A 72,089-nucleotide genomic window follows, 5' to 3' on the forward strand; every position below is an offset into this window, starting at 1 on the left:
CGGACTTGTCGAAAGAGCTAACGGGATCATAATGACAGGAATAATGAAGTCAATCTTCAATCAGCCTAGGGGAAAGTGGCCAGACGAGTTAATCAAAGTGGTGTGGAGCCATAACACAACCATGTCAAGATCAACAGGCTTTACGCCATTCAAACTATTGTTTGGGGATGAAGCAATAACCCTGGAAGAGGCCAAAGCAGGATCGATAAGAACGGTAGCTTCGGCAGAAGGTGAAGACGAAGCTGATTGCTCTGTGGAAAAAGATGCTATAGAAGGGATCAGACTTCAAGCTGTGGAAAATATCAATAAATATCAAGCCAAAACAATAAAATGGCGTGACAGGAAGGTTAAGCTCAAGAACATTGAACCAGGGCATCTGGTGCTTCGAAGAGTAGCCAACCCTGAAACAGTAGGCAAATTACAGCTGAAGTGGGAAGGACCCTTTTTGGTAGTATCTTCGTCAAGACCCGGTTCCTATAGATTGAAGGATATGGACGGCAATGACATTCCTAGATCATGGAATGCGGATGAGCTTTGGTGATATTATGTTTAGTTTGATGTAATTTTTTCTATTCTTTTTTGTGGCACCCTTTTCCTTTCCATAGGGGGAGAAAGGTTTTTAATGGGGCCACGACATGTAATTTTTCTTTTCCTTATTTCCATTCTATAAAAGTGATATCCCCCAAAAATGTAAATGTAAATGCCAAGGGAAAAGAAAAGAAAACAGGGAGAAGCTCAAAAGTCGTTCCTAAAGGAATGCAGAGCTTACAGCGAAAAGTCAACGCTGATTCCGCTGAAAGTAAAAGGCGAAGAAGCTCCTAAGGGAGGCTTACAGCGAAAAGTCAACGCTGATTCCGCTGAAAGTAAAAGGCGAAGAAGCTCCTAAGGGAGGCTTACAGCGAAAAGTCAACGCTGATATATCAAAAAGTAAATGATGAAGTTGAAAAGTAAAAAGATTTGAATCATTCCCAAGGGGATGAAGGGCTATGATTATGGTTTTTGAGCATGTGTCCCAATATTCATCTACACAATGCATTTCATCATGTCATTTGCATTCATAAACATTCATTTAGACATATATAGAATCATCATCATACTACATAAAAAGATAGGTGCTTCGGCAATGAGGAAAGACTTCGAAAAAGGAAATTTTTATGCTTCGTTGTGTACGAAAAGAAGGGAAGGTGTTTTTCGCCTTCGGCTCAAAAAAGAAGTTTCGTCCACAGCAAAGCAGATTGTACACAGATAGCGGGAATAAAATATATTACAAGGTATGTACAAATTTAAGTGAGTTTTTCCATAATGATATTACAAAAGTCTCTCCAGAATTTTTACAGGAAAGAATATTGTAGCAACTATCAAGCTTCACGTCGTCATACTTCAGATTTGTCACACTTCAGCTTCGTCATACTTCAGCTTCGTCATCCTACGTATATTAAAGAATAGAATAAGAAAGGTACAAATTTCAAGGAGAATGTAAAAGTAATAAATATAAGTTTCTTACCGGCTTAAGATGACTTCGAGCTTCGTCACCCGCCATTTTCCGCCCGCCATTTACCCAAATCTGGGTCACAAATATATTTTCGATGCTTCGGGCCAGGCTTGGAATATCTATTAGATCTGATGATGATAAGCTGAAGTTTGGTCTATTCACAATTTTTCCATGCGTGCAGCCAGCCTTCAGAAAAGCGGTAGCTGTGCCCCGAGAAGCTACCAGGGCGCAGAAGTCAGCATAGCCACCAATAACTTCGTCAACAGCGTCGACCTCGCCTTCAATATATTCTAATGTGCTGGGCAGGTTTTCAGCTGAAGGTGTAAATTTTTCAGAGCTGGCTCCGATAGAATGAAACACATCCTTCAGCCGCTGCACGCATCGGCTACCGAAGCTTAGGCATTTTTCTTGAAGCTCCTTCAAGGATTTTTGCAAGTTTGAATTCTTCTCCATCTCAGTTTTAAGACTTGCTTCAAGGTGTTTCTTTTCCTGCTCAGATTTTTCTGATTGTTTGAGCAATTCATTCTTTAAACTGTTATTCTCGGCTTGGACCTCAGCCAAGGAGCCTTCCATAGACTGAATAACAAAGTCTTTCTTTTCTAATGCACCTTCGTGTTCTTTAGCCATGATTTCAAGGTCCTGGATGGTGAAGTCCTTCTTTTTCAGAACAGCTTCGTAACTTTCAACTTTTTCTTCCAAATCTTTAATGATAGTTTTGTTCTTCTCCTCTTCGAGATCTTGTTGCATTTTTAGAACCTTACTCAATAGTATACTCTGCCAAAACAATCTTCGTCAGAAAACGACCTAAAAAATAAAAAAAATATAATAATAATAACAAAATTTGTTACCTTAAAATTAGCATAGAGCAGGCTTCCGGTGATATGGTGTCGCTGGTACCTGCAGAGGTCCGCTTCTAGCTTCGGCAGACCAACGCTTTTGGAGAGGGTTCTAACAACTTTAGCCTCGGTGCGGTTCCGAAGGCATCTTAGCTTCCCTTCGTTGACCCCACCAAATAGCGTAGCCCCTGGTTTATACCCGCAAGATATGGCATATTTTTTCAACTCTTCTTTTTCGGCGCTTGTTAGCTCCTGTCCAAGCAAATCTTGAAAGTTAAAATTTTCTTCTTCTAAAATGTCGTCGATCTGTTCTTTTCCCTTTTCAGTTGCCGTGTTTACCGCGGCCACAGCAGCTTCTTCTTCGGCCATTTTCAGGAGTATGTTGTCAATAACTTCAAGAGTGGTTTCCAGATTCGAACCTTCCGTGGTCTCGGCTTCGGCCCCGGTAGCTTCGGCTTCGCCGGTTTCAGCTTCGGTGGTTTCCACTCTGGTAGCCTCGGCTGTGGCACCTTCGACTTCAGCGGTCTCGGCAGAAACAATTTTTGACACTGTCGCCGGTGGCGGCGTCTGATGAATCACATCTGCTATTTGAATAATTCTTTGTTTCTTCGGCAGTGCAGGACTTTCTGCTGCCGAAGCTTCTTTGTCCTTCTGAAAAAAACTTCATCAGTTCCGGCGCCAGCGGACTTAGCTTGACAGGCAAGGGTTCAGTCATTACCTTCAGAATCTCTTCTACTTCGGCAGCAGAAGGTGTTGCAGGAGTTTCTTCTTCTTGAACCAATGCTTTCGGTTCTGGAGATGCAGTTTTCCTTTTTCTTGCAGCAGCCACCTTCGGCTCAGGGCTCAGTTTTTCAGAAATTTCATTTTTCTTTTTGGCCACTTTGGTGCTTTCTTCGTCAACGGCGCTGCCAATTCTTTTTCTCTTCGGGCCTCCAGCATCTCCGCTCAATCGCCCATAATCAGGATATTCAAAGCCTATAGCATCAAGTACTCTGTTTAGCCTTCGTTTCGGCCGGGTGCCGAAGGCTGCTGTCATCAATTGGTCTTCTTTTTTAGAATAATTTTCAAGAATTTCAGTGCTCATTATTTCGGTTGTTTCGAGCCATTCTTGGCAGGGTGCCTTAAAATATTTCTTGAATTTATAATGATAGGGTAGTCGGACAAGCTCCCCCTCTTTCTTCTCTCCTTTAAGCTTCGGCATAGCCCATTCCTTCATAGTTGGAAATACTTTGAAAGCCAGAAATTCCTGCACCAAATCCCTAGTGCCAATGTGCTCTGCAATAATTCTGAATTCAGCCAACGCCGTTTGGGTTGGACCTTCTGGTGTCATATTGCACTAGGGTCGGGTTTCTCCGAAGATTAGTTCAAGCGGACTCTGTACAAGCTTCTCCTTGTCGTCATCAACTTTGATATAGAACCATTCCGATTTCCAGCCTGCTGGCCACTTGCTTCGATAGCTAATCACAGGAAATTTTGTAGTTTTCCGATAAGCGAAATTGTAACAACCAAAATTTTCATGAAGCCCATCCTTTCTGGCCTTAGTTTGGTAATGTAGCTCGTGTACTCGGCAGAAACCTTCGGCAAATGGCTCCACCCCCTGGCTTCGGAGAGCCCAAATATAAACACTAAGCCTAACAATAGCGTTAGGAGTTAGTTGATGAAAATAGATCCCAAACTTTTTTAGCACATCAGCAATCATCCTATTCAAAGGAAATCTCAAGCCAGCTTTGAGGAAACTCTTGAAAATCACTATTTCATCTTTCTGAGGCTTCGGGGTAATCTCTTCTCCACCAAAGCGAATCAGCTTTTTCTCATCTTCGCTAAAGTATCCCGACTTCACCATCTTTGGGAAATCAGCCTTCGAAACAGTCGACTTTCCGAAGTCCAGATGACTAGGCTTGCTCGGTACTGCGATATTGTAATCACCGTCAGAATCAGCCTCCTCTATATCTGCTTGTTCTGCTTCAGCAGCAGGGATGTCTTCTGATGTCATCAAACCAGATCGCTTCATTGCTTCAGAGATAGGAACAGTTTCCACACCTTCGGCTTCGTCTCCCTCGCGCTCAATTCTAGCAGTAGAGCGCACCCTGGCCATTTAATTTTGAATTTCTTGAAAAATTTCTTGGAAATTAATAACCTTTTTTCTTCCGAAGCTTTTTCTTCTAACGAAGCAAACACCAAACTGAAGCTTCGTTTGAATGCGGAAGTCAAGCTTCGGCTATGGTTAAAAATTTTGGCAGCAAAACAGTGCAATAGCAATGAATGCTGTGGTAACTTCACACCTACCCGTCTGTTTATATAGTGCTGCAGGTAAGAAGGTGAATCGTCAGGATTTTTACACCAGGCAAACAGTTGCTCTCACCCGCTGAACGGTGGGCCGCAAAAACCAGAATAGTGAACCTGCATGGTGGGACCGCTACGCGCTCGAAAGCTGTGTCGTTTCTCGACAACGAGCTCAGGGAAGGTGTTTTTCGGACCTTCGGCTTCCTGAAGCCTAAGAGACTTTTTTCACGGATCAAGCTCGTTACGAAAAACGATCTAGCACCGCGAAGGGGCTACTGTTGGGACCATGCTTCGTCTCCGAAGGTCCTGCAAAAAGAAACAGCTTCGGCTGAAGCTGCTCGTACGTGACGCCGAAGGCATCATTCATGAAGCTTCGGTACTATAACAAATCCGAAGATGAAGGGTCGAACCGACTTAAAGATAGAATGACCTTTTAGCCCATAGGGGTTTGAGTCATTGTAGTAAACTTTTATGAGGGGCATGATTGTAATTTCTCACAGACCGTGTTCTGTGCCTATAAATAGTGAACAATATTCCTTTACTGTTCACGCATTCCTGTAATTGCTAACGCATCACTCGGGAATTATTGTTTGTCAAGGCAAAGGTATAAATGTACCTAAACATTGTATTTAGATATTCTAAATTCATTTAATAAGATATGTGAATAAAATCGTTTATTCTCAATGTATTTAACTCTAATATTTCATGTTTTACCTTACTTTGTATTATTTTTATAAGTTCACTTACGAAGGTGAAAACCTTCGTAACATTATGCCTGTGACCTTCGTCCGAGGTTCATTAGATCCTTGTGGAAATAATGCTTCGGCGGACGAAGGGCCTTTATATTTAACATTTTATGTTGCCTTGTTCTTAATTCATAGCATTTGAGAACAAGTCCCCAACAACAGGTGGCATGATAAAACAGATGACCGAAAGCTCAAATGTCTTGTCAAGCGTATCCCGTCCAGCTACAAGACGTGGGTATTTATAGGGCAACCAGGGGCCGATGTCATAAAATACGTCTGTGCCTCGGTTACATGGTACATTCCTAGAATATGCTATATAGTAGGGTAACTATAGAACAATAAGCCTGGTATTCTGGATACACCCGATATTCTACCCTCAAGAGAGGCTGATGAGTGGGGCCATTGCTGCTCGGTCGAGAGCGGGCCCTCCCTATGCAAGCATGTCAATTGTTGCTCGGCCGACCTTGGATATATGATCATCATGTCCAGATTTTGGAAGAACCAACAAGTTGTCTTTCTTGTACAAAGGAAAACAAATCTCTTTGCTTCCTTTGACACCGGAAGGAACTGTGAAGGATGATCTAAAGAAGAAATAACGAGACAAGAAGAACCACTTGAGAGTGATCCACAAAAATAGTAAGGAAGAGTTTCCAAAGCCAGCTAAAACTCCATAACCTCCAAAGTCCAAGGCATCGGGAAAAGAGGGATTAGACATGATGATTAGAAAGGGGGATTTAAAAGAACTGAGTGAACCTAATGCCATGTTCTTTGTGCTCCTGTACAAGGACACCCTTCTTTCTACTAACAACTTACCCTATACTTTACCAAGTATTGTCTTTGATACATTACAGAAATATGAGTATGTGTTTCCTGATGAAGTGCCACCATGGCTACCACCTAAGAGTGGGATTGAACATCAAATAAACCTTGTGCCTGGCGCTTCCCTCACAAATCGTGTTGCCTACCTATCGGGGGTAATAATTAGGGATACCCAAATTATCCCTCGAAGAACGCACTCAGAGAGGTAAGGACGAAACCCCTGATGGGAAATGGCTGAGGAGCCTACTAAAACCGAGGCCTCTCCATGAGAGTCTCCCACCTCGGGTAGAACTCCGCCTCGCCCGATGTTGCCACCACTCCGTCTGAGTCGCCCGAGCCAATCTCAGGCAGATGATACAGGAGCGCCCAAAAACAAGAAGGGAACACCCGCATTTAATGCGCGTACCTACCCCATGCCGTGGTAGCAGAGCACAGTGGCTGACAAGACGACAATCACATCTGGGCGCAACAACATGATTACGTCTCCATTACAGTGCACACACGTCGCCTACCATCCCCCGATGGGACATCTAATACAACAAGACAGAGTAGACTGCCCTCGGGTGCAATTCTCCACCTCGTCCGACGCCGAGTCCAACCCACGGGAGCAATCTCCGCCTCGCCCGACGCCGAGCCCAACCCACAGGCGCAATCTTCGCCTCGCCCGACGCCGAGTCCAACCCACTAGCTCAATCTCCGCCTCACTCGACGCCGAGTCCAGCCCTCGAGCAATTTCTCCGCCTCGCCCGACGGCAAGCTCAGACCTCGATAAGCACCGTAGGGAATCTCGATGTCTTCCCGTGCAAGGACGCTGACACACCCCGTAAGCGGGCCTTTAGCCCATACTCGGTGTTGTTACAACAACTACGGAATGGGCAGCCTCTCCCCCGGGGGCTCAGGCGTACGGACAATCCCTTGGCCTTTGCCTCGGCTCTTAGCGGGAAACCAGCGGGCGCAAGTCAACAACACAACGCACCGTGACGTCGGCTTGCAGGGCACCTCTCCTTCGAATACAATGTCTGGCTTTACTGTGTACACTCCCTCCATGTATAAATAGGGCAGTAGAGTCCCTGCAACAAGAGACCAGACAACAAGACAAGCAACACACAGATGAACGCTCTCTTCTCCGCTCAGTCTTCAATATTGGCACTTGCCTCAATCATTCCAAGGGACTTAGGGACTTCCCCTCTCCCGTCATGCTTGTAATCCCTACTGCAGGCACCTCGGTGTGAGTAATATAAGCCTCATCCCCCTCTGCTAGAAGTAGGGCCTTACATTGCCCAAACCAGGATAAATCGCTGGTGTCTACTCGCACACCATCTAGATTCTTGCCACGCAACATTATTTACTAGTTGGTTAAGGACCCTTAGTCCAAACACTGATAGTTGGCGCGCCAGGTAGGGGCTTGTCGCGTGAAACACTTTCAGTTCCCGCCAAGACTCTAGATGGCAGGTTTCCACCATCTACTTAGGCTTGGGACGGTGATCAGATTCGGGAGTCTGGAGTTCATGTCATTAAGCATCGAGTATGGCATGATACTCCTCCCGCCTGTCCCTCTCGAGCATCCAAGCTCCCGTCGCTGCCCTTCTCGTCGCAGGAGGCAGAGACGAAGCAACCGAGATCGTGCTACTCATGGCACCCCGTGCCCTAGAGGAGCCCTAGGATGGTTGATAGCACAGACTCCCTCTCGAGGGGACCTAGCCAGCACCAGCATTGCACTTGGAGCACCACCGGTGGCACCTACGCCGACTCTTCTAGCACAAGTTCCACCCATGTGGGAAACGCCAGTTCCCCATGTCGTTGAGCGAGCGGTTCTAGCCGCACCGGTCCTCCCACCCACGGGTCGGGAAGAGCCGGTCGCTCCTTGGAGAGACATGACGGGGGCTGGAGGAGAACTGTCTGTGTTTAACCCCATCCCCTTTGAGCCAAGCTTCGACACCAGCTCCGTCACAAGGATGTATGTCGGGCTTCCTTTTCCCTCAGGGTGTTTGGACTCTGAGGAAGAAGACAGTCCGAGCTTCGCCCTAGACTTCTCAGGGCTGCGAGATCCTGAGTCCATACTGCAGTTTCTGTATGTATGTGGCGAGATGCTCTCTGAATGCTCAGAGGGTTACAGCTCTAGTGGGGAAGGCTACGATCTAACCCAAGTATGCCTCCTCATCGACTCAGAGATCCCCAACGAGGGAGATCACCTTGGCATGCCACAAGAAGGTGACCAGCTTCCACCACACGTTCAGGAGCCAAGTGGGGCCCAGGCTCCCCCTAAGAGCCTTGTGGCTCAACTCGAGCAACTTCGGGAGCTACACATCAAGATCAAGGAGGAACAACAACGGCCACAATAGCTACGACAAGCTCTAGAGTGGGAGGCAACTGGCAAAGCCCTCGACGGAGGCGCGTGAGCGAAGGCACGTGACATCCAACGTTGCATCGAGGAAGACGTCGACACTGTCACGCCCCTTGTCCTCAACCGAGCTAGTCAAAGTCTCATCGTGGCAACACTCTTGCTCTGCACCATGCCAGAGCCCTCCACCACCAAAGGATGTCGCATCCATGGCGAACTTCGGGGGCTTATGGAATGCGTCGTAGTCTAGCAGGCCGAGAGCTCTGCCTCTCAGCTCTAAGAACTCGTCTCAAGTCATCAGGCAGGGCCCTCTTGCTTCAAGGGGAAGCCTCAATGCACCCTATGCCTACCAGAGAGAGGGCGCCCACAGTGTGTGATCGTCTTTGGGACAACCGCCAGCCCTAGGCAATTCATGATCGTCTCGGCGGACGCGTACGACATCACGAGACATTCGGCTACCACCCTCGGTGGGGCGGCCATTACGACAGCAGGGAGGACCAAAGCCCCTCCCTCGAGCCGCCAATACCTTAGGTCTTTAGCAAGGCCATCCACAGAGCATCATTCCCGTCTCGATTTAGAGCCCCGACTACTATCATCAAGTATTCGGGGGAGACGAAGCTAGAGCTTTAGCTTGCTGACTATAGACTTGCCTATCAACTTGATGGAATGAATGATGATAACCTCATCATTCGGAACCTCCCTCTCTTTCTATCTAACTCTACCAGACCTTGGCTCGAGCACCTTCCATCGGCACAGATCCATGACTGGGAAGACCTGGTCCAGCTCTTTGGAGGGAACTTCCAGGGCACGTACATTCGCCCGGGAAACTCCTGGGACCTCTAAAGCTGCTAACAGAAGCACGACGAAAGCCTCTGCAATTACATTTGCCAGTTTTTGAAACAACGCACCGAGCTCCCCAACATCACTGACTCCGACGTCATTGGGCATTCCTCGCCGGGACCTCCTATCGGGATCTGGTCAGCAAGCTAGGTCGCAAAACCCCGACCAAGGCCAATGAAATGATGGACATCGCCATGAAGTTTGCTTCGGGGCAGGAGGCGGTCGAGGCCCTCTTCCACAAGGACAAGGGGGTCGAGAAGCGAAAGGAGGGCGCACAGAGGCGTCCACCCAACGCAACCCAAAGAAGGGAAAGAAGAAGAAGACGTAGCAGGGCCCACCCGAGGCCCTCACCGCTGAGCTCATCGCCGCAGCGGAGAAGCGCAACCCCCGAGCCTCCAAGGGGGGACAGGGGTCTTCGACAAGATGTTGAAGGAGTCGTTCCCTTACCACAAGGGCCCAGTCAAACACTCCCTCGGTGGGTGCGACATGCTACGACGCTTCTACAACAAGTCTGGTCCCTCAGTAGGAGGGGAAAGTAAGAAGGCCCCCGACAGCGGAGACGACGACAAGGGCGATGGCTTCCCCAATGTAGATAACTGCTACATGATCTTCAAGGGGGGGACATTGTCAACCTTTCCTCAAGGCAGCGCAAGCAAGAACGCCGGGAAGTCTTCTCGGTCGAGGTAGCGACCCGGTCTACCTAGATTGGCCGGACCGTGCCATCACCTTTGACCGAGACGATCACCCGGACTACATCCCGAACCTTGGGAGGTATCCACTTGTTGTCGACCCCATCGTTGGCAACACGCGCCTCACAAAGGTGCTCATGGATGGAGGCAACAGCCTCAATATCATATATGCATACACCTTAGAACTCCTGGGGGTCAGACGATCACAGATCCGGCCCGGGGCCACGCCATTCCACGGGATCACCCCTGGCAAAAGGGTGCATCCCCTCGGGTAGGTCGACCTGCCCGTCTGCTTCGGGACCCCTGCCAATTTCAGAAAGGAAACCCTCACTTTTGAAGTGGTGGGGTTCCGGGGTACATACCATGATGTGCTCAGGCGGCCATGTTATGCCACATGGCCGTTCCGAACTATACGTACCTGAAGCTTAAGATGCCTGGGCCAGCGGGACCGTCATGCCTACAAGTGTGACGTCGAGTGCGTAGAATACGCCGAGGCAGTCGTCAACTCCGACGCACTCATCATTGATTTGGAGAACCTTGCTGGAGAGGTACCCGATGCCAAGAAGCACGCCAACAACTTCGAGTCGTTCGAGGCCACGAAGACCATCCCCCTCGACCCTAGTGGCTCCGATGAGAAGGTGTTGTAGATTGGCTCTCAGCTCGAGCCCAAATAGGATGTAGTGCTCATCGACTTTCTCCACGTGAATGCCGAGGTCTTTGCTTGGAGTCCCTCGGACATGCTGGGCATACCGAGGGAAGTCGCCGAGCACTCCTTAGACATCTGAGCCAACTCCAGGCCGGTGAGACAGCACCTGCGCCGATTCGACGAGGAAAGCATAGGGTCATTGAGAGGAGGTCCACAAGCTCTTGACAGACGAATTCATCAAGGAAGTGTTCCATCCTGAATGGTTAGCAAACCCTATACTAGTTAGTAAAAAGGAAGAGGAAATGGAGGATGTGTGTAGACTACACTGGTTTAAATAAAGCATGCCCGAAAGTTTCTTACCCTCTTCCTCAAATAGATGAAATTGTAGACTACACTATAGGATGTGAAACTGTTTCCTTCCTTGATGCGTAATCGGGCTACCATCTGATCTGGATGGAAGAGTTCGACCAGCTAGCGACTTCTTTCATCACCTCGTAGGGCATGTACTGCTACACAACCATGCCCTTTGGGTTGCGCAATGCAGGGGCCACATATCAACGTTGCATGAACCATGTGTTCGGCAACCAGATAGGCCCAACCGTTGAGGCCTATGTTGATGATATAGTGGTTAAAACCAGGAAGGCTGACAACCTCGTCACCAACATAGAAACTGCCTTCGCGTGTCTCCAAGCTAAAAGTGTCAGGCTCAACCCTGAGAACCGTGTCTTCAGCGTCCACCAAGGCATGCTCTTATGGTTCATAGTCTTAGAGCGAGGGGTCGAGGCCAACCCAGAGAAGGTCTCGGCTATCACCAACATGGGTTCCATCAAAGATGTCAAAGGAGTTCAGCGGGTTATGGGATGCCTTGCGGCCCTGAGCCGCTTCATTCATGCCTCGGCGTGAAGGGTCTACCCCTGTATCGTTTCTTGAGGAATACCGAGCGCTTTGCTTGGACGCCCGAGGCTAAATAAGCCCTCAAGAACCTCAAGAAGCTCCTCTCCAACGCGCCCATCCCGGTGCCCCTACCGAAGGGGAGCCCCTCTTACTCTATGTAGCCTCAACCACCTAGGTGGTTGGCGTCGCTATCATAGTAGAGAGGAAGGAGGAAGGACATGCCTTGTTGGTTCAGAGGCCCATGTACTTCATCAGCGAGGTATTGTTCGAGACAAAGATACGCTACCCATAAGTTCAGAAGTTGTTGTACATGGTGGTCCTGGCTCGGAGGAAGTTACACCATTATTTCGAGTCTCATCCCGTGATGGTGGTGTCATCCTCCCCTCTAGGGAAATTGTCCAGAGTAGGGAAGCCTCGGGCAGGGTGGCCAAGTGGGCGGTCGAACTCATGGGAGAGACTGTCTCGTTCGCCCCCAAGAAGGCAATCAAATCCCAGGCCTTGGCTTACTTTCTGGCCGAATGGACTGATACCCAGTTGCCAATGACTCCAATCCAGGCAGAGCTATGGGCTGAGTATTTCGACAGATCACTGATGAAAACCGGGCATGCACTGGATTGTTCTTCAGCTCACCCCTCAGTACATCTGTGATACGTCATACGTCTCCACTTCGCTGCATCCAACAATGTCTCCGAGTATGAAGCCCTGGTCAATGGTCTGCGCATCGCCATCAAACTAGGAGTCAGGCGCCTCGACGTCCGAGGGGACTGCCAGCTCATCATTAACCAGGTGATGAAGAACTCGAGCTGCCATGACACAAGAATGGAGGGTTACTGCGAGGAAGTTCGGCGCCTCAAAGATAAATTCTTCGGCCTGGAGCTCAACCACGTCGTGTGCTGGTACAACGAGGTAGCAAACGAACTGGAGAAGATCGCCTTGGCTCGGACCACAGTCCCCCAAACATTTTTTGCTAGGGACATCTACAAGCTCTCGATGATACCTAGAGAGGCGTCCGAGCTCGCCCCCCACGACGAAACGCTGCCGGCTGATGGCCCCGAGGCTATGCAGATTGACGTTGATAGTGATAGGGTCGCCCTAGCCTCGGACTGGAGGATGCCTTACCTAGAGTACCTCCTCCAAGGAGAGCTCCCTATAGGGAAGGCCGAGGCTCGATGCCTCGCCCGCCGAGGGAAGACCTTTGTGCTGATAGGAGAAGAGAAGGAGTTGTACCAATGCAACCCTTCAGGAATACTCCAATGATGTATACCTATCAACCAAGGGCAAAAGTTGCTGGGAGAAATCCACTCGGGGGCTTGCGGGCACCACGCGTCGCCCTGAACCATCATCGCCAATGCCTTTAGGCAAGGGTTTTACTGACCTACTATGGTAGCTGATGCTATCAAGATCATGCGGTCCTACTGAGGCTACCAGTTCTACACAAAGCAAACACACATGCCAGCCCATGCCCTACAGATGATCCCAATAATGTGGTCGTTTGTGGTGTGGGGGTTGGATCTTGTCGATCCTCTGCAAATGGCAACCGAGGCTTCACGCACCTGATGGTCGCCATCGACAAATTCTTCAAGTGAATCGAGGTCTGGCCCATCACCAATATTAAATTTGAGCAGGCGGTCACATTCTTCACAGATATCATTCATCGCTTTGGGGTCCCCAATTCAATCATCACCGACCATGGCACCCAGTTCACAGGGAAGAAGTCCATCGGCTTCTGTAGCGATCATCACATCTGTGTAGATTGGTCCGCAATGGCTCATCCGAGATGCAACAGGTAGGTGGAACATGTTAACGACATGATCCTGCGGGGTTTGAAGCTGAGGATCTTCAATGACCTGAACAAGTTCGCCAAGCGGTGGCTTATCGAGCTCCCCTCAGTGATCTGGAGCCTGAGGACTACTTCGAGCCGAGCCACAGGATTCATGCCGTTCTTCCTCGTCTACGGGGCCGAGGCCGTCTTACCCACTAACTTGGAGTATGGTTCCCCAAGGCTGCAGTCATATAGCGAACACAACAATCAAGTCAGCCATGAAGATTCGCTAGACCAACTGGACAAAGCTCGGGACGTAGCACTCCTTCACTCAGCAAACTACCAATAGTCCCTTCGGCGCTACCACGAAAGGCGTGTCCGACCCTGAGGGTTCCAAGAAGGCGACCTGGTGCTTCGATTACGACAAGAAAATCGAGGGTGCCACAATCTCTCTCCTCCTTGGGAAGGGCCCTTCATCATCGCCAAGGTGCTGAAGCCAGGAACATACAAGCTCTATAACAAAGAAGGAGAAGTCTACGACAATGCGTGGAATATAGAACAACGACGTCGCTTCTACCCTTAGGCATGCAGGCCTATTTGTACTATGTCCTCTATATTTAATAAAGAATAGCTCTCATGAGAGGCTCGGCCTTGCTTTCAAAACCGAGCCTCCCTCGGGGGCTAGAATGGGGAACCCCTCCTCTGTGTTGCCTTTTTTCTCGCAGTTTTGAAAACAAACATGTTTCATAGCCTCGCCCAAGTCATAACGCGAAAACCCTTAGGAATAGAGAACATCCCGACTAAGAATAGATAGTCGAGCTGCAGGAACACCTACGCCTCAGGGATACGGTTTTCTCACTCACTATTTTCTCCCTAAAGGGTAACTCACGTTCAGACGGGGACACGACAGTAGGACTAAGGCGGTGGGCACAAAGCAACGGAAAAAACCACACAGCAAATGATAGAAGTTTGATATCCAGCATCCACCATGTTCTTAGCATATATTACAAAAAATTTCAAAATTCCCTGCAGGGCGATGACCAGGTTCATGCCATCGGAGGACGTCCTGCAGGGGGCACGATAGCGGTTGGCGACGGGGGAGGAGGAACCACCTTGACCTCAAAGTGGTGGGCCAGCGAAGTCCTTGGCCCCTCGACGACATCGTTTAGCCTCTGCATCTCGGTGGTGGCCAGCTCGGGTTCATTGGGGATCACGTAGCCATCGCACACCCGCTCAAGATCGATCTCATAGTGGGAGGCGATCATGGCCAGGGCCCGCTTCACCCCGAGGTGGACGGCACCGTGGAGCTCTCCCATACGTAGCCACCTAGGGCTTGCATACGGGGCCACGGGGATCCACTCCGAGGGATGCCCACCACATTGAGGTCCCAGAAGAGGTCTGCCACCACGTCGGTCAACTCCCTCAGCTCGGTCCCCTTCTGCTCCACGGTCCAGGACAGGGTCAAAGAGGTCTTAGCTGCGGCCTCCAGATCCTTCTCAAGACCTAGAAAGTGGACGAGGGTGTCAAGCTAAGGCTAAGAAAAAAGATCGAACACAAAAGGCGAAACAAGAATTCGGCGAAATACCTTCTATCCTGGCGTTCAGAGCCCGACCCTAAGACCGTTCATCCTCCAGGGACTTGGAGAGCGAGTCAGCGTGGAGGGAAGCCTCGTCTTGCTCGACGCCACCACCTGGAAGCAATCTTGCGCCTGCCGCAGCTCCCCCTCATGACGGTCCACCTCTACCTTCAGGCCATGGACTTTGTCCCTGAGTCGATGGACCTCCTCACGGTCGGTCGCGCCCTCCTCCTTCAGCCCCTCGCACCGAGACATCATGTCCACCACTTCGATGATCCTCCATGCCAGCTGCTCGTTCGACCGAAGTAGCACGGCCCAATGGCGCTGTAGCGCAGACCAGGCACCCCGTTCGCGGCGGATGAAGATGGACTTAGACATCGACCTCATCATGAGCTCCTAAGGGGGAGAATACTCTCGTCATCATGCTGCTAAGGGATAAAGAATTTCTACAAAGAGAGCAACGCCCTTACGTGGCCCAACGCCCTGAACTCAGCCCAGAACTCCTGCTCCTCGAGGTCGTTGAGGACGAAGTACGGGTCGCCCTCGGTGGACGTCCACGCTAGGGTCGGCATCTCCATATAGAGGGGTCCGGCCCAGAGCGAACAAGGTCACCGCTACCCCCCGAGATAGGAGCTCGATGATAAGCTTGTCGCCGAGCAGACTCTCGCCGACTATCCTCTCGGGCGACACCAAGGAACTGGCTTCCTTGGCGTGCCCCACCCCCGAGCTCGATGCAACTTCGGGGGTGTCGGTGATGGTGCGTAAGAGGTTAGAGACTATGGGCGATGCTGCACGCGGCGCAGCGGTACCCGCCTCCGCCTCATCCTCGGAGGTGACGACGATGGCCTCCACCGGTGATGCGGGACGCGTGGGAGCCACCTCGGCCACGGGGGTGCCGAGCTCGACCGCTGCCCCAGGAGCGAGCACAACCACCTCTGCGCCCTCCTGAGGTGTCTACTAGGCTGAAGGGGGCGGGATGAGGCCCCCGCAGACGTCCCGACGCTGCGCTTCACCGCCTTGGTGGCCATAAAGATCGGCGCATTGGCTCGATGTTTAGAGCTAAGGTCAAAAACGACAATCAGAGAAAAAACCTTACACATAAGACGTTCTCGTATTTCAACGACTTACCTAGAGATAGACATGGCAGAAGGCCTCGGCCTCCGGCTCTCCGGCCCCTGCTGCCCCACCACTGACGTAGGCGGGGCAGTGGTCACCTCTTCTGTAACCCCCGACGTAGGGCCAGGGCGGAACGATGGTCGGGGCCGCTACGGGCCCCAGAACGACTGCATGAGGGGGTGATGGGCCCCTCCTCCGTGTTCCCCGCAATGGGCAGCCGCTGAGGGGTCCCGGCCTCTGCACTCGTGGGTGCCACGCCGGCTTCCTCGGGGAGGGGTGGCTTCCCCCTCCACTGCTCCCGCCTCTTCCACCGAGACACGGACGGGGGCAGGCTCAGCTGATACTCGCGCCTTAGACAGGGATGTTGTTGGCCCCTACGCGGAAGGGGATGCGCCGCCATAGGGGCCTGCCAAGGCTAGCGTGGACCTGGGCCTGACCATGGGGCTGAAGCCCATGCGAACCACCATCCCCTCATCAAAAATGTCGTCGTCCTCCTCCTCGGTACTGGGAGAGGCCTCGAGTGGAAGCCCATCTCTTGCCCGCGCTCTATGGCGCTTCTCCAAAGAATCACGGGCCAACATCTTCTTGCGGGCCCGCTTCTTCTCCTCGTCCTTCCTCTTCTTCTCCTCGGCCGCCAGCCGGTGCACCTTTCTGGCCGCCACATCCTCTGGGACCGAGAGTCGTGCAGTCTGGAAGCCCCGGAGCCCCTATATAGGGGATTAGAAGGTAATACTAAGATGAGAAGAGGGAAAAAACCGAAAACAAAGACGAAAAATAGGGGACTCACTCAGGATACATAGCCCTGCTCGGGGCGCATCAGCACCACGATGGAGTAATCCGCCTTCCCCATTGTTTCCTTCACCCGCTAGAGGAGTTTGTCAGTGGGGAGGGCGGCCAAAGCCATCCAGGAGCTTTCCACGGAGGCCTCGGGGGTCATCTCGTTGAGGCGGAGCCGGCGGTCGTCCAGTGGCAGAACCCGCCGCCGGTGGAAGGCCACGACAACTCCAGCCGTGGTGAGACCGTGATCTCAAATCTTCCGTCGGGCCTCCAACAGTGACTTCAAGTGAGTCTGGAGCTCCCGAGGCAGGCCCCACCTCCATCGCTCGTCCGCTCCGAGGACGACGCGGTGCGTGAACGCCGGCAACCGCTCGTCGTCGTTGCGGAGGTAGAACCACCGACTCTGCCACCCCTTGTTCGACGAGGTAAGGGTGACAGGGATGTACAACTGCGTCCAGTCCGAGCGCAACTGGAGCGTGCAGCTGCTAGCTCAAACGGCGAGGCGCACCCTCCTCACCTCGCTGGGCGGGGAGAAGGGCTCCGCATGGAAGAGGTGAACCCACAGGTCTCAATGGGGCTCGATCCCTAAGTAACCCTCGCAGACGGCGATGAAGATGGCCGCTTGGGCGATGGAGTTGGGGTTGAAGTTGTGCAGCTCCACCCCATAGTAGTGCAGCAGAGCCCGCATAAAGCGGCTTGCTGGAACTCCAAAACCCTATTCATGGAACGAGGTGAAGCTCACTATGTAGCCCGCGAGCGGATCTGGCACCTGTTCGTCATGCGACGCGATCCACTCGGGCTACGGGCAAGTGGAACAGGGGCAGAGCAAGCTAGCTTCAACCAGTGCCTCCAAATCCTCATCATTGACGGAGGAAATGGGCCATGGGTCGTGAGGAGGAAGAACGGTGATCTTTTCCACCATCAAAACAGAGGAAGAGGACGAGAAGATGACGAAAGGCTCTTTTGCGGAAGGAGAAAATGGTGTATGAAAGCAAGAAGGCTGGAACGACAAAGGTAACGGTCCAAAGTCTTTGTCTCGGTCAGCTTTATATAGGACGGACGGAGCCACCAAGGTGCGAATTGTAAATGGTCGAACGACGGTCGTTTTGAATCCCAAACACGCCGAGCGTCGTTCCGCATTCTGCCTCAAAAGGTACGCTCTCCACCCTCAGCTTCTCTACCCTCTATCCTCTTGGCAATTAACCGGAAGGAAGCGTCCTCTGCCTCGGAAAACACACCTCGGAAAGGAACCAACAAACCGAAAGAAGGCATTTTCTGCCTCAGGCGGGAGGAGAAAAAGCAAGGAAAAATACTGTTAAGAGGTTCGAAGGTTCAGCCCTTGGCAGGGTATGGAAGAACCGCCTTAGGACTCCAGGGCTCCGAGCCCAATACTGATCAAGGGTTCGAAGGTTGGCCCCTTAGAAGGGCTCCATAACCGCCCCAGAGCACAAAGTAAGGGATGACTATAGGTACGCCCATACATGGCCCTAGTTCGGGTTGCGACCCGAGGTACCTTAAGACATATCCGAGACCGTCAGGAGCGAATCGTGACGGTATCCCATCATAGGGAGGCATCGGGCCCTCGGACCCCATCAAACGGGTTCGGGACCAGGCGAATCACCCGCATGCATCTTTTGGGGCATGTCTCTAAACCACTAGCCGACTCCAATCGAAAGGAGCTCGGACCCCCGCTCGGATTACCCGGTAACAGCTCAATGGAAACGTCCTGCCCGTCGCCCATCGAGGGTAGCATGACAGATTCCCCCTTCCTCCTCGCGGAGAGGTGACTAAGTGGCGTATCAACCAAAAGTCGAGACATCCCTCGACCGACCTCTTGCTCCATGAAAAGGCTCGAGGGTTGTCCTCGCAAACCACGTAAAAGGTTCCCACAAATCGACTGAAGATCAAACGGGGCCTATTAAAATACAAAGGCCCCCGAAGGAGTCAACTACTCCTTCGGGGCCTCAGGGGCTACACCCGACGGGTGTGCTCGCGTGCACCCATCGGAAAATAAAATGTTCTACTTCTCAAAAAGCAGCACACTCGCGAGCGAGCAGCAAAGCCTCCAAACAAGTACCAAAGTACTTCCTTGGAAGGCTCGGGGGCTACTGTCGGGGGTAAAAATTAGGGATACCTGAATTATCCCCCGAAGAATGCACTCAGAGAGGTAAGGACGAAACCCCCCGAGGGGAAATGATCGAGGAACCTACTAAAACCGAGACCTCTCCCCGAGAGTCTCTCGCCTCGGGCAGAACTCCGCCTCGCCCGAGGTCACCATCGCTCTGTCTGACTCGACCGAGCCAATATCAGGCAGATGAGATAGAAGCACCCGAAAATAGGAAGGAAACATCCACATTTAATGTGTGTACCTACCCCACGCCGCGACAGCAGAGCATAGTGGCTAACAAGACGGGAATCACATCTGGGCGCAACAACATGATTACGTCTCCGCTACAGTGCGCGCACGCCGCCTGTCATCCCCTGATGGGACATCTAATACGACAAGATAGAGCAGACTGGCCCTTGGGCTCAATTCTTCGCCTCACCCAACGCCGAGTCCAACCCACGGGCGCAATCTTCGCGTCGCCCGACGCTGAGTCCAACCCATGGGCGCAATCTCCGCCTCGCCCGACGCTGAGTCCAACCGACGGGCGCAATCTCCGCCTCACCTGACACCGAGTCTAGCCCTCAGGCAATTTCTCCGCCTCGCCCAACGGCAAGCGCGGACCTTGATAAGCGTCGCAGGGAATCTCGACGTCGTCCCACGCAAGGACACTGACGCACCCCGTAAGCAGACCTTTAGCCCATACTTGGCGCTGTTACAACAACTACGGAATGGGCAGCCTCTCCCTCGGGGGCTCGGGCGTACGGCCTCTTCCTCGGCTCTCAGCGGGAAACCAGCGGGCGCAAGTCAACAACATCGTCACGTCAGCTTGTAGGGCACCTCTCCTTCGAATACAACACCAGGCTTCACTGCGGACACCCCCTCCATGTATAAATATGTCAGTAGAGTCCCTGCAACAGGAGACCAAACAGCAAGACAAGCAACACACAAACGAACACTCTCTTCTCCACTCAATCTTCGATATTGGCACTTGCCTCAATCATTCCAAGGGACTTGAGGACTTCCCCTCTCCCGCCGTGCTTGTAATTAATGAAAATTAGGCTTTGATCTAATTTTTCTCGACGCTCCACTGCTCAGCCAACTCCCCATCGAGCCGTTCGATTTCTTCCTCTAGCGCTAGCTCACTCACGGTTCGCTCGCTCCTTCGGCCATCGAATGATCAGTTGGGTGACCTAATTCGCTCGTTACCAGCGTCACATTACCTCCTCATCACTTGTCATCTTGTCGCCTCATGCTTTGTCTGGGTACTTTACACCCCAATACACCTCAATACATGTGGATCGGGATGAATACTAGAGTACCCAAATAAAGCCTCATCAGTATCTTGCACACAGTGCCGCTACCTTGCCTCGTAGTCCGCACCAGTAGATGGGTAGGCTATCGGTAGGATCTTACCTTGGCACCATGACGTCACATGCGCTCACTATCTAATTAGGTCTCACTATACCGTTGCAACGAGGCAATGGCTGTCGCTTGCCGCCGTCGCCATGTACCACCACATCATCGCCTGCCCTTGCTAACCCTCGCCTGTTGTCACCTCACCGTCACCGTTTCGTGTTGGACTCACTGACATGTGACACGCCACACTGATGCACCGAAGTGGTCGATCTGCCCTAGCACACCGCCACCGTCGGCTTTGCCCTCTCCAACTCTCATTTAGGATGACAAAAAGGGTTTTTTTATATTCATATCATTTTAGAACACTTCTCATATTATCACTTAACCACCGTAAATATTATTATGAGTTGTGTCGTGTCTATTGCTGATCCGTTTATCACAGTCCATTTGGCCGTTTAGTGCGAAGCATGAGGGTGTGTTAGTGTTGTATGAGAGTGTAAGTACTATCATGTACTGTAATTTGGGACCGCTAACATTTATGCCACGATTTGCAATCTCGTTCTAGCATCTTGGTGCTATCTCCGCCTTGGTGATGGTGACGATTGCCTAATAACAATGGTAATGTGCACATCGACAGACAGGATAGTAATGGAGCGAGGTATTGGTGTACATTTGTGTTGTGCCTAATAGACCGGTCCAAAGTACACAATTTTAGGCACGGTCTGGGTCTGGTACGGTCTAACCTAATTATGGGTCTGGTCTGGCACGATTTAATATGTGGGCCGTGCCTGGGCCTCAAGTCAAGCTCACAGGCCGGTCTGACAGAGCCCATTTAACTAAGGCTCATTGAAGCTCACTAAACATAGACTCAGTATTTAACTAAGGTTCGTCAAAGCCCACAGGACCAACACAACTTGGAGAATCCAGAGCTTCAACCGGCCTTCGAGAACTAATACTTAGATGGGGATAGTGAATAGTGATGATAATAATTGTATATGTATTCTGTATGGCCGTATAGTACTCAACTAAACACTTAACTGAGAACTGAATATTATTTCTGAGCTAGTTATACTATTTTTCTTTGTGACCAAATGTTTTTATTGTGGCAGTCACAAAACATCTTAATTTTATTTTAGTCGTGTGTATATATATATTATGTACTTTCTGTTTATGTATTACTGTTGTATGTATATGGGTCCGTATGACACACTTATGGGGTGTTTGGTTTGAGGAATGAACTAGTCCATCGTCTTCTCACTCCTCACTATTTTTGTTTGGTTTGTGGAATAGAATGAGTTGATCCATCACCATCTCATTCCTCATAGTTAGTTAGTTAGTACTAATATGAGGAATGGAGTCATCCCACCAAATCTGAGGAATGAACCCATGATGCACCACCTTAATTTGGATGATATGATTTCTCAAACCAAACACTCTATTAGCATTCTAGGTTATTTGGGCTGGCCTGACACATATAAGTAATTATGGGCCAATGGCTGAGCCCATGTGCTGGCACGACACGGCCATAATTGAGGATGTGCTTTTTGCAGGTTGTATGGTAGTGCCTTCTTTATAGACCTGTGCTGTTTAGGGTTTAGTAGATTGTTGTGATCTCTATAGACACGTAATTGGAATCTCATTTCTATTTTCCAGTTTAGGAATCTAGGCCCGGCTAGCTCGAACACGTGGCTGGGCTTCGGCCTTTGATGGCCCAGCCCCAGCGGACATCGGCCCAGGAGTACTGAAGAGGCCTCGAGAGTTATACTTTTTTTTGTATTTCTCAATTGGAGAATCAATTTAGTTTTTGATTTTGATGTCCTAGACTACCAAAACGAGGGCAGCGGCGAAGGTCCGAGTGGACGAGCTTGTTGGAACTCGCTCACAGCAGCAAGAAAGCCAACAAGGGTGAATAGTGGTGACAACAGGGTTACGTGCACGGGGGCAATAGCTCTGTTCATCTAGCCTCTCACGGGCACTGTGCGGGGGTATTTATAGGTATCTGAGTGCCCAGCGTCTTGTGTTAAGGACGCATGTGCCCTCAGGCACCTATTTTATCCCCAGAATATTCCCATAAAGCAGGGTTACAGACCGTAATTACAAGTATTCCTTTACAAGTTAGGCCCGTAATACAGAGGCGGCCACGCGGGGCCCGTTACAATGGGCCAGATCACACGTGGGCCTTGGGACTGAACGAGGACGCGGCGTGGTAGGACGTCGCCGCAGGCCCTCGTCAAAGTGCCGAGTCCTGCGAAGGGTGTCCCTGCCCGCTTTGTCTCCGTCGGACCAGCGGCTGCAGCGAAGGCCTCGAGCGAAGGGTGGCGTCTTTGCCTTCGCCCCAACATTTGCCCTCCGAGGGACCAGTTCGACAAAGTCACCTGGTGCCGAAGACGTCGCTAGATGGCGGAGACGCTGCCCTCGCTCGAAGTGGTTCCGCGGGGGTTTTTGATGTGACCGTTGATGGACGGCGTACTGTTGGATTGCGGGTTTCCCGAAGCGTCGCGGCCTGTCGGATTGCGGGTTTCCCGAAGAGCCGCGCCCTGCCTATAAAAGGGGGCGGGGGCGGCGCTGTTTGAACTCTGCCTTCCGCGCTCCGTAAAACCCTAGCCGCCCGCCGTCTTGCTGCTCCTTTTCCTCCGCTGCTCCCTTTGCTCGCCGGCGTTCTGGCTCGAGTGAAGCAGACCGCCCGCCGCCGACGACGGTACGTAGCAATGCCATCCTCTTCTTCTTCCGCCGACGCTGCGCCGCCGGCCGCCGCCTCGTCTGAGGAGACGTTGAGTAACGTGGTGGTGGAGGAGTTGCGCGCCGGCGACTCTGTTGAATTTGGTGTGTCGCGGATGACGTCAGCCCGTATTGAAGATATGCAGCGGTTGGGCTACTTTGGCGGCGGAGTCGCTCGTGCTCCGGGGACGGAGGAGGTCCCCGAGCCGGAGGGCGAGTTGGTTGTTTTCGAGGCGTTCTTCGTCGCCGGACTTCGCTTGCCTGCGCACCGTTTTGTCAGCGAAGTCCTGCGTAGATTCAGCGTTCAAATACATCAGCTGACACCGAACGCCATAGTGGCGCTGGCGAAGTATGTCTGGGCGACGACTTCGTACGGCGGACAGCCGTCAGTTGAAGTTTTTGCGAAGAATTATTGTTTGCATTGGCAGAAAAGGATGGTTGAGGACGGAGTTGCCCAGTTCGGGTCATGCACATTCACGCCGAAGACCGGCAAGACCACAATGCCAGTAGTGGAGTTGGTCCCGTGCGCCCGCAACAAGTGGGGCAATTGGAATGAATTTTGGTTTTATGTTGCTGAGGCTACTATCGAAGGCCATAAAGGGCTCCCCGTGTCCGAAATGTGCTCTCACTATTACTCTGCGTATCCGCCTTATGAAGTAGCAGAAGATGATGCAGACGAAGGGGCCCTTCGGTGCGCCGCCGGTCAGAGCAGCGGTCGAGATTTAGTTGAAGAGTTCGTGGCGTACGGGGTCTGGCACTTGGCGCACGGCTGGGCGCTGGGCGAAGTATGCCCTCGCCAGATGCCCTTTCACGGAGGAAGGGTGGTGCGAAGTCCTGCCTTCGCACTGAATTTGCGAAACCGTGACCCGGCCGCCTTTGTGCGTGATGCGGAGGACTTGGCGGTGCGGCTCGTGGGGCGTTATGTGCCGAGGACGGAAGGCCAGCGCAGCTTTGACATCCGCGGGTCAAATGAACGTTTGAACAGGGTCTTCGAATTAAATCAACTGCCGTACGACGGCTACCCTGGTCAAGACGAAGCGGACCGCCGTGGGAAGAAACCGGCGGTGGAGACTGGAGGCGACCCTGCGCTGGTGGCCGCCGCCTCCTCGAAAAAGAGAAAATTAGGTACTGCGATGGGAAGACTTGGGGTGTCTGATAGTTTCGCTAGAGAGTTAATGAGGACGTGTGCGGCCCCGTGGGAGAGGATGTCTTCGCCCGAGCTCCGGGAGTCTTCGGCTCGGATGCTGAGGGTTACCGGGGGTTGTTGGCCTAAAGACATTCCTATCCCCTGCGCGGCTGAGGAGGACTGTTTTACATCTCGTATGGTTCATCGGTGGAGAGTTTTTCCTTATGGGCGAAATATCGGTCATGTTGTGTGGGCAGTGATGGACAAGGATCGCCAAGGGGCGGCGCGTAAACGCCAGGCGACTGTGAGGGTTCACGAAGCTCGGCCGAAGAGGCAGCGGGGAACGGCGAAGGCGGAGGCCTCCGGCGGAGGCAAGCCGCCGCTGCCGGCGAAGGTGGGCGCCTCTGCGCCTGGCAAGGCGCCGGAGGTGATGGTGGGCGCCGGAGGCCCCACGCTGACGAAGGTGGTGCCGTCTGTCAGCGGAGTGGCGGAGGCTGCGAAGGCGGCCCGAACGTTACCGCCGCCCGGCAAACGCGTTGCCGACTTCGGCACCGAGATTAATGTGGAGGATTATCTTGGGGGTAAGTCTATATAAATATATACACACGTTTTTTTTTAATTTGTTGACGCGTTGCAGGGTCGGACGAGGGCCCGCTTGCTCTGGTTATGCCTGGCGCGGCGATCGCGATGGCTGCGCCAGCGCCGAAGGCGGGGGGAGAGACCCTTGGCGCCGGAGGCGAGGTGTCTGCCCTCGCGCTGGTCAGGGACGAGGCGGGCGTGGCGACCCGCCGGCTGAGGGGAGCGACGGAGGCGTTGAGTCGAGCGGCGGAGGCGCTGAGTCAGGTCCGCCGAGCTATGCCCTCTCCGCCCCCCCCCCCCTCTCTTTTTTTTGCAACGGCCTTACGTGTGTTCTGCAGGTGGCTGACTTCACCAGCCGCACCGCGTCGGGGGCCCTCACGGCAGCTTTGTCTGCCGAGGTCGAGAGACTTCGGACGCAACATGCTGACGCTGTCCGTGAGAAATCGGCCTCCGACAGCAAGTGCCGCAAACTGTCGGAGAAGGTGGCCGCCCTGGAGAAGGAGAAGGCTGACCTCCGGCGCCAGCTGGTGGGGGAGAGGAGGGAGGCCAGCGAAGCCATCGCCAAAGAGCAGGCTGCTCAGGCGGAGGCCAGGCTGGCGCGGGCGGAAGGCAATATCGCCAAGGAGCTCGCCGGAGAGCTGCAGCGGCGGCTTACTGCCCTGGAGAGCCGCGCGGAGGGGGCCGAGGCCGCGATGCGAGCGGAGGCCGAACGGACGCGCACGCAGCTCATGACTGCATACCGCGAGCTAGGTGTGCGGACGGGTGACTTCGAGGTGCCGGAGCGAGAGGCCGGACTTCGCTGTCTGGAATGGGTGCAGGAGGAACTGCAGGAGCTCCCCACTGTCTTGGCGGGGTTGATGGCGTTCACCTCCCTGGTCACCTGCGAGGCAGCAATGAACGCGCTCTCTCGCGAAGGCTGCCGGCACTTTGAGGCCCTCGACCAGGCAGATGAGGATTTTGGGCGAGATATCTTTGAGGTCGAAGACCCCGTGGTGAAGGAATCCGCCGGGGCCCTCTATGACCGGATGTGGAGTTCATACGGTTGTGAGGTGGTCCGGGCGCGGGCCGAGGCTGCGAGGGCTCAGGTAACGTTGTCGTTTGCTCGGCGTTTGCTGGATGCGGTCTGTGCGTGTGTTTGCTGAATTTTTGTGCGTTTTGTCTTAGGCGGAGCGCGGCGAGCGGGTGGACGACTTCGGGGCGCTGAACAGCGTGCTGCCTGACCCGGAGACGACCCCTGCGGAGGCCGCGACTGGAGTCGCCCCGGGACCGACCCCGGAGACCGCGGAAGATGCACCAGGCGCCCCTGCACCTGCTGCGGCCGGCGAAGACCTTCCCCCAAAGGTGGTCGAAGGCGCGCCCGATGCCCCCGCAGCTGCTGTGCCGAGCGCTGAAGATCCAGCGGAGGTGGGGGCGGAGGCAGCGGCGGAGGCCTCGGCGGAGGCTCCCGCAGCGGCAGGGCCTTTGCAGGTGGCATAGGTGGTGTTTAGGGTTGAGGAATTTTTGGATGTTGTACTGAATTTTGGTTGCTGCGCAGGTTCGAGATTTTGGGCCTGCGCACGCAACCGCTACTACTGAGTTTTTGGCGGCTTCGACCGCGGAAGATGGAAATGAATATGGTGGGTCTGTTTCTGAGTTTTGTGATTTTACTGACTCTGGGAGCTCGGTTGAGTGGACTGAGGAGTCTTCGGAGGGGGACTTGGATTATTTTGCGGCCTTGGACGTGGCTGCGGCGGAGGCTGCGCCACACGCTGCGGACGCGCCAGACGTGCCCGGTCCTAGCACCGGGCACCGACGACGAAGGGCGGTTGCAAAGCGTAGGATTAGTGCGGAGGAAGGGGCCCGGCTCCGCGTTAGCAGGGCTGGTCGGCAGGAGCTGCTGTCTTTGCCGGCCGCCGCTGGTGCAGGGGAAGGGGAGCTGCGAAGCCTTTTTGCGGGTGAGGAGCTTAGGATAATGTTGTTTAATTATAGAGAGATGGGGATTATTCCTAAGGTTGAGCCGATGTAGGGCGCGGTGCCCTCGCTTGTGTATGTGTAAGGGCTTGTAAAATGGAGTTGTGTGCCCTCGCGTGCCTGTGCCTGCGAGGGCGCTGTGTACTTTGTCTGGTGTGATTGATTATGCTGTGCCAGCACGATTATAATTGGTCTTGGTGTCGTTTCTGCTTTTGTTGTACTGGGTCGGCTGCGCCCTTAGGCGGCTCTTGCGCGAAGTTTTTGCGATAAGCTTCGGATTTTTGCGCGCTTGTTGTGCTTAGTCCGGCTGCACCCTTAGGCGACTTCTGCGCGGATAGTCTTCGCGATAGACTTTGGATTTTTGCGCACTTGTTGTGCTAAGTCTGGCTGCACCCTTAGGCGACTTCTGCGCGGATAGTCTTCGCGATAGACTTCGGATTTTTGCGCACTTGTTGTGCTAAGTCCGGCTGCACCCTTAGGCGACTTCTGCGCGGATAGTCTTCGCGATAGACTTTGGATTTTTGCGCACTTGTTGTGCTAAGTCCGGCTGCACCCTTAGGCGACTTCTGCGCGGATAGTCTTCGCGATAGACTTCAGATTTTTGCGCACTTGTTGTGCTAAGTCCGGCTGCACCCTTAGGCGACTTCTGCGCGGATAGTCTTCGCGATAGACTTCGGATTTTTGCGCACTTGTTGTGCTAAGTCCGGCTGCACCCTTAGGCGACTTCTGCGCGGATAGTCTTCGCGATAGACTTCGGATTTTTGCGCACTTGTTGTGCTGAGTCCGGCTGCACCCTTAGGCGACTTCTGCGCGGATTGGTCGCACGCGAGGGTGGCTAGCGCTTAGCCTCGCGGTGACTTCGACTTGGTCGAATGCCGAAGACCGTTGTTGCGGTCTTTTTTCGACACATGCTTTTGCGGGGGATTTTTCTCACATATATTACATGGCTCCGCCTCGTTAAAAACCTCACCCCCCGGGAGGAAAAGAGTGCGGGCCGGTACAAGATTGTTTGCGGCGAATTACAAGGGCGAAATCAGCCCTAAATGGGTCAAACAAAAAATTTGCGAAGGTTGTCGACGTTCCAGGAGTGCTCTAGGTCCTCGCCGTTTGGCGTTGTGAGCCTGTAAGCGCTGGGGGAAGCTTTTGACTTGACTATGAAGGGGCCCTCCCACTTGGGCTCCAACTTGCCCTTGGACTCCGTCTGAGCTGTTCGGATGAGTACGAGGTCCCCCTCGCTGAACTCCCTTGGGATGACTGCACGGTCGCGCCATGCTTTGGTCTGGGCCTGATATTTGTTTAGGGCCTGTAGGGCGAAGACCCGGTCTCCGTCAATGAGATCTTTTGAAGTTGGCTCATCCACTTCGGGGACGGCTGACGGAACTGTACGCGGGGACCCATGCTTTATTTCTTGCGGGGTCATTGCCTCCGATCCGTATAGAAGGCGGAAAGGGGTGAACCCGGTCGCTCTGCACTCGGTTGTGTTTAGCGCCCAGACCGCCTCTGGTAATAAATCTGTCCATCTGCCTTTTCTTTCATCGAGGAGCATCTTTTTGACAGCTGTGAATATTTTCCCATTGGCGCGCTCCACGACCCCGTTGGATTGCGGATGATAGACTGAAGCGAAGGCAAGCTTGGTGCCGATGGAGAAACAAAAATCCTTGAAATCTTGGCTGTCGAACTGCTTGCCGTTGTCAACTGTTAGCTCGGACGGTACTCCGAAGCGGCAAACGATGTTCTGCCAGAAGAATTTTTGGGCAGTCTTTGATGTGATCGTGGAAACAGCCCTCGCTTCAATCCATTTGGTGAAGTATTCGACAGCTACGAAGGCGAACTTAAGGTTCCCCTGAGCGGTGGGCAGGGGCCCGACGATGTCTAGGCCCCAGCGCTGGAGAGGCCATGTATGGGCAATCAGCTTTGTATATTGCGAGGGGTTGCCTGACCGAGGGGAGAACTTCTGGCAGGCTTCGCAGGACCTCGTGACCCGATTTGCGGCGCAGATCATTGCGGGCCAGTAAAACCCTTGTCGGATCACCTTGGCAGCCAGGGCCCTTGGCCCTGCGTGCGAGCCGCACGTGCCACTGTGGACTTCGCGTAGGATCTGCATGCCTTCGGTTTCGGTGACGCATTTGAGCATTGGCTGACTGACCCTTTTCTTGTACAGTTGGCCCTCGATCAGAGCGAAGTCCCGGCTTCGATGTCTGAGGCGCTTTGCCTCACTGACGTCGTCTGGATGATAGTACCCCTGTAGGAACAGGGTTATTGGTGCCCTCCAGTCTTCTGTCATGATTAGGTTGACTATACGGTGGCCTTCGCTATCATTAGTTATCTGGAGCCCTTCGGGGCTCCGGACAGCTGGAGTGCCGATGGTGTGGAAAAACACGTCGGAGGGCAGGGGCTCGCCCCTGGCGGCGGCCTTGGCTAAGGCATCGGCCTCCTCGTTCTTGGCCCTGTCCACATGCTGCAGGGTGAATCCCTTGAATTGTCTCTCGAGACTTCGGATAGCCGCGAGGTATTGCATGAGGGCGGGGTCTTTTGCTGCATAGTCTTTTTCGACCTGACCGGCAACTATCTTGGAGTCTGTTTTGATGATACATGTGGTGACTCCGAGGGCCCTTAGCTTGCGGAGGCCGAGGATGACTGCTTCATACTCTGCTATGTTGTTTGTACATTTGTCGGATTCCAGAGCGAAGCTGAGGCGTGCTGCATATCTGTGTTTGACTCCGGCTGGCGAGGTGACGACTGCAGCGACGCCTGCCCCCGCATGACACCATGCACCATCGCAATGGATAGTCCAGACCTTTTCTGTGGATGGGTCCGGCTGTGTTACTGGCCCAGTCCAGTCGACGACGAAGTCTGCCAGGACTTGCGACTTGATAGCTGTTCTGGGCTCGAAGCTGATGTGGTAGCCGGAGAGTTCGGCTGCCCACTTGGCAATCCTCACTGATGCCTCCGGGTTCCTGAATAGTTCGCCGAGCCCCCTGTCTGAGGTGACTCGGACCTTGAATGCTTCAAAATAATGGCGCAGCTTGCGCGAGGACATAACAACTGCGTAGGCAATCTTCTCCAGCTCTGTCATGTTGCATTTGGACGGTGTCAGGACTTCGGAGACATAGTAGACAGGGCACTGTCTGACTGCGCCCTCGACTGTCTGCTCCTGTACCAGTGTCGCGCTGACTGCGTGCGGCGAAGCCGCGACATAGAGCAATAGGGGGAGCGAGGAGTCGGGGCTCGTGAGGATGGCCAGCTCCGACAGGTACTGTTTTAGTGAGGCGAAGGCCGCTGCTTGCTCCGGTCCCCAAGCGAAGTCCTTCGCGCCGCGGAGTGTTTTGAGGAAGGGGAGACTTCGCTCGGCGGACCTGGAGATGAATCTGTTGAGAGCGGCCATCCTGCCTGTCAGGCGCTGGACGTCCCTGGCGGACTGCGGAGGCGACATATCGACGATGGCCTGGATCTTGGTTGGGTTGGCCTCGATGCCGCGGCGGGATACCAGGTAGCCCAATATCTTGCCCTGGCGAACACCGAAAACGCACTTTTCCGGGTTTAGGCGGAGTCGTGCATCTCGCATGTTCGTGAATGTCTCTGCCAGGTCGACGAGATGGTCCTCCTTATTCTTGCTGGCGACGACGATGTCGTCCACATATGTGAATATATTTCTGCCGACCTGCCCCTCGAGCACCGTTTTGGTGAGTCTGGAGAAGGTGGATCCGGCATTCTTGAGACCCTCCGGCATTCTGACAAAGCAATAAGTGCCGAAGGGTGTTATAAAGCTGGTGCTAGCCTTGTCTTCCTCCTTCATGTATATCTGGTGATAGCCGGAGAAGCAGTCGAGGAGGGACATGACCTCGCATCCGGCCGCGCTATCGACTATTTTGTCGATCCGCGGCAACGGGAAATTGTCCTTTGGGCAGGCCTTATTGAGACTGGTGAAGTCTATGCACATGCGCCATTTTCCGCTTTTTTTCTGCACCATCACAACATTGGAGAGCCACGTGGGGTAAGCCACTGGCTCGATGAATTTAGCCTCCAGGAGGCGATGCACCTCCGCCTTGGCGGCCTCTGTCTTTTCGTCTGACATTTTGCGAAGCTTCTGCTTTTTGGGTCGCACCGAAGGGTTAATCCCCAAGCTGTGCTCAATTATGGCTCGGCTGACTCCGACCAGATCGAGGGCAGACCAGGCGAAGACATCCTTATTCTTGGCCAGGCAGCAGAGAAGTCTCTCTTCTTCAAGTGAGGTGAGGTCTTCGCTGATAGTTACTGTCTGCTTGGGCGTGGCCTGATCGAGGGGGACAGTCTTGGTCCCGTCTTGGCACTGCAACTGTGCCTTGTCGTGCTGCTTGTCGGTTGGGCTGGCCGGCGCAGGGACCTCGCGCTGGGTCGTGAGACAGTGTACGTTTCTCTAACCGGGCACGAAGTCCCGCTCAATGTTGCGCGCCGTCTGCTGGTTGCCGTAGACTGTGATGGCGCCTAGCGGGCCTGGTATCTTCATACATAGGTACAACCCGTGGATGGCAGCTTCGAACTTGTTGATGGATCCCCGGCCCATGATGGCGTTGTATGGATATACCATGTCGACAATGTCGAAGGTTACTTGCTCACTTCGGGCATTGGGCGCTACACCGAAGGAGAGGGGCAACTCTATCTTGCCAACTGGAAAGGTGCCCTTGCCGCCGAAACCATACAACGGGTTGTCCGAAGGCTTCAGCAAGCTGTGGCTTATACCCATGCGGTCGAAGGCGTGGAGGAAGATGATGTCCGCCTGACTGCCGTTGTCGACTAGGACTTTGTGTAAGTCCCAGCCTGCCACGCTGCAATTGATGACCATAGCGTCGATGTGGGGGGTGCTGCGTAGGTCGACGTCTCGTGCGTCGAAGGTTAGCGGTATATGGGACCACTTCGTCTGCACGACTGGGCCAGTGACGGCGACGTGGTTGATGCTGCGGTAGTGGTCCCGCTTCTGCCGCTTGGTGTCGAAGTCAGTGCTGGACCCCCCTGTTATCATGTGAATGACTCCGCGATATGGTTGATCGGCGAAGTCTTCCTGTTTTGGGGCGTGGGGGATGTTTTGGTGTTGCTGGTGTGGCGGTGGGGGTGGAGGAGGTACGATTTGTACTTCCTGATGGTGTTGGTAAGCGTGGTGCGGTGGATGCGGAGCGGGAGCGTGGATGTATGGTGGAGGGGGTGGTTGGTAATTATGCGCGACAATTCTAGGATTGTCGGCTCGCTGCACCCGCGCCATTCTTTCTCTGGTGGCCTTCGTCTCGGGGCAGTCTTTGGTCTGGTGGGCGCAGTCTTCGCCGTGGAAAAGGTAATAGAACCGGCGCGGCGGCTGCTGCGCCCGCCCTCGACCCCTGCCGCGCGTTCCATTTCCGCGGCCCTGGGGGGGATATTCCTGGCGGCGAGGGGGATCAGCAGCAGGTTGTTGGTTGACGATGTTGTGCACTTGCTGCTGACTGCGGCCCTCTCGTCCGGAGTCTGGCTGCGGAGTCCTTGTCCACGTGCGGCTGGACTGCGGGGCATCTTTGGGTTTCCGTTGTGACTCGACCTTGCGCTGGTGGAGCTCTTCGGATTTGGCATATTTTTCGAAGAGCTGATATAGCTCCTGCAAGCTCTTAGGTGGATCTCTGATACAATGGCTGTAGAGGACGCCGGCCCGAAGGCCATTGATGGCGTAGTGGATGGCGATCTGATCGTCGACAGAGGGCAGCTGCGACTTGAGTGTTAAGAACTTGCGGTAATACTCCCGCAGAGTCTCCTTTTCTAGCTGTTTGCAAAGCGAGAGCTCAGCCAAAGCGTCAGTGTCTGGACGGTACCCTTGGAAGTTGAGGAGGAACTTGTCCCTGAGACTTCTCCACGAATCAATGGACAGCGGAGGCAATCTGGTGAACCAGGTGAGTGCTGGGCCCTCTAGTGCGATGATGAAAGACTTCGCCATTGTGGCGTCGTCCCCTCCGGCTGATGCAACGGCGACTTGATAACTCATGATGTACTGCGCCGGGTCGGTGCTGCCGTTGTACTTGGGGTATGCCCCCGCTCGAAAGTTAGCTGGCCAAGGCGTCACTTGTAGGTGTGGCGCCAGGGGACTTTGCTCGTCGAGGTAGTTGACCCCTTGGAATGGCGCGCCGTGCTGGGAGACGTAGTCATGCTGGGGGAAACGCGGGTTCTCCGGCTGCGCCCGGTGCTGCAGGGGTGGGCCATGCTGCCGGCCGAGGTGGCCTTCGCGCGTGTCCTCCGGTTGTGTGCGCTGTTGGAGGGGTGGCTCTTGCTGTAGACCGAGGTGGCCTTCGCGCTGCATCAGCGCGATCTCGCGCTCGAGGTCTTGAGCTTTCTGCTCCTCGTCGCGTATCATTTGCCGCACTTTGGCTAATGCGGACACACGCTGGCGCTTGGCCTCCAGTAACTCTTTCTGCCTCTGGAGATTGCGGTTCCTGAGGCGCAGGGCGCGCAGCTGCAGCTGTTCTTCTGTTGAGACGCCGAGGACCTCACCGTCCTCGGTGAGGTCTGCGCCTTCCAGTGGGGCGAAGCCTGGGGGCGGCTGTGACTGTCCTTCGGTTCCGCAGGTGCGGAAGGTGTCGTCTTCGCCGATGTGGGGAACATTGTCTTCAGTGGGCTCTTGGTGGGTGGATTGGGTGACGACGAGGGCCTTGCCCTTTCTTGCGGCCAGCAGTGCTGCCTTCGCAGCCTCGTCAGCCTTGGGGTTAGCTCTCTTGGGTGCCATCGCGGGTGGTTTTATCGTAGCACGAACGGTGGGCGCCAAATGTTGGAACTCGCTCACAGCAGCAAGAAAGCCAACAAGGGTGAATAGTGGTGACAACAGGGTTACGTGCACGGGGGCAATAGCTCTGTTCATCTAGCCTCTCACGGGCACTGTGCGGGGGTATTTATAGGTATCTGAGTGCCCAGCGTCTTGTGTTAAGGACGCATGTGCCCTCAGGCACCTATTTTATCCCCAGAATATTCCCATAAAGCAGGGTTACAGACCGTAATTACAAGTATTCCTTTACAAGTTAGGCCCATAATACAGAGGCGGCCACGCGGGGCCCGTTACAATGGGCCAGATCACACGTGGGCCTTGGGACTGAACGAGGACGCGCCGTGGTAGGACGTCGCCGCAGGCCCTCGTCAAAGTGCCGAGTCCTGCGAAGGGTGTCCCTGCCCGCTTTGTCTCCGTCGGACCAGCGGCTGCAGCGAAGGCCTCGAGCGAAGGGTGGCGTCTTTGCCTTCGCCCCAACATTTGCCCTCCGAGGGACCAGTTCGACAAAGTCACCTGGTGCCGAAGACGTCGCTAGATGGCGGAGACGCTGCCCTCGCTCAAAGTGGTTCCGCGGGGGTTTTTGATGTGACCGTTGATGGACGGCGTACTGTTGGATTGCGGGTTTCCCGAAGCGTCGCGGCCTGTTGGATTGCGGGTTTCCCGAAGAGCCGCGCCCTGCCTATAAAAGGGGGCGGGGGCGGCGCTGTTTGAACTCTGCCTTCCGCGCTCCGTAAAACCCTAGCCGCCCGCCGTCTTGCTGCTCCTTTTCCTCCGCTGCTCCTTTACCTCCTCATCACTTGTCATCTTGTCGCCTCATGCTTTGTCTGGGTACTTTACACCCCAATACACCTCAATACATGTGGATCGAGATGAATACTAGAGTACCCAAATAAAGCCTCATCAGTATCTTGCACACAGTGCCGCTACCTTGCCTCGTAGTCCGCACCAGTAGATGGGTAGGCTATCGGTAGGATCTTACCTTGGCACCATGACGTCACATGCGCTCACTATCTAATTAGGTCTCACTATACCGTTGCAACGAGGCAATGGCTGTCGCTTGCCGCCGTCGCCATGTACCACCACATCATCGCCTGCCCTTGCTAACCCTCGCCTGTTGTCACCTCACCGTCACCGTTTCGTGTTGGACTCACTGACATGTGACACGCCACACTGATGCACCGAAGTGGTCGATCTGCCCTAGCACACCGCCACCGTGGGCTTTGCCCTCTCCAACTCTCATTTAGGATGACAAAAAGGGTTTTTTTATATTCATATCATTTTAGAACACTTCTCATATTATCACTTAACCACCGTAAATATTATTATGAGTTGTGTCGTGTCTATTGCTGATCCGTTTATCACAGTCCATTTGGCCGTTTAGTGCGAAGCATGAGGGTGTGTTAGTGTTGTATGAGAGTGTAAGTGAAAGGGAATTAGGCTTACACCTAGTTCCCAAATAATTTTGGTGGTTGAATTGCCCAACACAAATAATCGGACTAACTAGTTTGCCCCAGTATATAGAATATACAGGTGTAAAGGTTCACATTCAGTCAATAAAAAGACCAAGTGTTGGATTCAACAAAGGAGCAATGAGGCAACCGAGGGCACCTCTGGCTGGAGGCACCGGACTGTCCGGTGTGCACCGGACAGTGTCCGGTGCGCCCAGAGGACACCAACTCAAACTCTTCGCCCTCGGGAATTCTCGGAAGCCGGCGCGCTATAATTCACCGGACTGTCCGGTGTGCACCGGACATGTCCGGTGCTCCAAGGAAGCGCGGTCTCCGGAACTCGCCAGCCTCGGGTTCGCGCGGCAGCCGCTCCGCTAAAATTCACCAGACTGTCCGGTGTGCCAGCGAAGCAACGGCTCCCTGCGGCGCCAACGGCTCCCTGCGGTGCATTTAATGCACGCGCAGCGCGCGCAGACGTCAGGCACGCCCATACTGGTGCACCGGACATCAAACAGTACATGTCCGGTGTGCACCGGACACCCAGGCAGGCCCACAAGTCAGAAGCTCCAACGGCTAGAATCCAACGGCAGTGATGACGTGGCAGGGGGCACCGGACTGTCCGGTGTGCACCGGACTGTCCGGTGCGCCATCGAACAGACAGGTTCCCAACGGCCACATTTGGTGGTTGGGGCTATAAATACCCCAACCACCCCTCCATTCATTGCATCCAAGTTTTCCACTTCCCAACTATTACAAGAGCTCTAGCATTCAATTCTAGACACACCAAAGAGATCAAATCCTCTCCAATTCCACACAAAGCCCTAGCGACTAGTGAGAGTGATTTGTCGTGTTCATTTGAGCTCTTGTGCTTGGATTGCTTCTTTTCTTTCTCACTTGTTCTTGTGATCAAAACTCCATTGTAATCAAGGCAAGAGGCACCAATTGTGTGGTGGCCCTTGCGGGGAAGTTTTGTTCCCGGCTTTGATTTGAGAAGAGAAGCTCACTCGGTCCGAGGGACCGTTTGAGAGAGGGAAGGGTTGAAAGAGACCCGGCCTTTGTGGCCTCCTCAACGGGGAGTAGGTTTGAGAGAACCGAACCTCGGTGAAACAAATCCGTGTGTCACACTTCATTATTTGCTCGCGATTTGTTTTGCGCCCTCTCTCGCGGACTCGTTTATATTTCTAACGCTAACCCGTCTTGTAGTTGTGTTTATATTTGTAAATTTCAGTTTCGCCCTATTCACCCCCCCTCTAGGCGACTATCAATTGGTATCAGAGCCCGGTGCTTCATTAGAGCCTAACCGCTCGAAGTGATGTCGGGAGATCACGCCAAGAAGGAGATGGAGACCGGCGAAAAGCCCACTACAAGCCACGGGAGCACTTCATCGGAAGAGTCCCGCACCAAGAGGAAGGAGAAGAAGAAGGACTCCTCCAAACGGAAGGAGAAAAAGTCTTCCTCTTCTCACCACCAAGAGAAGAAGGAAAAATCCTCTTCCCACAAGCCGCATCGGAAAGGCGACAAGCATAAGAGGATGAGGAAAGTGGTCTACTACGAGACCGACACTTCATCAACATCAACCTCCGACTCCGATGCGCCCTCCGTCACTTCTAAGCGCCAAGAGCGCAAGAAGTATAGTAAGATCCCCCTACGCTACCCTCGCATTTCCAAACATACACCCTTACTTTCCGTCCCATTAGGCAAACCACCAACTTTTGATGGTGAAGATTACGCTAGGTGGAGCGATTTAATGCGATTTCATCTAACCTCGCTCCACAAAAGTATATGGGATGTTGTTGAGTTTGGTGCACAGGTACCGTCGGTAGGGGATGAGGACTATGATGAGGATGAGGTGGCCCAAATCGAGCACTTCAACTCTCAAGCAACAACAATACTCCTCGCCTCTCTAAGTAGAGAGGAGTATAACAAAGTACAAGGGTTGAAGAGCGCCAAGGAGATTTGGGATTTACTCAAGACCGCGCATGAAGGTGATGAGCTCACCAAGATCACCAAGCGGGAAACGATTGAGGGGGAGCTCGGTCGGTTCCGGCTTCGCAAAGGGGAAGAGCCACGACACATGTACAATCGGCTCAAGACCTTGGTGAACCAAGCGCGCAACCTCGGGAGCGTAAAGTGGGATGACCACGAGGTGGTTAAGGTTATTCTAAGATCACTCATTTTCCTTAACCCTACTCAAGTTCAATTAATTCGTGGTAATCCTAGATATACTAAAATGACCCCCGAGGAAGTTATCGGGAATTTTGTGAGTTTTGAGTGCATGATCGAAGGCTCGAGGAAGATCAACGAGCTTGATGATGCCACCACATCCGAAGCTCAACCCGTTGCATTTAAGGCAACGGAGGAGAAGAAGGAGGAGTCTACACCAAGTCGTCAACCAATAGACGCCTCCAAGCTCGACAACGAGGAAATGGCGCTCGTCATCAAAAGCTTCCGCCAAATCCTCAAGCAAAGGAGGGGGAAGGACTACAAGTCCCGCTCCAAGAAGGTTTGCTACAAGTGTGGTAAGCCCGGTCATTTTATTGCTAAATGTCCTATATCTAGTGACAGTGACCGAGGTGACGACAAGAAGGGAAGGCGAAAGGAGAAGAAGAAGTACTACAAGAAGAAGGGCGGCGATGCCCATGTTTGTCGGGAATGGGATTCCGACGATAGCTCAAGCGACTCCTCCGATGACGAGGACGCCGCCAACATCGCCGTCACCAAGGGACTCCTCTTCCCCAACGTCGGCCACAAGTGCCTCATGGCAAAGGACGGCAAAAAGAAAAAGGTTAAATCTAACTCCTCCACTAAATATGAATCTTCTAGTGATAATAATGCTAGTGATGAGGAAGATAGTTTGCGTTCCCTTTTTGCCAACCTTAACATAGCTCAAAAGGAAAAATTAAATGAATTAGTCAGTGCTATTCATGAAAAGGATGATCTTTTGGATTCTCAAGAGGATTGTCTAATTAAATAAAACAAGAAACATGTTAAGGTTAAAAAGGCTTATGCTCTTGAGATTGAGAAATGTGAAAAATTATCTAGTGAGCTAAGCACTTGCCGTGAGATGATTGATAACCTTAGACATGAAAATGCTAGTTTAAATGCTAAGGTTGATTCTCATGTTTGTAATGTTTCAATTCCCACTCCTAGAGACAATAATGATGATTTGCTTGCTAGGATTGAAGAATTGAACATTTCTCTTGCTAGCCTTAGATTAGAGAATGAAAATTTGATTGCTAAGGCCAAAGATTTTGATGTTTGCAAAGTTACAATTGCCGATCTTAGAGATAAGAATGATATACTTCGTGCTAAGATTGTTGAACTTAATTCTTGCAAACCATCTACATCTACCATTGAACATGTCACTATTTGTACTAGGTGTAGAAATGTTGATATTGATGCTATTCAAGATCACATGATTTTAATTAAGCAACAAAATGATCATATAGCTAAACTAGATGCTAAAATTGCCGAGCACAACTTAGAAAATGAGAAATTTAAATTTGCTCGTAGCATGCTTTATAATGGGAGACGCCCTGGCATCAAGGATGGCATTGGCTTCCAAAGGGGAGACAATGTCAAACTTAATGCCCCTCCTAAGAACTTGTCTAACTTTGTTAAGGGCAAGGCTCCCATGCCTCAGGATAACGAGGGCTACATTTTGTACCCTGCCGGTTATCCCGAGGACAAAATTAGGAAAATTCATTCTAGGAAGTCTCACTCTGGCCCTAATCATGCTTTTATGTATAAGGGTGAGACATCTAGCTCTAAGCAACCAACCCGTGCCAAGTTGCCTAGAAAGAAAACGTCTAATGCATCAAATGATCATGCTGTTTCATTTAAAACTTTTGATGCTTCTTATGTGCTTACTAACAAATCCGGCAAGGTCGTTGCCAAGTTTGTTGGGGGCAAACACAAGGGCTCCAAGACTTGTGTTTGGGTACCCAAAGTTCTTGTTTCTAATGCCAAAGGACCCAAAACAGTTTGGGTACCTAAAGTCAAGAACTAAATTTGTTTTGTAGGTTTATGCATCCGGGGGCTCAAGTTGGATACTCGACAGCGGGTGCACAAACCACATGACCGGGGAGAAAAGGATGTTCTCCTCATATGAGAAAAACAAAGATCCCCAACGAGCTATCACATTCGGCGATGGAAATCAAGGTTTGGTCAAAGGACTTGGTAAAATTGCTATATCTCCTGACCATTCTATTTCCAATGTTTTTCTTGTAGATTCTTTAGATTACAACCTGCTTTCTGTTTCCCAATTATGTCAAATGGGCTACAACTGTCTTTTTACTGATGTAGGTGTCACTGTCTTTAGAAGAAGTGATGATTCAATAGCATTTAAGGGTGTGTTAGAGGGTCAGCTATACTTGGTAGATTTTGATAGAGCTGAACTCGACACATGCTTAATTGCTAAGACTAACTTGGGTTGGCTCTGGCACCGCCGACTAGCCCATGTTGGGATGAAGAATCTTCATAAGCTTCTAAAGGGAGAACACATTTTAGGATTAACAAATGTTCATTTTGAGAAAGACAGGATTTGTAGCGCATGCCAGGCAGGGAAGCAAGTTGGAGTCCATCATCCACACAAGAACATCATGACGACCGACAGGCCGCTTGAGCTACTCCACATGGATCTATTCGGCCCGATTGCTTACATAAGCATCGGCGGGAGTAAGTATTGTCTTGTAATAGTGGATGATTATACTCGCTTCACTTGGGTATTCTTTTTACAGAAAAAATCTCAAACCCAAGAGACCTTAAAGGGATTCTTGAGACGGGCTCAAAATGAGTTCGGATTAAGGATCAAGAAAATAAGAAGCGACAACGGGACGGAGTTCAAGAACTCTCAAATTGAAGGCTTCCTTGAGGAGGAGGGCATCAAGCATGAGTTCTCTTCTCCCTACACACCTCAACAAAATGGTGTAGTGGAGAGGAAGAATCGAACTCTATTGGACATGGCAAGAACCATGCTTGATGAGTACAAGACACCGGACCGGTTTTGGGCCGAAGCGGTCAACACCGCCTGCTACGCCATCAACCGGTTATATCTTCACCGAATCCTCAAGAAGACATCCTACGAACTCCTAACCGGTAAAAAGCCCAACATTTCATACTTTAGAGTTTTTGGTAGCAAATGCTTTATTCTTGTTAAAAGAGGTAGAGAAAATCTAAATTTGCTCCTAAAACTGTAGAAGGCTTTTTACTTGGTTATGACTCAAACACAAGGGCATATAGGGTCTTTAACAAGTCCACTGGACTAGTTGAAGTCTCATGTGACGTTGTGTTTGACGAAACTAACGGCTCTCAAGTAGAGCAAGTTGATCTTGATGAGATAGGTGAAGAACAGGCTCCATGCATAGCGCTAAGGAACATGTCCATTGGGGATGTGTGTCCTAAGGAATCTGAAGAGCCTCCACATGCACAAGATCAACCATCCTCCTCCACGCAAGCATCTCCACCAACTCAAAATGAGGATGAAGCTCAAGTTGATGAAGGACAAAATCAAGAAGATGAGCCACCTCAAGATAATGGCAATGATCAAGGGGGAGATACAAATGATCAAGATAAGGAGGATGAGGAAGAACCAAGGCCGCCACACCCAAGAGTCCACCAAGCAATCCAACGAGATCACCCCGTCGACACCATCCTCGGCGACATTCATAAGGGGGTAACTACTCGATCTCGGGTTGCACATTTTTGTGAGCATTACTCTTTTGTTTCCTCTATTGAGCCACACAGGGTGGAAGAAGCACTTCAAGATTCGGATTGGGTGATGGCGATGCAAGAGGAGCTCAACAACTTCACTAGAAATGAGGTATGGCATTTAGTTCCACGTCCTAACCAAAATGTTGTAGGAACCAAATGGGTCTTCCGCAACAAGCAAGATGAGCATGGTGTGGTGACAAGGAACAAAGCACGACTTGTGGCCAAGGGATACTCCCAAGTCGAAGGTTTGGATTTCGGTGAAACCTATGCACCCGTAGCTAGGCTTGAGTCAATTCGCATATTATTGGCCTATGCTACTTACCATGGCTTTAAGCTTTATCAAATGGACGTGAAAAGTGCTTTCCTCAATGGACCAATCAAGGAAGAGGTCTATGTTGAGCAACCTCCCGGCTTTGAAAACAGTGAGTACCCTAACCATGTCTATAGGCTCTCTAAGGCGCTTTATGGGCTCAAGCAAGCCCCAAGAGCATGGTATGAATGCCTAAGAGATTTCCTTATTACTAATGGCTTCAAAGTCGGCAAGCCCGATCCTACTTTATTCACTAAAACTCTTGACAATGATTTGTTTGTATGCCAAATTTATGTTGATGATATTATATTTGGGTCTACTAACGAATCTACATGTGAAGAATTTAGTAGGATCATGACACAGAAATTCGAGATGTCTATGATGGGGGAGTTGAAGTATTTTCTAGGATTTCAAGTCAAACAACTCCAAGAGGGCACATTCATTTGCCAAACAAAGTATACTCAAGACATTCTGAGCAAGTTTGGAATGAAGGATGCCAAGCCCATCAAAACTCCCATGGGAACAAATGGGCATCTCGACCTCGACACGGGAGGTAAGTCCGTGGATCAAAAGGTATACCGGTCGATGATTGGTTCATTGCTCTATTTATGTGCATCTCGACCGGACATTATGCTTTCCGTCTGCATGTGTGCAAGATTCCAAGCCGACCCTAAGGAATCACACCTTACGGCCGTAAAACGAATCTTGAGATATTTGGCTTATACACCTAAGTTTGGGCTTTGGTACCCTCGGGGATCCACATTTGATTTGATTGGTTATTCGGATGCCGATTGGGCGGGGTGTAAAATTAATAGGAAGAGCACATCGGGGACTTGCCAGTTCTTGGGAAGATCCTTGGTGTCTTGGGCTTCAAAGAAGCAAAATTCGGTCGCTCTTTCCACCGCCGAAGCCGAGTATATTGCCGCAGGCCATTGTTGCGCGCAATTACTTTGGATGAGGCAAACCCTGCGGGACTACGGTTACAAATTAACCAAAGTCCCTTTGCTATGTGATAATGAGAGTGCAATCAAAATGGCCGACAATCCCGTCGAGCATAGCCGCACTAAGCACATAGCCATTCGGTATCATTTTCTTAGGGATCACCAGCAAAAGGGAGATATCGAGATTTCTTACATTAATACTAAAGATCAATTAGCCGATATCTTTACCAAACCACTTGATGAACAATCTTTTACCCGACTTAGGCATGAGCTCAATATTCTTGATTCTAGAAATTTCTTTTGCTAGCTTGCACACATAGCTCATAAATGTACCTTTGATCATGTCTCTTTCATATGCTATGCCTAATGCGTTTTCAAGTCTATTTTAAACCAAGTCATAGGTACATTGAAAGGGAATTGGAGTCTTTGGCGAAGACAAAGGCTTCCACTCCGTAACTCATACTTCGCCATCACTCCAAGCAACCCTCTATTCTTTGAGGAGAAATGAGCATCAAAGAAAAGGACTTCTCCTTTGGTATAATCTTAACCCATTTATTTATGACCAAAGAGGAAGATTGCACCAAAGGGCTCTCATGATTCCGTTTTTGGCGATTCATGCCAAAAAGGGGGAGAAATGAGCCCAAAGCAAAAGGACCGCACCACCACCAATTTCAAAAACTTAGTGTTTTCCAAAAGTATTTATCAATTGGTATCCTATTGTGTTCAAAAGGGGAAGAAAGTAGTATTTTAAAAATACATATCAAAACCCTCTTGATCACTAAGAGGTGGATCTCCTTTAGGGGGAGTTTTGTTAAGTCAAAGGAAAAGCATTTAAAACGAGGGGAGAAAATTTCAAATCTTGAAAAAGCTTTGCAAACTCTTATTCATTTACCTTTGACTATCTGCAAAAGATCTTTGAAATGGATCTACAAAAGGATTTGCAAAAACAAAACATGTGGTGCAAACGTGGTCCAAAATGCTGAATAAGAAAGAAACATTCCATGCATATCTTGTAAGTAGTTTTATTGGCTCAAATTCCAAGCAACCTTTACACTTACATTATGCAAATTAGTTCAATTATGCACTTCTATATTTGCTTTGGTTTGTGTTGGCATCAATCACCAAAAAGGGGGAGATTGAAAGGGAATTAGGCTTACACCTAGTTCCCAAATAATTTTGGTGGTTGAATTGCCCAACACAAATAATCGGACTAACTAGTTTGCCCCAGTATATAGAATATACAGGTGTAAAGGTTCACATTCAGTCAATAAAAAGACCAAGTGTTGGATTCAACAAAGGAGCAATGAGGCAACCGAGGGCACCTCTGGCTGGAGGCACCGGACTGTCCGGTGTGCACCGGACAGTGTCCGGTGCGCCCAGAGGACACCAACTCAAACTCTTCACCCTCGGGAATTCTCGGAAGCCGGCGCGCTATAATTCACCGGACTGTCCGGTGTGCACCGGACATGTCCGGTGCTCCAAGGAAGCGCGGTCTCCGGAACTCGCCAGCCTCGGGTTCGCGCGGCAGCCGCTCCGCTAAAATTCACCGGACTGTCCGGTGTGCACCGGACTGTCCGGTGTGCCAGCGAAGCAACGGCTCCCTGCGGCGCCAACGGCTCCCTGCGGTGCATTTAATGCACGCGCAGCGCGCGCAGACGTCAGGCACGCCCATACTGGTGCACCGGACATCAAACAGTACATGTCCGGTGTGCACCGGACACCCAGGCGGGCCCACAAGTCAGAAGCTCCAACGGCTAGAATCCAACGGCAGTGATGACGTGGCAGGGGGCACCGGACTGTCCGGTGTGCACCGGACTGTCCGGTGCGCCATCGAACAGACAGGTTCCCAACGGCCACATTTGGTGGTTGGGGCTATAAATACCCCAACCACCCCTCCATTCATTGCATCCAAGTTTTCCACTTCCCAACTATTACAAGAGCTCTAGCATTCAATTCTAGACACACCAAAGAGATCAAATCCTCTCCAATTCCACACAAAGCCCTAGCGACTAGTGAGAGTGATTTGCCGTGTTCATTTGAGCTCTTGTGCTTGGATTGCTTCTTTTCTTTCTCACTTGTTCTTGTGATCAAAACTCCATTGTAATCAAGGCAAGAGGCACCAATTGTGTGGTGGCCCTTGCGGGGAAGTTTTGTTCCCGGCTTTGATTTGAGAAGAGAAGCTCACTCGGTCCGAGGGACTGTTTGAGAGAGGGAAGGGTTGAAAGAGACCCGGCCTTTGTGGCCTCCTCAACGGGGAGTAGGTTTGAGAGAACCGAACCTCGGTGAAACAAATCCGTGTGTCACACTTCATTATTTGCTCGCGATTTGTTTTGCGCCCTCTCTCGCGGACTCGTTTATATTTCTAACGCTAACCCGTCTTGTAGTTGTGTTTATATTTGTAAATTTCAGTTTCGCCCTATTCACCCCCCCTCTAGGCGACTATCAGTAAGTACTATCATGTACTGTAATTTGGGACCGCTAACATTTATGCCACGATTTGCAATCTCGTTCTAGCATCTTGGTGCTATCTCCGCCTTGGTGATGGTGACGATTGCCTAATAACAATGGTAATGTGCACATCGACAGACAGGATAGTAATGGAGCGAGGTATTGGTGTACATTTGTGTTGTGCCTAATAGACCGGTCCAAAGTACACAATTTTAGGCACGGTCTGGGTCTGGTACGGTCTAACCTAATTATGGGTCTGGTCCGGCACGATTTAATATGTGGGTCGTGCCTGGGCCTCAAGTCAAGCTCACAGGCCGGTCTGACAGAGCCCATTTAACTAAGGCTCATTGAAGCTCACTAAACATAGACTCAGTATTTAACTAAGGTTCGTCAAAGCCCACAGGACCAACACAACTTGGAGAATCCAGAGCTTCAACCGGCCTCCGAGAACTAATACTTAGATGGGGATAGTGAATAGTGATGATAATAATTGTATATGTATTCTGTATGGCCGTATAGTACTCAACTAAACACTTAACTGAGAACTGAATATTATTTCTGAGCTAGTTATACTATTTTTCTTTGTGACCAAATGTTTTTATTGTGGCAGTCACAAAACATCTTAATTTTATTTTAGTCGTGTGTATATATATATTATGTACTTTCTGTTTATGTATTACTGTTGTATGTATATGGGTCCGTATGACACACTTATGGGGTGTTTGGTTTGAGGAATGAACTAGTCCATCGTCTTCTCACTCCTCACTATTTTTGTTTGGTTTGTGGAATAGAATGAGTTGATCCATCACCATCTCATTCCTCATAGTTAGTTAGTTAGTACTAATATGAGGAATGGAGTCATCCCACCAAATCTGAGGAATGAACCCATGATGCACCACCTTAATTTGGATGATATGATTTCTCAAACCAAACACTCTATTAGCATTCTAGGTTATTTGGGCTGGCCTGACACATATAAGTAATTATGGGCCAATGGCTGAGCCCATGTGCTGGCACGACACGGCCATAATTGAGGATGTGCTTTTTGCAGGTTGTATGGTAGTGCCTTCTTTATAGACCTGTGCTGTTTAGGGTTTAGTAGATTGTTGTGATCTCTATAGACACGTAATTGGAATCTCATTTCTATTTTCCAGTTTAGGAATCTAGGCCCGGCTAGCTCGAACACGTGGCTGGGCTTCGGCCTTTGATGGCCCAGCCCCAGCGGACATCGGCCCAGGAGTACTGAAGAGGCCTCGAGAGTTATACTTTTTTTTTGTATTTCTCAATTGGAGAATCAATTTAGTTTTTGATTTTGATGTCCTAGACTACCAAAACGAGGGCAGCGGCGAAGGTCCGAGTGGACGAGCTCTGTGCGTGTGTGCTTTCTGTATTGATGGCTCAGGCCCTCACGACACTACCTAACCTACCAGGCTACCAGGTCATTAAAAATTTCAGCGTTCTAGTTCCTTAAGCTCTAGGATGTCAGATAGCTCCCAGCCCCGGGCATCATCTCATAGAACGCTATCAAAGGTACACGACGAATTTTAGGATCCCGTGGGCCACTGACGCAATAGCCGCTGGACGTTAGTTTTCTCGACATCCAAAAGTGATTTGAAATGAAGGCACTCGATCAACCGCTACGAATCGAACTTGTGTTTGAGTTGCTCTGCTGGGTCATAATTCAGAAACGACGGAGTATCTGTCGGCATCATGTTGTAGCCGTGGTAGCGATATTTGTAGCTACAGCTCAGGGGTCATCCGCAGCGGATAGAAGTTTATGTAAATTATGCTGTTTACAGAGAGTGAAATTTAAAATAATAGATGAGATAGTAATGATAGGATAGCTGACCTCACAAAAGTGAGCCATCACCCCTCGGGCCAAACATAATCTGCATTGATAATAAACGAGATCACTGTCGAAGATCATGACAAGTGGTGCGTGGCGAGGTATGCCAACTGCCAAGAGGTCATCCATACACCTCAGGTGTGTACCCAGCGGTTGACAAATTTGCCAAGATCTGTGAGCTGCTTCCACGAAGGACCTTTGTTAATTCCTTCGTCTTCCTTGAAAGCAACGTCTGCATCATGCATCAAAAGGATCAACACGAGGATGCAACCAATGCTTTTCCATCGAGTTGAGAGATATCGTGATGCCGCCCGTCCATGCATCATTCTTAACTATATGGTACTCATGTGCTTGCAATGGAACACAAACTATTCGTTAAATGCATGCTTATTACATGCACATATCTATATTGAAACGGCGTGGTAGACTAGTTACCTCATTTAAATAAGATCTATCTATGTGAGATAACTGTTGTGAACAGACTTATTAATCATCTGCAACACCAACTATCTAGTATGGTACCCACTGCAGATTACGACGTGGTAGACCGGTTACCTCATTTAAACAAACTATTCATTAAATGCTTATTACCTGCGCATATCTAGACGACGTAAAGAAATCTATCTAGTATGGTACCCGTGCGTTGCAACGGAACACAAACAGCTTTTTGGTAATTACACGGCAAATCAATCGTGTAGGTTGTAACAGCTAACTCCCGAGGATGGCCTCGAGCGAGACGTGACTGCGTCTCCCGCTCGAGGTTGGCCTTGCGAGCCATGACTGCGTCTCCCGCCCGAGGTTGGCCTCGGGCGAGGCGAGCCGTGCAAGGGAAAGATTCATATCATGTTTACAGACGTCGTGACTATGGGCGTAAGGAAAAGGTTTGAGGATGCGAATTAGACAAGAGATGGGTTGTCCCATACAACCCTTGCCTCCTTTGGCCTCGAACGAGTCGTGACTATATCTCACGCCCTCGGGCGAGTCATGACGAGTCGTGACTGTGTCTCCCGCCCGGGTTTTCCCTCGAGCAAGTCATGATTGCGTCTCCCACCCGGGTTTAGCCTCGTACAAGTCGTGACTGTGTCTCCCGCCCGGGTTTGGCCTCGGGGCGAGTCCTGATTGCGTCTCCCGCCCGAGGTTGGCCTCGGACGAGTCGTGACTGCGTCTCCCGCCCGAGGTTGGCCTCGGGCCAGTCGTGATTGTGTCTCTCGTCCGGGGTTGGCCTCGGGCGAGTCGTGACTGCGTCTCTCGCCCGAGGATGGCCTCGGGCGAGTCATGAATGCGACTCCTGCCCGGGTTTGGCCTCGGGCGAGTCGTGGTTGTGTCTCCTACCCTCGGGCGAGTCGTGAGGAGTCATGATTGCGTCTCGCGTTCGGGTTTGGCCTCGAGTGAGTCGTGACTGTGTCTTCTGCCCGAGGTTGGCCTCAGCCGAGTCATGACTGCATCTCTTGCCTAGGGTTGGCCTCGGGCGAGTTGTGATGAGTTGTGGCTGCGTCTCCTACCCAGGTTTGGCCTCGGGCGAGTTTGTGACTGCATCTCCCACCCGAGGTTGGCCTCGAGCAACTCGTGACTATGTCTCCCACGCCGGGGTTGGCATTGGGCGAGTCATGACTCGTCTCTCACCCGAGGATGGCCTCGGGCGAGTCGTGAATGCGTCTCTCGCCTAGGGTTGGCCTCGGGCGAGTCGTGACCGCGTCTCCCGCCTGAGGTTGGCTTCGGGTCAGTCGAGACTGTGTCTCCCGTCTGGGGTTGGCCTCAGGCGAGTCTGGACTGCGTCTCTCGCCCGAGGATGGCCTTGGGCGAGTCAAGACTGTGTCTCCCTTCCGAGTTTAGCCTCGAGCGAGTCGTGACGAGTCAGGACTGCGTCTTGTGCCCAGGTTTGGCCTCGGGCGAGTCGTGACCACGTCTCCTGCCCGAGGTTGGCCTCAGGCGAGTCATGACTGTGTCTCCCGCCTAGGGTTGGCCTCGGGCGAGTCGTGACGAGTTGTGGTTGTGTCTCCTACCCGGGTTTGGCCTCAAACGAGTCGTGACTGTGTCTCCTGCCCGAGGTTGGCCTCGGGCAAGTCGTGATTGTGTCTCCCACGCTTGGGTTGGTATCGAGCGAGTCGTGACTGTGTCTCTCACCCGAGGATGGCCTCGTACGAGTCGTGAATGCGTCTTCCGCCTAGGGTTGGCTTGGGCGAGTCGTGACTGTATCTTTCATCCTTAGGCGAGTTGTGACGAGTCGTGACTGCGTCTCCCGCCTGGGTTTGGCCTCGGGCGAGTCGTGATCGTGTCTCTCGCCTGAGGTTGGCCTCGTGCGAGTCGTGAATGCGTCTTCTACCCGGGGTTGGCATCGGGTGAGTCCTGACTACGTCTCCCACCCGAGGATGGCCTCAGGCGAGTCGTGACTGCGTCTCCCGCCTGGAGTTGGCCTCGAGCGAGTCGTGACTGCATCTCCCGCCCTCGAGTGAGTCCTGGCGAGTCGTGACTGTGTTTTCCGCCCGGGTTTGGCCTCGAGTGAGTCATGATTGCGTCTCCCATCTAAGGTTGGGCTCGGGCGAGTCGTGACTGCATCTCGTGCCTAAGGATGGCCTCGGGCGAGTCCTGACTACGTCTCCCACCTGGGGTTGGCCTCGGGCGAGTCGTGACTGTGTCTCCCACCCTCGGGCGAGTCGTGACGAGTTGTGACTATGTCTCTACCTGGGTTTGGCCTCGGGGTGAGTCAAAGAAAGTGGTGGTTAGAATGAGTTTTGCTCTGGAATGGGCCTTATTCGTGAACTCAAGTCATTCAGCCTAGGGGCATGAACTGTCCGCGGTACTAATTTTTGAATCAAGCCAAGTTCTATAGAGTTTTGTGTCTGCCTCATTATTCGTGACTTTTTTATAGCTCTGGTAATGCATTTAATGTAAAATTAGACGTTGGTTTTCAAGTGAGAACCATCCAGACTTTGAACATTGAATCGTTCATGAATACGTAGATTTCGTAGGAATGTTCCATAACGATTAGTATGTGTGAAGGGGGTATAAATATGATGTGTTCTGGGTGTGGTCATCTCTCTTGGCCATTTGGATCACCTATTGAGCATATTCAAGCCTTTTTCCTCTCTCACTCACATTCATTGCTTGGCATTGCATTCCATTGGGACTGTGAACAGTGGGTCCAAACACTTGGGAGCAAATAAGATAGCAGGCGTGATAAAATGGATGGTTGGAAGCTCAAATGTCTTTTCAAGCATGTCCCATCTAGCTACAGAACATGAGTATTTATAGGGCATCTAGGGGCCAGTGTCATAAATGCGTCTATGCCCCTGGTTACCTGCTACATTCCTAAAATATGATGTATAACAGATTAACTATAGGGCAGTGACCCGCTATTCTAATTACACCCGACATTATACCCTCAATAGAGGCTAATAGGTGGGGCCATTACCGTCTGGTTGGGAGTGGGCCCTCCTCTTAGAGAAATCGAGGGTTTTTCCTTTAGAGGAAACATTCCTACGATAGAAGCAACGAAGATGGGTGGCCCTCGTCAGGGAATTGACATGAGGCCTTCGATTGCAGGTGTTGTTCCATCTGTCGATGTCTTCACTGACCTGCATAATCCGAAGGGGGTTAGGCAACCCCCTCACTCGGACTAGGCCCCTGACCTTGTGCGCCAATGACTCCGTCGTGTAAGCATGGGTTAGACTTCGCTCCTCGGAAACTTAGCCCCCCCGCGCTACCTTCGTTCTCTCTGGTTGTCTACCTCTGCATCAGAGCATTCATTGTTTGGTAAGTACAGAGGGTGATCGAGGGTTGGTTCCGTCTTTGCCCCAACACATTCTAGTGAGTTAGAGAAACATCTAGTGAATTACATCAAGTCGTTGATCTTTGAGGCACTAGGAGTTCATTAAGAAAGCGTCATCGACTTATTATTCTTGGAGGTTGTTGCCTCCTAGATGGCTTGATGGAGGTTCAACGTTGAGCTCTTCAACGAAGATTGTGAGAGGCTTCGTGTTGCCTTACCGGAGCGGTGAAAAGCTACTATAGTGAAATCAAGGTTTGAGACACTACAAGAAACTGATAAATGTTCGTGGGTTTTGTTAAGAACGTGGGTACCGACGTTCTTACATTAGTTAAGTTCATGGGTTTTTTTAAGAACGTGGGTACCCACGTTCTTAATTTAAGTTCGTAGGCCCTAGCCAAAACCGTCGAACTTAACCTGTTAGAAACGTGGGTACCCACGTTCTTAGATTAAGTTCGTGGGCCAACTCGACACCGTCGAACTTAACCCAAAATACCAAATCCCTATCCCACGCCGCGGGTCTCTCTCACCAGCTCTCAGCCCACCCACCGCCAGCCCGATAAGCGCACCGCGCGCCTGTTCAGCACGCCGCCGCCGCCAGATCAGCGCGCCACCGCCAGCCCACCGCGCCGCCGCCAGCCCACCGCGCCGCCGCCAGCCCGCCCACCGCGCTCTCCTCTGTCGACATCACCACCTCGACTCTCGTTGTATAGCAGGAGGGCCACCCGCTCGATCACCGCACCTGGATGGGGCACACCGCCGCCGCTGCGGCCGCGGCCGCCGAACCCGCTCTCGGACTCACCAAGCCCAACGTCGTCGAGCCGCCTTAGGTCTGTCATCTGTGTAACCTCGCGTGCGTTCCTGCCTCTGGATTAGGCTTCCATCCAGCACTGCTTCGAATTGTTCGTGGATTCGATTGCTTTGTTAGTGTGCCTACAACCCGTCTCCAACAAAACCTGCTGATACTCTCGTGTGTTGACTTGATCGTGGCTTACGTTCGCTGCGCTAAAACAAGCGCTAGATCGAGATCAGAATTAGCGTTTTCCCTTCTCCAAAACCGCACGTCTTCGTCTAAGATTTATCGGTTTGATCCGTGGGAAGTTAGTCGATTCTATCCTCCTGAAGTGACAGAGCTTCAACCTGTGCTCTCTGTCGTTCTTCCAGGTCACCTTTTTTGCGAAAGACATCGAATTCTCCGAGTGGAAGGGCGATATTCTCGCTATCACCGTCACGGAGAAGGATCTGTCCAAAGACGCTTACTCCAAATTTGAGAATGCCGTCTTGAAGAAGCTGGACGGCCAGCTCGGTGGCCTCTTGTCGGAGGCTGGGGTGGAGGAAGATTTCACTGGGAAGACGGGGCAGTCGGTGGTCCTCCGCCTCGCGGGGCAGGGCTTCAAGAGGGTGGGCCTGATCGGTCTTGGTCAGAGCGCCTCGTCCACCGCCGCCGCTAGCCGAGGCCTCCGTGAGTCTGTCGCGTCGGTTGCCAAGGCCGCTCAAGCTAGCAGCGCTGCAATCGTTCTTGCCTCCCCCAGTGGGATCCAGGAAGAGTTCAAGCTAGCAGCGCTGCAGAGCAGCAGTTGCTTCTGGTACTCGATTCTCCTGCACACGCTCCTTTTTCTTCTCTGATGTCATGGTTATGAAGTGCAGTGGATGGATGCTGAAATTTCTGCCGGTCTGAATCACAGGAACCGTGCTGGGGTTGTATGAGGACAGCAGATACAAGTCTGAATCAAAAAAGGTGCACCTGAAACATGTTGATATTATTGGAGTGGGTTCTGGTGCGAAGGTGGATCAGAAACTTAAGTATGCTAATGATCTTTCGTCGGGTGTGATATTCGGAAGAGAGCTTGTGAACTCGCCTGCAAATGTCCTTACCCCTGGTTAGTAGATCTTTCACCAAACTTTTATTGTTCTTCATAGATTTGTTGCCAGTATACTTATCGCAGTCATCCTTTGTTCTTTCAGCTGTGCTTGCGGAGGAGGCGTCAAAGATCGCTTCTACTTTCAGTGATGTGTTCACTGCCACAGTACTGGATGTAGAGAAATGCAAAGAACTAAAGATGGGTTCCTACTTGGGAGTTGCTGCAGCTTCTGCTAACCCTCCTCACTTCATCCATTTGTGCTACAAACCCACTGATGGGAACGTCAAGAGAAAGCTGGCTATTGTTGGGAAGGGTTTAACTTTTGACAGGTTTGTAGTACTTGCCACATATTTATTGGGTTTATAAAAGTTAGAAGTAGACAAGTAGATGGAACCGTTTGTTATTTTTCTTATGCTTGATTTGCCAATGAATCCAGTGGTGGCTACAACATTAAGACCGGGCCAGGCTACAGCATCGAGCTGATGAAATTTGACATGGGAGGCTCTACAGCTGTATTTGGTGCAGCTAAAGCTTTGGGACAAATAAAGCCTCCTGGAGTAGAGGTACTTCATTTTTCACAGCCACCTAGCTGTATAGATGTAGAGGTTTTACCCAAATTAGTTTATCTGTTAATTCTATGTTTTTTCCCTTCTCACAGGTTCACTTTATAATCGCTGCCTGTGAAAATATGATCAGTGGCACAGGCATGAGAACTGGTGACATTGTAACTGCTTCCAATGGGAAGACAATTGAGGTATGTTTTTTTTCAACTTGTTATAAATGACCAGAACGTGCATGATTCATGAATCTTTGTTATAAGGGATCTGCTCGTTCAGAATGTAGTCTTCAAAGGTAATGGACATGATCCTATACGAAAATTGGAGTAACAGCGGCTCAAATTTGGACTGTTAGGTGGTTGAATTCTGAATTTTCAGATTTGGAATAGCGTCTAAGTCTGAATTTCAGTGATTGTGACTGAATTTGGGGCTTCCTAGTGCATAATCCATAAGGTTTTGAACTATGGTTTCTATAAAGGAATTGAAGACCATAAGTTGGGGTACAAATGTCTTTAAGGGTGATGTATATGATCCTACACAAAAAGTGTAGAAAAAGTTGACTGAAAATGGACTGTTGAGTTGTTGGTGACTGAAATCAGTTCAGTTAACAAAAACTGAAATTCAGTAAATGGTGCCAAGTTTGGAGATCATTTGTGATCAATCCAAGTGGTTTTAGACTAAAGTTTCCATAGCAACGTTGGAGCCCATAGTACAGAGAACAAGTTTTATAAAGAGGGTTGGACTTGGTTCCACATAAACCTTGGAGTAAAATGCTCCCAAACTTGCCCTGTCAGATTAGGTGTATGGTGTCTGTTTCAGAAACTGCCTCTGGATTCAGTGTTTTGTGAGCAGTTTTGGAGTACCATAATATTGAACTCATGCACTTTTGGCCTTGGAATACTATAGCAACCTTGGAGATCTATATTTGGAGAACATTTTCTCTTGAGAAGGTGGGGTTTGGTAGTGTACAAAAATAGGAATAAATCTGCCCTAAATGCTCTCTGTCAAGTTAGTTTGGTGCTGAACCATGTTCGGTTTATTGAGGCAGTGAATTTGGGTTAACCTTGGAGTAGGGTAACTCTTGATCAGCCTCGACTTGAGCAGTAGCGGCTCTGGGGTCAGTGACTTATAAGTTTTCAAAAATAGTTTTCAATGCATATGCGTGCTTCTTACTTGTACAAGTCAGGGGGTGTAGTACCACAGTGAGGCAAACTGACTTTATAAAATGTTAAAGCTGTGATATGTTCCTTATACTGCAGGGATCATCTGGTCAATATGTCTGTGCTACTCTACCTTATATTCGTGCGAACATTCCCATTATCATTGTATTTCGAGCATTAGGATTTGTTGCTGACAAGGGTATACTGGAGCATATATGTTATGACTTTTCTGATACACAAATGATGGAATTGCTACGCCCATCCCTGGAGGAAGCTTTTGTCATTCAAAATCAACAGGTACTTATTCAGCTGCTCGACTGGAGGAACACATTTTTTTACTTCAACCAATGTTTGCTTTGAGCATGCTGTTTTATTCAGTTGTTGTGGCACATTTTGAGCTGAGCTCAGGCTTATGTTTCTTCTTTTAAAAGCTTTAGTTTGAATCCTCATAGGTTGCTCTAGACTACATTGGAAAACATGGCGCAACAGTTGGTGTCACTCGAGAAAAGAGAATTAAGTATGTCAAGCAAAGAGTTGACATAACATCACTATGTTTGTGTTGTTTCACTCATGCTTACATTTTTTCTATTTCAGATATGCAAAAGAAATACTTCAAAAGGAAATGTTACGTGTTGGGGAATTATGTGAAACTAAGAAGACATACTATTTTGGGTATGTGCTCCTTGTCAAGCCTCGTGGACTTGTGGCTGGCATCTTCAAATATTAAGTTTCTGTTGAAAGTAGTGAGGTTCATTTGTTTTGCAGGTATATTATTCACCGCCTACTGATGTGTGCTCTTAGTCGAAGAGCTGAGGATGACCGAGATCATTATGGAAACAAAAGACTAGATCTTGCTGGTCCACTGCTTGGAGGGCTGTTTAGAATGGTTTGCCTAAATATACCAGAATATTAAATGCTCTTAATTCTTTTTTTTCTGGATTAATAGCCTGATTTTGTTTTCTTCTGCAACTATAGCTTTTCAGGAAGTTAACAAGGGATGTGAGATCTTACATGCAAAAGGTTTTTTTCTGTCTAAACTGTTAAGTTCTAATTTTCTGGCCCATTTGATCGTTCTGGTTATTAACTCTTCCCTTTCCTTGATCCTAGTGTGTAGATAATGGAAAGGAAGTTAATTTTCAATTTGCTATCAAAGCAAAAACTGTTACCAGTGGCTTGAAGTACTCACTTGCTACTGGAAACCGAGGACAGGCTAACCAAGCTGGAACCAGAGCAGGGGTTTCTCAGGTGCCTATTTTTTTCTTCGCTTCTATTCTCATTTTTAAGGCACTACATCTGACTTACGTGACTAGATCATGATGTGATAAAACTTTGTGTACCGTATTGTTCTCTAAAAGCCATGGTCTGTTTGAGTAACACTCTAAATTAATGTATAATATTGTTTTATGTTAAGTTTTATTCCTTTCAAGTTGATATATGTGTATTGTTTCTTCTGTTATGATGGTATGAAGATTGAATGTTTCAGTAGTGACTCCATCAGTAATTTGTTTTCTTTTAAATGGCAGTCAAATGAGAAGTTACAAGGTTTAAGGGAAGAATTGAATGCGATTGTCCCATACTTGGAGGAGATGAGAAAGAAGAAAGTTGAAAGATGGGACCAATTTGTTGATGTCATAGAGCAAATTAAGAAGGTTGCATCTGAAATCAGGCCTGCAGATTTTGTACCCTTTAGAATTCCTGTGGATCAGTCTGATCTGTCTTTAAGAAAGTTGGAGGAGCTAACGAAAGAGCTGCAATCCCTTCAGAAGGAGAAGGTCAGCATCACTTGTTCAAATCCTCTTTATCTGTCTAATGAATATTACTCCCCATGTCTATTATTTTCCTTCAATACTCATACAAGTCTATAAATCTTATTGTCTGTGCCTGTTTTTAACAGAGTGATCGGCTGAAGCAAGTCATGGAACATCTTAACACTTTGCATTCGTTATGCGAGGTGCTTGGTGTAGACTTCAAACAAACAGTAAATGAGGTGCTAATGTGGTGGAGCTACGAACAACAATCTGATGTCCTGATCGAGAGCGACGGAGCTAATGTTTGAACTTGTGTATTTGAACTTGTGAACTATGGATGTGAACTTGTGTGAATTTGTGAACTTATGTATTTGGACTTATGTGAATTTGCGAACTTATATATTTGGACTTCTGTGAATTTGTGATATGAACATATATCAATGTGTTTGAAATCTGTATTGTATGTGATATATTGTGTTGCATGTGATATTTTGTGTGTCTATTTTTTCATTTTTGTATTTTTATTTTTTTTTTTTCTGGAAAAGGGTTAAGAACGTGGGTACCCACGTTCTTAACCTTAAGAACGTGGGTACCGTCGAACTTATTGTGCAGTCTGTGCAGACCCACGCAGGGTTAAGAACGTGGGTACCCACGTTCTTAATGTTAAGAACGTGGGTACCGTCGAATTTATTGTGCAGTCCGTGCAGACGTCCGCAGGACACATAAGTTCGACGGCCACGTGGCCCCGTCGAACTTAAGGTTAAGAACGTGGGTGCCGTCGAACTTATGGGAAAAAATTCGACGGCCCCCGTCGAACTTAAAAACGCACGTTCTTAACATTAAGTTCGACGGTACCCACGTTCTTAACATTAAGTTCGACGGTACCCACGTTCTTAACCTTAAGTTCGACGGGGCCGTCGAACTTACTTCTCTAAGTTCGTCCGAAAATCGCCGTCGGCTATGTTCGTCGGTAAACCCACGTTCTTACGGTAAGTTCGACGGCTTATTACATTAAGTTCGACGGTTTTTCACCCACGTTCTTTAACCAGTTTCTTGTAGTGAGAGGTTCATCGACCAACCGACTCGAAAATCAAGCGAAGCCTTGATAGAGGAGCGGTTAAGTGCTTTGAATCCACGTCAACGTGGATTAGGGGTAGCCGACAAATTACTAAGACCATGGTAAAAAATTTGGTCTCCCTTGTGACCGATTGCTTGTCTCAAAGTTATTACTTGTGTTTACTTTGTGCAATCTCTCATTCCTAGCATTACTTGATTGTCTGTCCATCCTAGGTTGCAAACCAAATTTAGCTCAACATAGGCTAGAAGATTTAATCCTCTTGTGATTCTAATTAAATTTTCTTTGTGTCTTTGAATTTAGTTAAAACCGTCTAATCACCCTCCCTCTAGCCGGTGTCTTTAATCCTACAACTACCCTCGTCCACCTTCCACACACCAAGGCCGAAGCATTCCACCTACGCACGTACGAGCCCAAATACTTCCTAGTCCCTATGGAGTTTGAAGGGTTCGCTCGGCCCATTGATAATGGTTTGGGTGGTTTTCACGGTCTATGTATAGGATAACAACCCACTGCTAAGGGGTGGGAATAAACCTACACGTTTTACGTGTGATGCAGGACAACCGTCGATTACTTCGCAAAACTGTGTCTAAAAATATATCTCTAGGAACGATTTATAAGCTGCGATGCTCCTAGAGCTAGTTACAAACAAAAAGCAGGAGGTATCTAAAAATATCTTTTCAGATATTATAAGATATCTGCGACCAGGAGAGACACTTTTCCTATATGCATAGAATGGCGATCGATTTCGGCAGCATCCACTACGAGAATAAATTGTCGGCAGCAGCAGCAAGCTTGCCTTTTTGCACTCAAGCCGCCAAGCCGGACGCACAGCATCAGATGAGAAGTCCCAATTAGAAAATGCCTTTTTAAAAAAAGAAAAAGAAAAAGAGAAAAGGTATATAACCTTTCAACTCAAAGTTCTGTCAACATCAAGCGTGTTCACCTCTCCGTTGATATGATGTGCCATCCATATATAATGCACTAAATTAAAGTATATGCGCAAAATATCCTATGGTGTGTGTTATCCATTGCATTTTTTTTTCCCGAGTCCAAAATGGTTGATGTTAACGTTGTTTTAAAAGAACTAGTGGGGAGGGTAGCACTTTTGCTAGTGGGATGGTGGTGCCGGCCCTCTTGCTGCCTTTGAATCGTATTCTAGCAGCAGCGTGTTTTTCCGCCGTCGCTGGCCGGTTTTGCCCGCCGGCCGGAGCGCTTTCATCTTTTCGATCGAGCAGAAGAATACTCCGCCACGACTCATGCGCGCTGCGCACTCACATGAAGATAAGTACAACTATAATGTCCTACTCCACGTATAGTTATTGCGTGCACACAGCATAGATTTTGCGCTCATGCATGCATGCCAGCTTGTGCTCTAGCTAGTTGTTGGATACGATAGAGATTCCGTCGTCGGCGTGTAAATTAAAAGACCTTGGTGTCAATCAAAAGTATATTCGTGTAATTAATTAATTAATTAAGCCATTATAAGATTTAGGTTTTGTTTGGTAGAGCTCCATCAGTTCTAGGTTTACTAAAAACAACTCTATTCTACAAAAAAAAATTTCTTAAACAATCATATACACTATATTTAGATTCACGAAAACGGTGGTGGATGTGGAGGTCAGCTTCCCCATTTTGGTGGAGCTACGTTCTCCACTAGGATGTGTTTGGGATGGCTGTAGGTTGTGGAGTTGTGATTTATAATATCAGTTTAAATAGATCTAAAAATATTTTTAATATAAATAATAAATAAAATGACTTATCTAAATGTTTTGTAAAGAGTTAAAACACTCTAGCTCCATGACTTTTTTTAGAGCATCTAGTGACATGCTCTATCAACTACACCAAATTTTCTGTAGCTAGAGCTGTCATAAACATGGCCTTAGCTCAAGTTTGGTGAAGTTAAAAGAAAATTATCCACCACATCTCTGATTACAAAATCTTTTCTCGTACTGGTTAGTTTATGTTAGCTATAATGCCCTGCATGGATCATAAACTACTGCTGTCTAGCCAAACAATTCCGGGTAAATATTAGATCCACGATGGAGCTGTGTAAACACCACTACAAGAAAATGTTGAAGAAGTGTCGGTAAATATAAGAGCGTCGGTCTCGACACTCTTATTACTGTAAAAGTGTAGGTTCTAAAAGTACCGACACTCTTAAATTAAGAGTGTCGGGGTCTCGCGTGAACCCACACTCTTAATTTAAGAGTGTCGGCCCACCATTTGCCGCACACTCTTATTCTTTTACCCTAGCCACCCGAAACTACTCGGTCAGCTTCACCAGCCCACGCGCCGCCGCATTCTCCATCCTGCTCGCGCCGCCGCCGCCCTTCTCCAATCCGCCGCGACACCGGCGCCCGACCGCCACCCCCGTTCGCCGTCGCCCACGCCCGGCTGCCTCCATTCCTCCACGCGCCGCCCACCTCCATTCCCCCACGCCCGGCCACGCGCCGCCCACCTCCATTCCCCCACGCCCGGCTGCCTCCATTCCTCCACGCGCCGCCCACCTCCATTCCTCCACGCGCCGCGACGCCGCGACGCCGACGCCCACCCTCCGCGCGCAGCCACGACGCCGGCGCCCACCCGCGACGCCCCGGGCGCCCGCTCCCTCCGTGCGCAGCGCGCCGCAACGCCGACGCCCACTCCCTCTGCGCGCAGCGCGCCGCCGCCCCGCTCGCTTGCGCAGTGCGTCGCTGCCCCGCTCGCTTGCGCAGCGCCCCGCGCGCCACCCGTTCCCTCCCGCAGCGCCGCCTGCTCACCGCTCCCTCCCGCGCGCCGGCCGCCGCTCCAGCGCCGCTCACCCCGTCCGCTCCAGTGCTGCCCGCTCTCTCCCGTGACTTCCGTCGACATCCAGCGACGCCCGCCGACGTCCAGCGCCGTCTGCGCCGCCCACGGCCTCCTGCGTCGCCCACGGCCTCCTGCGTCCTGAGCACAGCCTCGCCGACGCGCCACCCCGCCCGCAACGCCCTGCATTAACCTGTGAGTACAAATATCTACCAACTTTTAGTATAAATATGCATTAACTTGTATATTTTTCTAATGTGTAATTGTAGTGATGCTTTAACTCGTACCTAAGTGTATATATGTTATTAAATATGTGTCGTTTCTTTAGCTTTGAATATGAGTGATGATCGAAGAAGGGCGATGTACGATGGATTCGACAGTGCCACTCATGGGCACTCTGATGCATGGGTGAGAGTTGCAGATGAATTCGTGGCACTCGCATTTGCTGGTGATGCTCGTTTAGCGAGGTGCCCGTGTATAAAATATCAGAACTTGGTTCGGTTGAAAAAAGTGGAGCTCTCGTATCATGTTTTCAAACATGGTTTTATGCCGAACTATCTGGTATGGCATGAGCATGGAGAGGTGGACCATACTATTGAGTCGGATGGGGACCTGGATGTAGACCGAATGGAAGAGATGTTGGATGATATTAGGAATGAGTACCCAGAACTACAGAATAATGAAGCTTTTCCAGAGGATGTGAGAGAGTTCTATAAGCTTCTTGAAGCCTCAGAGGCTAAAGTGCATGAAGGAACCAATGTGAGCGTACTGCAGGTGGTAACACGTCTTATGGCGATGAAGTCAAAGTACACCTTCTCCAACAACTGTTACAACGATATTGTGAAACTGATTATTGATATCATCCCACCGAATCATAACATGCCGAAGGACTTGTACCATTGCAAGAAGCTCGTAGCTGGTCTTGGCATGAACTACCAAAAGATTGATGCTTGCGAGAACAATTGCATGTTGTTCTGGAAGGAGCATGAAAATACCACACATTGCATCCACTGCAGTAAGTCAAGATATGCAGTGGTGCTAGATGAGGATGGAAACGAGGTTACGACAAAGGTGCCGATGAAGCAACTCCGGTACATGCCTATCACTCCACGGCTTAAGCGTCTCTTTCTAAATCAAGAGACAGCAAAGCAAATGAGGTGGCATAAGGAAGGGGATCGGCAGGGTCAAGATCCGGATGTCATGGTGCATCCCTCAGATGGCGAGGCCTGGCAGGCTCTCGACCGTTTTGATCCAGAATTTGCAAGAGACCCTAGGAGTGTTCGTCTTGGTTTGTCGACGGACGGATTCACTCCTTACTCCAATAATTCCACTTCTTACTCATGTTGGCCAGTTTTTATGATGCCCTACAATCTCCCTCCTAACAAATGCATGAAGGAAGAGGTCATGTTTCTTGCCCTTATTGTTCCAGGTCCGAAGGATCCTGTAACGAAAATTAATGTATTTATGGAACCGTTGATCGAAGAACTAAAAATGTTGTGGCAGGGGGTTGAGGCATATGATAGTCATCTGAAATGTCGTTTTACTCTACACGCAGCATATCTATGGTCAATTCATGATCTGCTAGCATATGGCATTTTTTCTGGTTGGTGTGTCCATGGCATACTGCGTTGTCCGATATGTATGGGTGACTCACAAGCATATAGGTTAGAACATGGTAAGAAGGAAACATTTTTTGATGTTCATCGACGCCTCCTTCCCTATAATCATCATTTTAGAAAGGATACAAAGTCATTCCGAAAAGGCAAGAGGGTTAGAGATGGGCCACCGAAGCGGCAAACTGGTGAAAATATCATGAGACAACATCGTGACCTAAAACCGGGCGTAGGAGGTCGGTTTCAAGGGTATGGTAAAGAACACAATTGGACGCACATCTCGTTTATCTGGGAGCTACCTTACACGAAGGCATTGCTGTTACCACATAATATAGATTTGATGCACCAAGAACGTAATGTTGCGGAAAGCATCATAAGCATGTGCTTCGACTTCACCGGTCAAACCAAAGATAACATGAATGCAAGAAGAGACTTAGTTGAACTTTGTGATCGTCCGCACCTTGAGCTTAGAAAAAATCCAAGTGGATCTGAGAGTCGGCCACTAGCTCCTTATTGTCTGAAACGACAAGAGCGAGAGGAGATATTTCAATGGTTGAAAAAGTTGAGGTTCCCAGATCGCTATGCGGCTAATATAAAACGAGCAGTTAACCTCGACACTAGTAAACTCGTTGGGTTGAAGAGTCACGACTATCACATTTTGATTGAAAGACTAGTGCCAGTAATGTTCCGTGGATACTTTAGTCCCGATGTGTGGAAGATATTTGCAGAACTCAGTTATTTTTATAAGCAGATATGTGCTAAGGAAATCTCAAAGAAATTGATGATGAGGTTTGAGAAGGAAATCGTTGTCCTTGTATGTAAGATGGAAAAAGTATTCCCACCTGGATTTTTTAATTGTATGCAACATTTGCTTGTGCATCTTCCTTGGGAAGCGTTGGTAGGAGGACCTGCACAGTTCAGGTGGATGTATAGTCAAGAAAGAGAATTGAAAAAACTCAGAGGAATGGTGCGGAATAAGGCAAGGGTTGAGGGGTGTATTGCAGAGGCGTTCGCAGCCAGAGAGATCACATTATTCTCAAGCAAGTATTTTTCAGACACAAACAACGTGAATGCGCAAACAACACGGTACCATGTTGCCGAGCAAGCTCCAATCACTGATCTAAGTGCTTTTAAGTGGGACGGTAAAGGTGTCGGAGCTTACACATCACATCTTGTGGGAACGACAGAGCGTAACAAGACCTTGCTTTTCTTGTATGTCAATATGCCGGAACTTCATCCTTATTTCCAAATCTTTGATAGCATATATAAACCCAACAAACAACTTACTCAAAAGCAGTTGGATGACCTACGCTTGAAAGGGTTACACGGTGGCCCGTCCTTCGTGCAGTGGTTCCACGAGCATGTAATTTCCCCCATGCCTATCTTTTTTCTAACTTAAGTTCAGATGTTCCATAGTATTTATTTTTATATGTTCCTCATTTTTGTAGTGTAAGAAACCTGAAGCCAGTGTCTCCAAAGACTTGCAACAAATATCACATGGTCAATTGACCGCAAGAAAATTTGATCGCTATGATATTAATGGATATCGTTTTCGAACAGCAAAACTAGAAGCGAGTCGTCCACTTGCAGCTACAACAAACAGTGGAGTTGTAGCAAGTTCGTATAGCGATGATGGACAATTGGAGGACTATTATGGTATTGTTCAAGACATAACTGAGTATACGTTTGGAGGTCACAAACCTTTGAGACTTGTGACGTTTGATTGCATATGGTTTGATCCACATGTTGGCACGCGAGTTGACGAATTCGGGATGGTGGAGGTAAAGCACGCATCAAGGTATAAAGGAAATGAGTACAACAATATCATCCTGGCACATCAAGCGCATCAGGTGTACTATTTGAGTTATCCTCATAAAAGTTTTAAAACCTGGTGGGTTGCATATAAAGTTAATCCAGAGGTTCATCCTTACCGATATCAAAACTACAATTTAAGCACCAACAATGATGATGATGATGATGTCTTCCAAGAAGTCGGTGATCAAGCAGACGATAGCGACAATGATAGTATTGTATCCGAAGGGGCAGGACTAAATGAGTTAGCTTCTCTTACCGTAGAGTTAATGGAGGAACCAGTTTCATCAAACTCAAAACGTCAAAGGTTTGAAGAAACAGTTCTTGAAACACAACAATGGGTTGAACAACTTAATACACGTGTCGCCGAAGAGGACTCTGATGCCGACGATTTTTGATACATAATTCGTAGATGTAATAGCACACTCTTGTTTTTGTTTATTTAATATGCATTACTTTGTGAAAAATTTATTCATACTTACTCTTTTGTGAATTTATTACAGATGTTTAGGATGGATTCGTCTGGTAGGAGATCCAGACAACGAAGGTCAAGGGGTTCCAGTGGTACTCCTAACATGTTTGAGGTACTTGTTTTTTTCTTAGTTCAATTACTAGGACCAACTAGCAATCTAAATTTGTTTACATTTCAGGGCACCACAACAAACAGGAGCAGGCAAGAGCAGTTGCTTGCCTCCCTAGAGGAGATGCGGGATACCAGCGGACCCTCTAATACAGATGGGGCTACTTCGCATGCAGCTGCTTCAGTGCCACCTACTGTGGCACCTACTGTGGCACCTACTGCGGAGGCGGCTGTGGACGAGGAGGCTGAGGAAGCTGCCGCAGAACTGGAGGATGGAGAGGAGACTTCTGGAGCAGACGCTTCTACAGAGGAGGCTGCCACACAGGCTGCGCCACGGCGTGTCATCAGGTATTCTTATTGTTGAGTTGAAGTTTTAAATAAATGATTTTCATTGTGAAATAACAAACTTTCATTTGCAGGTTTCGTCGGTCCCTCACATTGAAGCCTTCTAAACCCTTCGATCAGCGGAGGGTGATTGAACCGAAAGGCACCAGGGCATGGAAGGAGGTTAGTTGGGACGGGACAGGGCATCGCACACCAGTCCTCACAGAGTTGGGGATTTGTTTGCGATTCGCCTACCCGGCAATGGTGACAGAGGGCGGTCAAGAGATAGCTGCTCATTACTGGGCTCATTGGGACCTCAAGCCGTACGGGAATGATGGGACACACACAAGCAAAGTGTGGGATTTGTTTTGGGTAAGTCTCTTGTGATATTCAAATTTAATTCAGATTTTGCATTTGTAAGTCTTCGGTGATCTTCAAATTTGCAGGGCCAATTTCGCGTGTGCGACCCCTATACCTTGGATGATCCATATGTGCGTGAGGTATTCAATGGCTCAGCAGATAGAGCAGTAAAGGGCATGATGTATAAAGCACGATTGAGGGCCGTCACGGTGTACCAAAAGCGTCAGGGGAACTATTGTGACACGAATATGGCAAAGGAAATCCACCTGACTGCTCAGCAGTACAAAGAGAGTGAGGTGGATTGGTTGAGCCACCATTCGGATGCTTGGGCGTGGATGTGCGAGTATTGGGCTTCTGAGGAGTTCCTGTCCATATCTAATAGAAATCGCATGAATCGATTGAGCAAGCCAGGGGTCCACTTCTTCGGGGCAGATGGACACGTTGGCAAGGCCGCACGTATGGTATGTGTCAAATTGCCTGGTCAATTGTTAATTGCATAGACTTGTCTAGATTTTCTAATCATGTGTTGCAGGAGGCTCGAAATGGAGTGGAGCCTACTTTGCTTCAAGTCTTCGTCGAGGGACACAAGGGTCCCGATCCGAATCATCCAGAAATACTGAATGATAGTAATGCGACAGAGAAACTGGTAAGTATGAAAATTGACTCTAACATGAACATGATATGCCTTTGTCTGTAACTTGGATGATTTTTTCACAGGCTCGCTACATTGAGAACGTGAGAGACAAAAATGGTCCAGACGCGGACTGGCTCACTGGTGAGTTCGATACGGAGGCGGCTTATAAGGCTGGCGGAGGCATGCCGCATGGGAGGTATATACGCTTGTCACGTTGTTACTGTTTAGTGATGTCTTATCATTTACTACATATATATATGTATATGATACTCTTACAGGTTAGCAATCGGCGACGGTGTTGTCCCCCGTCGGAGTTACAGTAGACGGTCCAATTTCTCAGCTGGGTCGAATCGACCCCGACGATCATCTGCACGTGAAGGAGAGCTGCTTGAGAAGATGACTCAGATGGAGGAGAGTATGACGCAATATAAGCAACAAGTGCAGCAACAGATGCAACAGATGCAAAATTGGATGCTACATCAGGTATCAATTTTTTGTTTTTTCGTTGTTTCTTAAGTCCGATTAACTGAAAAACTGATGAATAATCTATTTGCAGATGTACGGAGGTGCCGGAACTCAGTTCGGCATGTCGCCTTTTCAACAACCCCCTATCATCACACATCCGGTGTCTGGACAATCATCGGATCGCTCCACTGCAGGGGCGGATGGATCACAGGTACAATCGTCTACTAAACATCATTTGTCCGATAATCATTGGTTGCTTGCTCTCTGTCTTTCTACATGTTTGCTTGTACATGATCTATTTTAAACTTTTGTCATTCGCATGATCTATAATTACTTTAATTGTTGATCACCGCAACTTCTTAATCATAAACAAGAGTGTCTTCTGTTTCAGGGTTCTGCAACTTCTGTCCAAGACCAATTGATGCCATCGAGTCTGATAGGAGGGCAAATGATGCCGTGGGCACCTCGCCAGCCAGGCATTTGGCCACCGATGCAAACACAGATGCCGCCACCGATGCCGTGGGGATTTCCTCCTCGCGGTCAGTCACACTCACCAGGATTGCCCTCACACTCACCAGGATCAGTACGTTAAGTTGATACCCTTTGCATCTCTATTTGCTTCGTTGTTTAAGCAGTTACTAGAAAACATGCATGTATATGTTACAGTCTATGTATATGTTTAATTAGTTACTCGGTAAACTAATAAATTTTTGTTTCTTTTAAAGGGTTCAGGCTCACATCATGCTAGTCCGCCTCTGGATCAGAGCACGTTTATGGACTTATTGATGAACACAAGTGGCGGCGGCTCCAATGACCCACCAACGGAATGAATTAATATGGAGGCTTGTGTGGAACTTACTATCATTGCGTTTTGTATGGACTTGAACTTGTTTCGGATGGATTTGAACTTCTTTCTTATGGACTTGAACTTGTTTCAGATGGATTTGAACTTGTATGAATATTGAATATGGTGCTTGTGTTATGACATATTGAATATGGTGTTTGTATTGTGATATATTGAATGTTGTGCTTGTATTGTGCTGTTATGGAGGCTTCCCATCCGGGGAGGGAGAAAAATAAAACTGGGTATTTAAAAAAATTTATTCAGTAAGAGTGTCGGCCCCCACACTCTTATATGCGCCCAGGTAGCCTGGTGACCGCGCGCTCAGTAAGAGTGTCTGCCACGTCCTTGGCCGACACTCTTAAGATAAGAGTGTCGGTTGCGTGTTGAACCGACACTCTTAATATAAGAGTGTCGGTCCCCACACTTCTATACGAATAAGAGCGTCCAATTTAGAGTGTCGGCTAAGAGTGTCGGTCAACCGACACTCTTATACTAAGAGTGTCGGCTTATTTCAGTAAGAGTGTGGGTTTTTGGCCGACACCGTTTGCCTTTTTTCTTGTAGTGCACGGTGAATCTTAGATATAGATTATACTTTTATTCAATAGTAAAGTTCTAATATAGTGATCTTTAATTTCGATGGTATAGACGAGCTCCATGATATATGAGATCTAATGGAGCACCCCCCTTTTTATTATCCAAGTTTCCAACCCAGATCGTCGTCGTCGTACGTCGCCGGCCTTCACTCAGCCACGGCCAGCAAAAAGTGCACAGCATGTACATGCTCACCCACGTGCTAGCATGCGCTTTTGACCTTTTCGCTAGGACAAATGTTGCTTGCCTTTCAGCTTTTTCGTCGTAGTTGATAGAAGGAACGAAAGCCATAGACTTAGGCCCTGTTCCAATCTCATGAGATAAACTTTAGCAGTTTTTTTAGTTACTTTTAGCTATTTATAATCTAAACAGGAGAACTAATGGTGGTAATTGAAGCTAAACTTTAGCACTTCAATTCATATAGCTAAAATTTAGCAGGAAGTTAAAGTTTATGCCGTGAGATTGAAATGGGGCCTTACATGACGCACACGGCACACCTATCTTTATTAGATCCTAATTTTGGCACTTATATATGGCCGGTGCACAGGGATTTTGCCGTGAATATGCACCAAAGTAGCAGTTGTGTTAGTTAATAATATAAATATAAATGTGACACGTGCACCGATTTGAAAATAATCTTTGCGGGAAAAGAAATCATGAAAATCGTCAACACGAGATGATATATAGTTACAAAAACCAAATATCGAATACAATAAGGCGTCTCTACGTTTTCGTACGGCTACTACAGAGTTAAATACGAAAACAAATTGGCTAATTAACCCCAACTGTGGGGCTTATAAAAACGTCCCGCAAAATTCACGACACAATTCGGATAATGCTTCAGTAGTTGGTCGGAAACATACCTACCCCGGCCCATTGCCGGTTTCGTAAATAAATTATGTGTAATTTTACAAAGTGATCGGCATGTTGGTTGGGGCGCAGACGGATAGAATACAAGTGGACCATCCATTGCGTGTTTACCAGGGTAGCTGGCTGGGTAAGCCACGAACAACAGACTCTCGCACCATTTTAAGTATATCCTGAGTCTATATGTGGTCCATCTCCACCGATGCATTGGGTCGTCTCTTGGTCAAGTACGGAGTAAAAAAGAACAGAGAGCACATTATCTACTGGACAAGAAGTAGATCCAGAGATTAGAGCACTGCGTCGTCGTTGACTTTTGGGGACTTATGGGTAAGTACTGTACCCATTGCACATGGCCCAATGTAACAGCAATAAAATTCTCTCTCGTATAGTCTTTTGTGAAGGTGAGCTGTAACTTAAGCGAGTTATTCTATATATAGCTTTCCAATGACGACTGATCGATGTGGCACACTTCACATGGATAACAACAAATTAAAGGCTTGCGTGGGAAGCAGGTAAGTTCCTTTGAATTGACTTGTTGTGGAAAAGAAAAAAAAAGTTGAGAAAAGTTTTTTCTCATATCTCAGACCTAGACGACCTCAATCCCTCCCATTACAAATAGAGGCGTGACAGATGTAGAAGACTCGTTTTCTTCCGTGTCAAAGGCAAGCACGGGAGACACAAAAGGTGGGAGACTATTTCCTTGTTATTCTTTATGAGAGAAGGTACAAGTTCTATATATGTATATGGATAAGTACAATCCCTTAGGGATGCATTTGTTATTAGTCCACATAAACCTTCGTAGGGTTTTCTAGCAGTCCCTTGGATAAATATTGCGACAAACTCGTCACTCGTTGTAACTCCGAAAAACCCAGTGAGAAAGAATAGAGAAAGAGTACACATGGTCACTCCATGTGTTGCACTTGTTGCCTCATTAAACACCATATGTGAGAAACTTCGACGATAGAAAAAAAGTACAATGGGTGTCTTTATGACAACTACAACCTTCAAGGATGTATAGCTTACAGTATTCGGGATCGAATAGAAAGGGATAAAACTCAGTCATGCTCTCCCCCCTAAACCCTGCAAATCAGTGTCTCATCCCTATACCTCAAACACATTTTCCAAATGTGACTACAGGTAAGGGTTTAGTGAATAAATCAATTAGATTATCACAAGACTTGACTTGCAGGACCTACACCTCTCCCTCATTCTGGAGTTCGTGAGCATAGAAGAACTTAGAAGAAATATGCTTAGTCATATTACTCTTAATATAGTTTGTTTCCATTTGTGTAAAACATGATGCATTATCTTCATAGATAATGGTAGAGGTACTTGCAGTGCCAAAACCACACAACTTCTGAATGTGATTAGTCATCCGCCGTAGCCAAGCACACTCACGTATGGCTTCATATGAAGCAATTATCTTTGAATGGTTATTAGACATCGCTACTAGAATCTATTCGCACAATATCCAAGATACGGTAGTACCACCACAAAGAAACACAAAACCGATCTGAGATCTAGTATTATGGGGGTCTGAGTATCTGACAGATATCAAGCATCCGTATAGCCCACCAAAGTTTGGTCCTAATTCTTTTCCTTTTTTCTTTGATAGAGATAGAATTAAGCTTGATTTGGAAAGTTATCCTTTCGGGTGTGTATTTATTTGTTTTCCCCTTGGCTTGAGAAAATAAAAGCCAAGTTTGAGAGTGAGAGAAGGGAGATGAGAACTCTTCACTTGATTGCTCAATTGAGATTAGTATTAAACTAGGAGCAATATTCTAAGTGAATATGAGAACTCAAGAAGAGAATAATCGCAATAAAGTATACAGACAAGATCACACCAATTTTTACCGTGGTTCAGCCAATTCCTACTTAATATTGTGGTGATCACCATTGGTCATGGGTTGCACTCAACCCCTCTCAAGTGATCCAAAGATCAAACTTGAGTTCAACGTATGTCTTCCTTACATCAAACCCATTCGTGAGGAATCTCCACAGGTTTGGAGTCTCTCACGGCCTTACACAAATGATCACAATCAAACTTAGAGTAAGGGAGGGAGTGATACTACACACACATGTAACACCCCAAAGTCCTAATTTTGGGTTTAATAAATATTTTCCTAAAAGTTTTAAAGTTTAAAGTGTCTTCTAATGAAGTTACAAGTTAAAGCTATTATTTTGAATGAATAAAGTGGTAAAACTATTTTTTATTACTCCTTCCATGAATTATAGTTAGAGGTATTTATATAAATAAATAGTTAATAAATCAAATAAATTTTGCATTCATGTTGTGATCTTTGATTGTGCATTTAAAATCCAGTTTATTCAAACTTGATGGGAAACAAGATTGTAGAATTGAATTTAGAAAATAGAAATATAAAGAAAAAGAAAATACTAAAGCCAAGAGACACCGTAATTTTTACCGTGGTTCGGCCAATGCCTATTCCATGTTGTGGGGACCTCCTTTGTTCAAGGGTTGCACTCAACCCTCAAGTGATCCAAAGATCAAACTAGGGTGCCACGTATGTCTTCCTTATATCAAACCCATTTGTGAGGAATCTCCATAGGTTTGGAGTCTCTCACGGCCTTACACAAATGATCACAATCAAACTTAGAGTAAGGGAGGGAGTGAGAATACACACATAAGAGCACAATTGCAGCAACACACACAAATACAAAGAAGAGAGCGTAACAATAAAGCGACAAAGTAACGACTTAGAAAATGCGCTCAACTCTCTCTCTCAAACACTTTGGAGGCGTGGTCGCGGAGTCTCGGAGTTGTATTGTGGTTTAGGATTGCTTGGTGTCATGGTAGAGGCGCCTAGAGGCCTCTTTTATAGCCCTAAGGGGCCAAGGATTCGTTGCTCCTCCATTTGGAAGGTTCTCATTGCCTTCTATCTGCAGGTGCACCGGACTGTCTAGTGGCGCATAGGACATGACCGGTGCCCCTTCCTGCCCGTTGCCTACTGATGTGTCCGGCGCTGATCACGGTGCCGACCGTTGCGCCACCTGAGAGCCGTTGGCAGCATGGCGCACTAGACACGTCCGGTGCCCACCGGACTGTCCCGTGAACTATAGCCAGCGAGCCCCAGCATTTTGCCGAGAGCGACTAGTTGGCCAGCCGACCAGGCTGGCCATCGGACATGACTATCCGGTGAGGCTCAGTCTGGCCAAACTTTGTCCACTTTCGAGCCAAACTTCTTAACTCCTTTTTAGCTTGACTTGAGAAGTTCCCTAGCACTTGTATGAACATTATTAGTAACTAAAACAATTTACTAAGTGCTAGAATCATACCTTTGCAACTTCATTTCAGTAGGATTTGCAATATGTGCAAACTCAAGCCCAAAAAGTACTTTTCTCTACAAGATGAGTTAGAGCCCAAACACAAGTACTAGAAACATTGTAAAGGACCTATGCAACATATTTAGAAGTGCAAACCTCACACTTATACCATTTATCATAAAGTTTCATATTTGGGTCCATGTTTGTGATCTTTTGGACTTGACATCTTCAATTTGCTCTTTATACACCTGTGATCATGCTCATTCCAAGATAGTTAGTTCAAAGTGGTGTGTTGGATAGTTAATCACCAAAATACTTAGAAATGGCCCAAAGGCACATTTCCCTTTCACTACATAGGTATGTCGTGAAGGCAAATAGTACTAGGAAGGGCGTCATAATAGCGTTGAAGAAATAGAAAGTTCGAGAGGATGACTAGGACGAGCATGCATGCATAATAGTTAAAAATTAGCATAACATGTCAATTGTAGTAGCTAGCTAAACTTTTATTGTTTAAGTTATTTTAGCAACCTTAATTCACCTAACATTAAACACTAAAGTTGCTCCCAATTGAGTTGAGAGTTTGCTACCCAAAAACTATAAGGTTCACCTAAATAAGTTTCTAATTATGCATCGTGCACCGAGTTGTTGTCCTAAACTAAAAACAGATTGTCTGTCCTGTAAAGATTTGGTTAAATCAGCACCCTAAAGTCCTTTTTGGCTGAACACCTAAATAACAAAGTTGTACCTCCTAACCTAAGGAAGGACCAATTAAATTTTGAGCAGGTTTGGGTTTATAGTTTTTGAGTTATAACCCTTTCTTCTAGCACTTAGAAATATGTTCACTATTTTTCAGCCCCTCACTTCTTTTTTTGCCTTTGCCATATGTCGGATCCCACATGTGGTATTGTGATGGAAGGGGAGCCTATCCATTATGACAACTTAGGATGGGAGGGTTTTACCTCTATTTAGTGGGGAGTCCTGAGGATCGTTGGCTACCTTACACCTCCCCGCTACACCACTTAGCAATATGAGGAGCATGGGGTACCTCGGTTCCATGTGTCGCTTGCTCTGGGGCTGCACCTAGGCTAGCATTCTCTGGACACTGAGGTCATTACGTTCAGGAACGACGACACATGTGAGGTCGCCGCCCTACTGACCCTGTCCAGTTTCTGCGAATACCATCCTTTGGAGGTGGCGACCCGTTCCATCAGTCTCTTCCCAGTTGTTTGGAATGACGACCCTATGTAGGGCGATAGACTTGACCATGCTAGAGGGACTATTAGCACATCGGTCCGATGCATGAATGTATTGTATCATTTGTGTTGCAGAGCGGGGCTATGTTGCAGCTGATCGGCTTGGCTCAAACACCTCGAGAGACCCTAAGTGACCGAGAGGGCTTTGCGGTTAATCTCTCCTCTAATCTGGTGGAGAAGGATCTCCATATTGAGAGAATGGGGACCCAGATCCATGATCTCCAAGAGCAAGTGGATGAACGAGGGACTACCATTGAGGACTTGGAGAGCCAACTCCATGACCTGAAGCTTGAGCTCGATGATGCCATGAGCACATTGATATGCATCATCAGAAGCAGCAAGCTGCTATGAAGGTGGAAGAAGAAGACCCATAAGAGATGGAGGAAGTCATTAGCCT

General features: G+C 49.2%; 1 protein-coding gene across 1 annotated transcript; it reads left to right on the plus strand.

The window, feature by feature from the left end:
* Positions 1-17,257: 17,257 nt before the first annotated feature.
* On the plus strand, positions 17,258-55,689 carry LOC103628156 (uncharacterized). The gene is given in 17 exon segments (XM_020538313.3): positions 17,258-17,370; positions 50,409-50,718; positions 50,804-50,845; positions 51,007-51,438; positions 51,440-51,461; positions 51,561-51,755; positions 51,841-52,066; positions 52,174-52,300; positions 52,396-52,491; positions 53,554-53,751; positions 53,907-53,971; positions 54,049-54,126; positions 54,220-54,340; positions 54,430-54,474; positions 54,562-54,699; positions 54,978-55,226; positions 55,349-55,689. Coding segments are annotated over 17 exon segments (2,619 nt in total). The 3' UTR covers positions 55,511-55,689.
* Positions 55,690-72,089: the final 16,400 nt, after the last annotated feature.

The sequence above is a fragment of the Zea mays genome, chromosome 5 (assembly GCF_902167145.1).
Source record: "Zea mays cultivar B73 chromosome 5, Zm-B73-REFERENCE-NAM-5.0, whole genome shotgun sequence".
NCBI classification, from domain to species: Eukaryota; Viridiplantae; Streptophyta; class Magnoliopsida; order Poales; family Poaceae; genus Zea; species Zea mays.